Source organism: Neltuma alba, unplaced genomic scaffold (assembly GCF_004799145.2).
Source record: "Neltuma alba isolate B1F8T4 unplaced genomic scaffold, ASM479914v2 tig00011482_pilon, whole genome shotgun sequence".
Lineage (NCBI taxonomy): Eukaryota > Viridiplantae > Streptophyta > Magnoliopsida > Fabales > Fabaceae > Neltuma > Neltuma alba.
In genome coordinates, this window is record NW_021636151.1 from 187 (window position 1) to 70,442 (window position 70,256).

Here is a 70,256-nt window from a genome sequence, read left to right on the forward strand (position 1 = left end):
AGTTAAACAAGATCTTATATTAAGAACCGAAGGGAGTATTTAAATTCAGATAATAACATGCCTATGATGCTAATATTTTAAAAAAATGATGATATTGACAGGTGGCAAAACGGAATTAGGCCATTTGATTCTCTGCAGAATCACAATGAGTGGGGGATAGGACTCTTTCAGAATTCTATAGTTCGAAGTGATTTGATGCCCGTCGCACCATGATTTTGCTGTCTCCCACTTCTTGTTATTTAAGGTGCCACAACCACAGATGTTTTCCTGTTTCAGAAATAGGCCCAGGAGATTATACCTGAATCAGTTAACATCGTACAAACAAAAATTAAAAAGGACACGAAATATTAAAGGGGCCAGTATCTTGATGGATCACCGGCGAGATCATGCCCAATTGTGAAAGTTTCTTCCATTATCTTCTCAGGAAGGAGACAAAAAGAATTTGGACGGGTCAAATAACCAATATATGGCAATACAACTAATTTATTCCACATTTCCTAAGTGCTTTGGAATCTTATAAAGATCATACTCCACATATGATTTTTTTGGCTAGAAATATCATATTATTGTGAGAAATAAGAGCTTAAAAGTTACTAAAATACAATTGAGATGAAATCAATCTAAAACCAAAATCAAACAAGATATGTAAGAATTGAATAACTAATTTGAAGATATTAAGAATTGAGAGAATCCCACACAAAAAAAGTTTAAAATTACTAAATTCTAAATCAAATTTGGTAGCAACAATTTAATAAGTCTTAATAATATTGGATTCTCAAATAATATATTTTTATATTTGGGATTTATTAATTTTAAACTCTGTTAACAATCTCAGTTACATTAGTCATTTGTAATTAATATGGTTAGTGTTCCTAAAATATCTCATTTGCATTGTAAACTGTATTAATATGGATTAAAACCCTTCAGCATTATAAATTTTCAAGAAAAGCTGACAAAACTTTACATAGTAATATCCAAATGCTCCACAAACTAAGAAAACGACAAGGGGTGATATTCCTGAGAATTGCTCCGCAACTTTAATGCCAATGCTGCTTCTTTCAGTGCTTCCACACTCGCAGCTTTCGATTTCTTCAAACACCTACTTATCATCTTTCAACCTCGTACCAGTTAACAAGGGAAGACATAGAGATCAAAGATAGTGGCAGCGTCCACCATAGCTGTCAGTGTGCGTGGATCCCTTGTTATTCTCATTCTTTATTTCTACTTTTCTCCTAGCTTGACCAAAGAAAATTAGAATCTATATTTCATCTCCATACTTAATTAGTACCGTCTTTAATATAAGAACTGGTTCAAAATTCAATTTGAATCTAAATATAAGATTCCAATCTATTTTGTCTATAATATTTATTCATTTTGTCTCTAAGTGATTTTTATGGTGATTATACATGTTAAGAAGTATTTATGAAAAAATAATTTTAATGCACATAATTAATAAATAACGTCTATTTATGATAAATAACTAATTTCTTTAATATTAGCAACTTAGTTATTTAGCTCCTATATTATATTAAAGATTGGAGATGGTATTTCTTTTATCTCTCTCTCAATGTCTATAATATTTAATGCATATAATTGATAAATAACGTCTATTTATGATAAATAACTAACTTAACTAATTTCTTTAATGTTAGCAACTTAGTTATTTAGCTCCTATATTAAAGATTAGATATATATCTTTATCTCTCTCTCTCAATATCATATGAGCTTTTGTGAACATAAAAAAAAAATCTGGATTGCATTAAACAAAGAATTCCCAATTGCCCCCTTTTCCGAATACGATATTTCGGGAAAATTCGGGTCGGATCAAGAGCATATTCTAGAAAATGAAGGCCCATTTGCATAAATGTTTATGGACCCATTTTCATGGCCCGCTGTTCAACAATGGGCCTCGGAATTAAACTTTGGAGAAAATCCATAAACATTGTTAGGGCTCTTAAATTGCGGTCTTCCCAGTGACAACAAATTAGCTCGGAATGCCATAATAACAAGTTAATAATTACATCAATTTAGCTCAATCGGTTTTAATTGCATTTCCTTCGTGAAATAATAAGTTTATTTTTGTTACATATATACACACAAATATTCACCTTCTCTTATTTATTTATTTTTGCTGGCAAAAAATATACATTATATATATATATAAAAGAGAAAGTGAATATTTGTATGTATCCCGACGATCTGAATGTGTTGATGTGCAGAAAGCAAGAGATCGTACGGCTTTAGTTTTATAGAAGGAGCAGCCTGAGAACACGTTGATATATGCAGATGAGTAATGATGGAAGAAGAACGTGCATGATTAATCATCATTCACGTCAATCCTAAACCTAACCGTTCAAATTATGCACAGTGCTGAAGCAGCATCATGATGACGGAGACGACGATGATGCATCAGAGAGAGGTGTGGCCCGCATACAAAAGAAGAAGATGATGATGATGCTATTAGCATGAAACATTGAATTAATTTGCAGACAGATCGAAATGACATTAATAATGAATCTGTTCTCCGACATGTTGCTGCACTCTGAAATTGGGCTCATATATACGAACACACGCTCTTTCGAGCCTATGAGGTTGTCAGGGGTTTTTTTTTTTTTTTGACCCCCTTCTGTTTTGTTAATTCCGTTTTGAAGTTGGCAAGTTTTTAGGTCGTCGTGCTCCTTCGAACTCTTTAGACAGTATCATTGCTTTGCATCTCTGTCCCATTCTTGCAGGCCTTTTCCCAATATATAATCATAATAATAACTCCGCAGGAGCCGGCACCTTTAACTTTTAAGTTGATATTTCAATTTTTTATCTTATAGTGTTATATTATATATAGTACTTCATTCTCTGTTAGTTATTGTTGAAAATAGATGTTATGTAAATCCCGCAATCTGCTGATATACTCAGGTTATGTATTGCATATCTATATTTGGCCTTTTCTCAAGAACTTGAAGTTTGATTTCTGAGTCAATTTTTAAATTAATTTTTCACTTGTTTCTGAACCGTAACATGCGATATTTGCATGTTAAATATATCTATGCATATACGTATTCTATCCAATGGATATATCTTTTGATGTGTTGGTGATAATGTTAGCACTTGATGTTCACAAATTTAAATAGGTGTTAATATATTATATGTCTCGTGAACCAACCATTGATTCAATATTTAAAATAAATTATTAATAACATTAATTAGAGAAAGGGTACTCTTGTTGTAAGTTCATGATGATTTAAACCTATATATGCTACTGCGCCATGATTAATTATTCCTTCTCATGATTCTTTTCTCTTCTTTTTATGACGCCACTTTACTCATATCCCCACTTTTTTATATAAAAAAAAAAACAGATGCAATTCTAAAGTTTGATGCCTTGATGCGATATTTTATGATGCCTTGACGCTTTATATAATAATAATAATAATCTCTGGGTAAGTGATGAAGAGAGGGAATGGAATGGAATAATAGAATGCATATTCACTAATACACACACGCACAGTAGTATAATATGAGGTCATTATTATTTAGTATGAGAAGCATCAGAAAATTACGCAGAAGTTGAAGACCTGAGGTTCATGTTTAGGGTTTGATTGAAACCCCACCATATCCTGCATGAAGGAGCTGACTACGGCAATTAAGAAGTTTAAGGGAACACTTCTAATTACTACACGCCTATAGCAATGTAACCTCTACCATTTTCATTTGAGTAATTAATTGAGGTACTTCTATAAAAAATAATAATAATAATAATGCACCAGACGATTTAAAACGGGTCTTATTATTAAAAGGACAGAAACAAACTCTTTAAAAGTTTCTTTATATATATATATAAAACACATTGTGTGGGGAGATGTGGGATTGATCAAGTGGTTTTATGCATCTTTTTTACTTTATTTGTCACTCTCCTATTTCGAGGTTTATAGGATTTGAACCTCTGAAAAGTTCGTCCTAAGGCCTACCTTTCTTTTCTTTCCTTGTAAATTGTAGTTCTTTTGAATAATATATATATATATATATATATATATATATAAGCAAAAAATATTCGGCCGAGTTCGTGAATATTAAAGGGAGGATCAGATGATTTGTTGCAGTTAATTTCAAATAGAGAATTGCAAAATGTATTTTAAATTTTTGACAAATTTCGCCAGAAAGGGAGAGGAATCAAATCATAATCAGTATTACTACATATATATATATATATATATATATAATGAGTTTGTTAGGTTGAGGCATGCATGAGCCAATAAGAAGAGTCAAAGTATGGGTTGAAAGGACGCTTTGACTGCTGATTTCGGTCAAATTAAAGGGTTATGGGCATAAAGTAATGAGTGAACTGATGGCCCATTTTGCTGACCTTCAAATTATCACATTATTCCACTTTTTCCCCTTAAAGACCACCATATGTACCTTATAAAAAGGAAAATTTCCTGAAAATTATTTCCATTCTAAAATTTATCGTCCAAAAAGATTTTAAAAAAAACTGTTTAAAAATTCATCTGTAACTTATTTTCAGTGGGTGTAATGTAACTTTTCTTCATTCATGTGTAACATATTTTAAACAATGTATAAATGTTGTACATAAAGAATGAATGAAGAAAAATCCCGAGATTCGCATCCGCAGCTTTAGGGTTAGGGTTAATAGGTTGTTCGGTGAGATTTATTTTAGGTTCCCACAATATTCTATTTTTTCAGTTTGGTTAGTTCCAGTCCCTGTGGAAAGTGTACCTATATATGTGTGTGTGTACGTATGTGTATATATCCCATGCATGCAATTGTAATACATCACTGGTGTTAAATAATATTGCTATGATTTCTTTATATATATATATATATAAATGCATGTATATATTAGAATGAGAATTTGAGTTGAGCTGAGGTCAGGTGCATGTGTTAGTTAATTATGAATCCCATCTTGTATTTTGCCTTTAATTATACGACTCATTCATATCACAAGTGTTAAGTAATGAAGTTGATTAATTTTAATATGTTGGATTTTTCTATTTTCAAATAAATTTAATAAGCTAACCTCTATTTAGTTTCGGTGATGAGAAGAGAGCAGCATCACGCACACGTGTAAAATAGAAAGGGTTAAAATATATTCAACATCTCGAATTATTTTTTTAGATGTGTCCAACACCCTAAATTTTTTTTTTGTCTTGATGCTGGATGCACAAAAAAATATTTTTAGATACTAGAATCACCTAAAAAAATACTACGAGTTACTGGATGCACCAAAAATATTTCACAGTGTTGAATGCACTTAAAAAAATATTTTAGGATGTTAAATATATCCGATAAAATACTTCGAGGTGCTATATGTATTTTAACTTAAGCATAAGGGCCTACAACTAATGGGTCAGATTATATAAATTTATTAATTATATTTATGCCAACTAACAGCAACGAGAGTGGCTGTGTGGTGGTATTATATACTATATCTGCTCTTAATTATAAGATCCTATTTATAAATTATGAATAAGGTTTTATAATTAGAATCGAAGTATATAGTATATTAATTTACTAAGATTCCGTTGATTATTGGATTTTTTTTCGTTGCCGGAACATTGATTATCTGATTATATGTGCTCTTTTTGCCAACTTTAATGGCTCGGAAATTAATTTAATTAGCGCTTTTTCTGAGAAGAAGGGATTAAACATTGGGAAAATCACTAATAGGTCCCACAGAAGATAATTTATTACTCTGAGGTCCCATGAAATGTCAAAATTACTGACAGGTCCCAAGGGACCTCAGAGTAATATTTTCGTTTTGTAAAATGACATTATTGTCCCTCATATTCCAGATTCACATTTGCTCTGTCATTACGATTTACAACCTCAGCAACGACTATTAGCAACCTAATGAGAGGGCGTTAACAACCCTAGCAGTATCCGTTAACAACTTACTTTATAGAATTATATAACCTCTACATAAGAGTAAATTATAACCAAATAATATAATACAACAACTTTAACACTAAAATAGGAAGCTTTTTGATATCATTAAGAATTTTAACTAGATCCAATAGGATTATAGTAATATTTTAATGCGAATATCCATTTACAATCTCAACAGCGATTATTAACAACCGAATGAGAGGGCATTAACAACCTAAGCAGTAGCCGTTAACAACTTACTTTATATAATTATATAACCTCTGCATAAGAGTAAATTATAACCAAATAGTATAATACAACAACTTTAACACTAAAATGGGAAGTTTTTTGATATCATTAAGAATTTTAACTAAATCCAATAGGATTATAGTAATATTTTAATGCGAATATCCATTTACAACCTCAATAGCGATTATTAACAACCGAATGAGAAGACATTAACAACCTAAGCAGTATCCGTTAACAACTTACTTTATAGAATTATATAACCTCCACGTAAGAGTAAATTATAATCAAATAGTATAATACAACAACTTTAACACTAAAATGGGAAGCTTTTGATATCATTAAGAATTTTAACCAAATCCAATAGGATTATAGCAACATTTTAATGCGAAAATCCATTTACAACCTCAACAGTAAGTATTAATAACCTAAGGAGAATTGTTAACAACCATAGCAGGGTCTGTTAATAACTAACTTTATCGGATAATATAACTTCTAACTATAACTAACTAAACTATAACTAAATAGTCTTAAAGTTAATCTTATATAGTTGTTAGAGGTTATATTATCCTATAAAGTCAATTGTTAATAGATACTGCCTAGATTGTCAACAGTTCTCTTTAGGTTATTAATACTCACCATTGAGGTTGTAAATGAATCTTCGCATTAAAATGTTGCTATAATCCTATTGGGTTTAGTTAAAATTCTTAATGATATCAAAAAGCTTCCCATTTTAGTATTAAAGTTGTTGTATTATACTATTTGGTTATAATTTACTCTTATGCGGAGGTTATATATTCTATAAAGTAAGTTGTTAACGAATACTGCTTAGGTTGTTAATGCCTTCTCATTCGGTTGTTAATAGTCGCTATTGAGGTTGTAAATGGATCTTCGCATTAAAATATTACTATAATCCTATTGGATCTAGTTAAAATTCTTAATGATATCAAAAAGCTTCCCATTTTAGTGTTAAAGTTGTTGTATTATATTATTTGGTTATAATTTACTCTTATGTAGAGGTTATATAATTCTATAAAGTAAGTTGTTAACGGATATTGCTAGGGTTGTTAACGCCCTCTCATTAGGTTGTTAATAGTCATTGTTGAGGTTGTAAATCGTAATGACAGAGCAAATGTGAATCTGGAATATGAGGGGCAGTAATGTCATTTTACAAAACGAAAATATTACTTTGAGGTCCCTTGGGACCTGTCAATGATTTTGACATTTTGTGGGACCTCAGAGTAATAAATTACCTTCTGTGGGACCTGTTAGTGATTTTCTCTTAAACATTCACAAGTTATGCTCTAAAGGGATTGCTCGCTAAGTGGTAGGCATCATTAACACACACGCCTAAAAAGATGCACAATTAATTTTACATATATAACTCTGATACCCCAACCCTATCTATATTATTATGATTCAATTTAATTAATTAACCCTTAGTTTACAAAAAAAAAAGACTTAATTAATTTCCGTATATTCAGTTTACGACTTGAATAATCAATAGATTTTATCATGCATTCAAACTTTTCCCAGTATAAAATGATTATGCAGCATACACACACACATATAAATATGTAAACACGAAAATTTATGCGAAATGTGATTAATTTACTGAAATAAAAATCTGTCAGTGTCACATTAACACACACACAAACATATATATATGGACCTGTTCAAATTTTAAGTTGCTGCAGAGAGAATTAAAGAGGCGTGCAGGATAAATTATCCAATAAGGATTATTAATAATATGAATTTGAAAAACAATATTTGAGCGTGTGATCAAAGATTTATGAAATTGCATCAACAGGTCATCAAAATTCAACATCCAGCTAAGCGGGGTTTGGGATTTCTAAACTTCACGGTTCAACTGAGATAATGTGCCCGTGAATTTTTAAATAATAATAATAATAATTGATGATATATTAACAAAGACGCAATGTGTATGTATTTTATATACTTTGTAACTAATATTTCTTCCTATTTACTCTTTCACATTAATTGCACCATCCACCCACCCACCAGAATTATTAAAATGACTATCCTGTCAAATGAACTTATTTTATGTTTCTCTTCTCATTTTAATTATTAATAAAAAATTTTAAAAATTCTATTACAAGAATGGTGTGGACCATGCCGTCTTACGTTAATAAGATTAATTTAGTATTGGATCAACTAAACCATGGCTGATGATTCAAATCTTGAAAATGTAAAACAAATAATATTAGAAGAAGAGTTGCGTCCTATGACTAGCAGTATTAAATAATTAATTTTATAAATATTAACTCTGTAAACTTATCATGTGATGTTATTTTTATCAAGAATTATGAATTGAAAGTTATAATTGAAAGTGAAAATTTCATTATTTAAATGAAATGCAGGCCAAAAAAACTTATCCAAGTTTCGTGTATGCATGGTGAAAGTGGATTAGCTTTATTTGTTAAAAATTATGAGTATGTGTCCATGATGGCATGGTATATACACAAAAATATATAAAATTGAATTGAAAATAAAATTGGAACAGCTGACAAATAGAACATCTAGGGAAGTGGGAAAGAGAGAAAAGGAAGGAACTTTAAAGCTAAAAAAAAAAAAATTCTAATTCCCTTCTGTCTTCAGACCCAAAGTTAAAAAAAAAAAGAGAGAGAGAATAACAGGAAATCACATGGACCATTTTGCCCTTTAATATCCACACACAAAAAGCTAAAGTTTCAGTCTTTGTACTGCAGTTTGGAAACACAAAACCCTTCTCTCTCTCGCTTGATTCTTCACAAATTTTAAAAGTCAGAATGATTTTCTGGCATATATAATTCCACCCCACATGGCCAAACCTTTAAGAAAACCCCAGCCCTTTTTTTCTTTTCGGTGTATTCTTAATTAGCTTGAAACCCAAGAGTTCAAGTTGTCTGTAATACTATATCCATTGTTTACAAGTTTCAAGCACTAGACTCGAGAGAGTGAGAGAAAATAGCACGAGCGTTCTTGTTGTTGTTCTGGGATTTCAAGGATTTGGAAATGGTGAAGAAGACTAAATTAAGGTGCCTAGAATAGAGGTTCTTCTGTGTTGTGGAGTGGAGCTTCAAGTTTTGTTTTGTTTTTTCATGGAAGAAGAAGACAACCTCAATGCCAACAAACAGACACACGCATGGTTCTGAATAGAAACAAACGAAAGAAATTTCTCAAGCATGGATTTTAGCTTGTGTTTCAGCTCTCCAATCATTTCACTTCTTGTACATTTCCTCCTCCTTGTTGCTTCTCTGGCTTGTCCTGTCCGTTCTCAGATTTTCAATCAGACTTTTCAGCCCCAGAAAGAGCTTCTGAAACTCAACATCATAAGAACTCGTCTCCAGCAGATTAACAAGCCTTATGTTAAAACAATTCAGGTACATCAAATTCTCTGACCCGTAAATTTCCCTCCTTTTTCTTTTCTTTTGATTTTTTCGTCTTATTTTCGTGTGGTTTTCTGCAGAGTCCTGATGGAGATATAATAGACTGTGTTGTGTCTCATCAGCAGCCAGCTTTTGATCATCCTCTTCTGAAAGGACAGAAACCATTGGTATAGAAATTATATTTATTCGAATGGGTTCTCAGAATCTGTCATTCTGATATGGATTGTGACTAAAATACTGGATCTTTTTTTCCAGGATCCTCCAGAGAGGCCTAAAATCCATCAAAACCAAATGGGTTGGTTCAGTGAGAATTTTCAGATATGGACTTTGTCTGGAGAGTCATGTCCTGAAGGAACCATCCCAATCAGAAGAACAAGAGAAGAAGACATGTTAAGAGCCAGTTCTGTTCGCAGATTTGGAAGAAAAATCAGAGGACGTGTAAGGAGGGACTCAAATAGTAATGGCCATGAGGTATTCATTCTTCTAAGTTCCATCACAAACCCAGAATTTTCTTTTTCTCTTCCCTGACAAAATGTGAAGTATGTTTAACTAGAACAGGTACCTTTTTCCCATTTCTGATTACAATTAAAGCCATAACCACAAATTTGACCATGACACACCATCCATTATTAATTCCTCTGGTAATTTATTACATTGACCACAGAGTTTCAGAATCCCTCTGCAAATAGTTTCCCCTTACTCCAAAGCAAGAACTTCAGAAGCTGTCCTTTTCTCTTACGATTTAACAAAACAGACTGATCTTCATCTTCAAATCGCACCCACACCAACCTCTTCCAAGAAAATTTCTCAAGCACAGCCCAATCTGTATCTGGGATTGTATTATAAACTTGCTGCTGTGTTTATTTTCAGCATGCAGTAGGATTTGTGAGTGGAGATAAGTATTACGGAGCAAAAGCAAGCATAAACGTGTGGGTTCCACGTGTGGCAAATCAATATGAATTCAGTTTGTCTCAAATTTGGGTCATTTCTGGCTCATTCGGGCAAGATCTCAATACAATTGAAGCTGGTTGGCAGGTAGTAATATGTTCTGTTCACTCATTTAATTCTGTCCAACACAAACACTCTGTTTTTTCCTCTGTATCATAAACTTCCTTATTAATGCATCACACTAAGATAAGCATTTAAAAGGCCACAACCAAACCACCTACCTCTCTGTTTTTATTTTTTGTATTCTCTCAGTGTAATTAATAATATTTGGATTGCAAGCAAAGCAAGCAAGAGCAGTGAAACTAAGTTGCATCAGTTTTGATGCAGGTCAGCCCTGAGCTATATGGTGACAGCTATCCCAGGTTTTTTACCTATTGGACAGTAAGTAGAATTTATTACAACGTTTGTGTTTGTTATTTTAATGTTTTTGTGTTTGCGTTTTAATTTGCTTCTTGCTGAAGTGTAAGATATGTGTGTGGATGCAGAGTGATGCTTATCAAGCAACTGGGTGTTACAATTTATTGTGCTCTGGCTTCGTTCAAACTAATAACAGGATTGCAATTGGGGCTGCAATTTCGCCTACTTCTTCTTACAAGGGTGGTCAATTTGATATTAGCTTGCTTATTTGGAAGGTAATTCCCTAAATTTAACATTTTTATACAATTAATAACCATTTAGCATTTTTTATTAGATTCAAATTCTATGATTTTCAAATCAAAATAAGCAGCGGCCCTAAATTCAATATTCAATATTTTTTTCCATTTATGTTAGGTGGGTGTACTTGACTTTTTCTTTTTCTTTTTACTGTGGATCGTATCAAGTCAAGCGTTGTTACACAATTCTCTTATTCATAACATAAGTCCCGCTTAATCACCTCACTATTGATTAAAAAATAGTTAAAAAAGAAGTTATAACATTAAATGTGTAGAAAATTTATAAAACTTTTTAAATATACCCTGAACAAAAATCAAAATAATACTAATTACAATAAATTAATCACTTATAAATTTTATATGATTTATTTTTTTGCCAGAAATAAAATTTAATTTTATAGAAAGACAAAATATGAAATTAATGTTTTGCTAATCAAATTAGAGAAAATAACTTACATCAGTGAGTAAATCGTGACATTGACTAACAGGTTTTTCCTTGGGGTAGTCAAAGGAAAAATACAAAGGACGGTCAATGGTGGGATCTCATTGTTTTGGAAGTCTCGCGTTGGCATTGAATTTTGTGTCTAAAAACTCTAAAGTAGAGGCAGGCCTTTATTTAAGGGAAAATGACATCTAATAATTGTTTTTTAAATTTATAATGAGTGGAACAAAACATTACCATTATAAAAAATAAAATTTTGATGGAATAATATTAAAATTTGTTTTAACCTAAGTTGGGTTGCGAATTTTCATATTTTAATAATACTCAGAATTCTTATAACCTCATGAATCAGGGTGATAATTATTATGAAGGTTAAGTTAGAATTTCATTACCCTACAAAGGTCTAAAAATTTTCTTACAATTTTTAGAAACAAAAGCAATGATCCTTGCATAAAACTTAAATTAATTCTAAAAAAATATCTCTAAATAACTATGATAACTTTATCCATATACGGCAACATTTAAGGTTTTTTTTCACCCATAAGAATGCCCCCTTGTGACCCGAATAGAGAATGACAGGATCCGAAGCATGGGAACTGGTGGCTGGAGTTCGGATCGGGTATATTAGTCGGGTACTGGCCGTCGAGGCTGTTCACGCACCTAAGGCAACACGCGAGCATGGTTCAATTTGGAGGAGAAATAGTGAACTCGAGATCGTCGGGTACCCACACACTGACCCAAATGGGAAGTGGGCATTTTGCAGAAGAAGGCTTCCGAAGAGCCTCTTACTTTCGGAACCTCCAAGTCGTGGATTGGGACAATAACTTGGTCCCTTTGTCCAATCTTCGGGTCCTCGCCGATCACCCGGGTTGCTATGATATTCAAGGCGGCATTAATCGTGTGTGGGGAAACTACTTTTACTACGGTGGACCTGGTAGAAATGTTAGGTGCCCCTAATTATAGACCACTTCTTCCGAAAATTGAAGAGAGAAAAGAGAGAGGTTCATATTTTTTTTCTTTTGGCATTCTTGGGTTTGCTGCTCAGGCTGATCATTTATTGATATCAATTCTTGTTATATTTGTACTATTTTCTTAGGTTTTTGCTTTTGACTAACTAGTCATCCATTGATTATAGACTCTTGTGTAAATCTCAAAAGTTGAATAGTGAATATGATATCCTTTTTGATATCTTTGTCTGTTTTTCCAAATCTTTGGTATTTTTGTCATATAGATGATTTTGATGATATGATCAAAATTAATAAATAGTATAACATATTAGAAAGTTTGAAACTATATGTATTTGAATAATTTGCAAGTTATATAAAAATTATTTTTGAAAATATTTAAATAATTCGTGTATTAAAGAAGGGTATTTTAGTCAAAATAAAAGTTAACGGTCAATTAATAGTTTAGGGAGATAAAAATAAATCATTAGTGATATAAGGAAGCAAAGTTGGGAATCAGGGCTGATGGGCTTAAAAGGGCTAGCCCTCCAGGGCTGAAGTTTCAAAAATACCCTAATTTGCTAGGCCCGGCCCTTAAGCCACAGGGTTCAGGGCCGGCCCGCAGGCTTTTGGCCCGTTTGAGAAAAAAATACTATTTTTTTATATTTATCATAAATTTTATAAAAAAATAAAAATAAACCAATGAAATTATTAAAAAAAGACATAAATATGAATAAAATTAAGTCACAAATATAAAATATCATCATATATAAATATCCATCAACATCCAAGAATATTTAAAACATTCATTAACAAGATAACAACATCCAAAAGTTTTATCTATAGTGCAATTGTGTAATAAATAAACACTATCATTAATCTTTTGAAATTTCATCATCACTATAATTAATTACTCTTCTTCATAAGCATGTTTTTCTTTCGTAACAAAAATATTAAGTTTTTCTTTTTTATAAGAATTTTACTTTTAAATTGTACAATCTAACTATTATTTTACTTTAATGTGAGAAACATTATTGTTGAAACTCATGAATTTCTAATTCAAATTATAGAATCACAAGTTATATAAGTATAAAAATACTCTATTATCAAATATATATATATAGTTTAAAAATATCAACGCATATAATATAAATCAAATTATTATTAAAGTCCAAATTAACACATTTTTTAAAAATTTAATTAGATAAATTATTGTTTAACACTAAATTTAATTTTAAAATGATGATAATAACTAAATATTTAAAATATTAGTAACAATGTAAAAAATTAATAATATTAGAATTATATAAAAAAATTTAAAAAACAAAAAAAAATTATAAAAGGGCTTAAAAGGGCCGGCCTACAGCCCTCCAGGACTGGCCCTTTTAAGCCCTCGGCCCTCCAGGGCTTATTTTCTATTTGAAGGGAAAAATATCAAGCCCGACCCTCATAATTTCAGGGGCTAAACGGGCCAGCCCAACAGGCTCGGCCCGTTTTCCCGGCTTGTGTAACATATATTTTAATTTCAAAAGAAATTCGTATACGCTTTTAAAATACAAGAGATGTTTCTGTAATTTAGGTAAAGTAGTAAGGTATGTAATGTATTTTACTCTAATTATTATGCATGTGGTTCACCGAATTCTAATTAGCTTAAAAAGTGCCATTAATTGTTGAATTCATTTTTAATTCATATAATAAGAGAAGTGAACGGGCGGTATCAAGTGAGTCTGCCTACTGTAACCGATTACAGCTAGGTTTTTTTTTAATAGCTGAAACCGATTACAGCTGGTTAATATGAATACTTAACATGCAATAATTGTTAATTACTACTTGTATTAATTAAATGCATAAATGGGGAAAGAATTGACTTGGAAGGCAAGCGGAGGTTGCGTAAATAACAGGAGACTTTGCCTCTGCAGTTACAGTAACCATGAACCGCAGGTGGCTGCGCTGGAGATGGAATATAGATCCACCCCATCTGACCTCCCTACTGGTGCTTATTACGTCATATTTAATATTTTGAACCCCTTACCTATATTCAGTTTTTATTGTTTTTCATTAAAGAAAAAATAGTTTTTTTTTTCACTTTCCTACCTATCAATAAATACTTTTTAGGAAGAATTACAATTAAGTCCTAAGAAAGAAAAATAATTACAAAAAATCTTAATAACAACTTAAGCAGCCTGTAATAACAAGTTTCAAAGTAAAAATGATAACTTCTAAATTTTTTTTATTTAGACCTTATTATAATTTTTGACGTTAATAAAACTATTTCGGCCATCGTTTTCTGCTAAAGAGGGGAACATAGCAGCCACTGGCAATGCCAAGCTCTATTTGGAGCCCATTATATATGGGTCCGACCAAATTCAGGCCTGATGAATTGGTCCATGGGTCTAAGTCTCAAAAGCCCAATGAGGCCTGGGCCAGTGATTGGGCTCCTCACAATCTTCAAAATCTTCGCCCCAAGGATAAGAGCTTATCTTTCAAGGATCTTTAACTCATGACGAGCATCAGATTGTGGAACAAGTTGACATTAGAAACTCCGCCCTTTTTTTATTAGACGACAGAGGAGTGCTCATAAAAATGTCTCTATCTTTTTTTACAAAAATGCTATACGGATAAAACTATAATAATCCTCGTCGTTATTTGCCAATTCTGTACATACGATGATTTTCTAGTTGTGTTCTTCATCTAGACTCCGGGGTTACCTACATTTGTCTTCTTATAATAGTAGCTTTTATACCTATGTATTCAAACGTCTCATTCTAAAAAACATGTTTTGAATAAATAAAATAAAATAAAATAATAATATTGGTTTATTATTTTTCTATTTATTTAGAATTAAGATGGACGAATTTCCCAAAGTAAAAGCATTCGGGCTCGTCAAATAGTGGGGGGGGGTGAAGCGTTATTAAAAATGATCATTTAATATTTGATGATGACAAATAGATTAAAATATGACTCGCTTGTCACACTTAGCCACGACTACTTGTGATTAAGAGCAGCGAATTTCTGTGTTTTTTTTTTTTTTTTGGGAGGCGCTGTTAGGGAGGAGGGGAAAAAACAGTTAGGATTGGCGCCATAGTGGGGCGATGCAAAAAAGGCGCGTGAGGTACACGAAGGAGGTACCGACCGAAGAGGGAAGCCAATCGGGAGGCGGAAGAAAAGAATATAAAGAAAGTTAATAAATAGATTTGTGTAGTTTGGGGGGAGCCACCTGTTTGTGTTTGGGACCACGTGCTGTTTTGGAAGCGTCTAGACTCTAGACTCATCCGCGTAGACTATGACTCATCCTGTTCTCTCTCTCTCCTCACCCTTCACGTGCTCCTTTCCCCACCTACGCATTTTTCTCCCATTCCTTTCTTTATTTCCCCACTTCACCAACTTGGTCAGCACAATCAAGTTACTAATATTATTTCCCAACCACACAAGAAATATGAGACAATTTACTTGAGCCATTGAAAGAATTTGATACTGAATTTGAATTTATACCCAAAAACCTTCTAACTCAATCACACTAAATGTTTTCCACAAGTTTTTTTTTTTTCCCCTTTTGCAGACTCAAGTTATGAGTTATGACCTTATAGCTAATCCTAAACTTTAAGTTATCAAAACCAAAGGCCTCAAATGGTTTTGGCAGAGTAGATGGCAAGATACATAATGGAGAAGTGGGACCGGCAATCAGTGGCACCGCAAGCTTGAATCCTTTTTTTGTTCCAACAAAAGAAAAGCGCTTGGTAAGTAAATTATGGAATTTTTAAGTTATACATATAGCCATATATATACTCCTCTGATTCTATTTATAAAGCAGATAGATAACACATTTTTTGTCCTATTTATAGGGTACTGAGAGAAATTTTTCGTATCAATATATAATTTCACTCTTTATTTATTATTGTGTTGACTCTATTTATATAAGATATAATATATATTAAATAAGGACAAAGTTAGAAAATTGTTGAATTTTAAATTAAAGTTAATAAAGTTTAAGTTTTTTCTTAATCTATATAAAACATGTTGGAAGTATCTTATAAACAGGACTAGAGAAGTATTATTTAAAATGAATATCATATTATTCACCATTAATACATTTTTAAACGCGCCGATGACCGTGTTTTCATTACCTTAAATATGAGTGCATGTTTAAATTAATATTAAGGTACCTTCTTTTTAGGGATAAATATACAGCCTATGAATTAAAAAGTTCATATAATAAGAACTTTAATTCTGGGAAATTCTTTGGTCAAAAAAATTATGGGAAATCCAGCCCTTTCATTATTTTTCTCACGCAATATTTTAATTATTTATTTATACGAAGTAGGTAGTACCTTGCATTAAGTATACTCTATTTTTCCTCACCCATAGAGTAATAACATAGAAGAATCTTCGTTTTTCTTAACAATAATAAAAGTGAGCTAGCTTCCGATGATTTTTTTTTTGCGTAAAGTCTCCGGTATCCGACCTCCTGAAGGAGATCGACTAATCCAGAGTTGCCTCTAAATCGAGGAGGGGTGAGATGTCGAAACCGAGCCCTGGAGGCGGGCACGCACCTTGGGCGCCCTTTCTAGCCATCCGGCCAAGCAACGGAGCTCCTGCTTCCGATGATTTATTGAGCATGCATGAAAGTATTTATAAATTGTCTGCCCATAACAACAGCAGAATTTGAAGTCATATCTTATGAAGTCAAATTCAAATCAATTTTTATTAATAACAAGGGTCTTCTTTTATGTTTTTAGTATTCTCACCAACTAGATCAATTATTATTAAAAACAAGGGTTTTTTTTAAATTATTTCTTAATTCTTCTACCTCTTTCCCCTCCTTCGATTTCTTCAATACTATCAAACATGATTCAGAATCTTTGAAAATCCACGTCGTTCATTCCCATATTATAAATTAAAAATATTATAATTACAAGTCATCTTAGCGCTTTCCAAAAACAAAGTGGCCAGCTATTTTTATTAGAACAGTTTTGTTGTTTACCCAACAGCCGCGGAATCTGCCTGTGGCACGCCACATCACATTCATTGAACCCTTACCGTTAACGTATACTCTCTCTCTCATATGATCAATATATACTCCTCCGGTCCTAATTATAAGACCCAATTAACTTATTTGAGGAGATTAAGGAAGTAAATTAAATTGGTTATTTATAATAAATAAGTGTTGTTATTCCTAAAATATCCTTGCTAATTAAGTATATTGGTTAAAACTATCATTATTAGAAGGATTATCTTGGAAAAAATATATAAATATAAGAGAGAAAATAGATTGGGTCTTATAATTAGGACCAAATAAAAAGTCAAATTGGGTCTTATAATAAGGACCGGAGGAGTACAAATATATAGACACACACACTTTCAGGTTTTAAACTTGAGAGTTAGTTACCCAAATTAAGATAAGGAAAAAATAATAGTAATAATCTGAGACTTTTTAATTATTGCGTATTACTATCTCCGATCCTTAATATAAAATCTTGTTTGATTTTTATTTTGATCTTAAATATAAGATTCCAATTCACTTTGTCTCTCATATTTATAGATTTTTTTTCAAAGTAACCCTTCTAATAATAATAGTTCTAGTCAATACACTTGACTAGCAAGGATATTTTAGAAAAGACAACACCTATTTAGGACAAATAACTAACTCAACTTATTTCTTTAATTTTTTTAAATTAATCAATTAGCTTTTATAATTAGGATCGGAGGTAGTATTTGGCTTACAAGAAGAATTAAGGAAACAACTAATTTTTATTCAGAATTCGTTTGTAAATTGTAAACAAATTAACAAACCACAGTTGAGCGTTGGCTTGACGTCTCTGCTCTCCACAAGTCTACATCATCGATAAAGAAACCTCTCGAATCGTATTCGTATCTGAATCGGTCTTATTTGTCTCGTCGCTGATTCGGAGGCGATTATCTGGAAAATTATTCTGGATGTTGTTTTCTTCAGCTCTGTGGTGCCTACAACCATCCCGATTGTCTCAGGGGCAATGATTGGACACGCATCGTTAACCCAAGCGAGCATTTTCTTTTCTCCACGCATTTTTTTTTCTCTTATTAAATTCAGAAAAGTTTATTGCTTTCTCGATGGAATTTTGATTGGTGGTCTGCTTTCCATGTGGCAGGAGAACAATAAAAATGTGCAAAATAACCATTTTTCAAAGTTTGAATTTTGAGGCGTGAAACGACTATATGAAATCTGTTTCCGACCCGCGTGAGATTTCCTTATTGCTTTACTCTACATGGTAACATTCAAGCTTCGACAACACAAAAGGGGTAATCTATTAGCCTGAGCCCCTGAAGGATTTGAAGCGTTTCTTACCTTCGGCAACAAGGAGCCTTCTTCGTGGTTCTTTTGTCTTCTGGGTTCAAAGAAGGCTCTCTTGTTTGGAAACTTCTTCGTTGTTCTTCATTTGGGGGTTGATTCTGCAAAATGATCAGATTATGGTTAGCTTATCTGCAATTGGTGGAGCTGTTTGTGAGCTCTATCATCCATTTGCTTTATGGATTTTACATTTTCAGCACGGGTGTTGCTGGAGATCTCTCGCAAGCTCTTAGTGATTACTTTTACAAGTCTAAGGAGAATATCGAGGTCAAGGACGAAATGCGAAAAGATAAAAACGATGACCTGCCTCCTATTGTGTTACTACATGGAATTTTCGGGTTTGGCAAAGGGGTAAGTAAACGCCTGTTTCCGTTCGTTTCTGTGATGAACTTCTTTTCTCCAATTAGATGAATCTCATTCCGTTTTCAATTCGCAGAGATTGGGTAGTTTATCGTATTTCGCCGGTGCAGAGAAGAAAGATGAAAGGGTTCTCGTCCCTGATTTGGGATCTTAACCAGTATCCATGATAGGTGATTGATTGAGGCGTCGAAACTTCCATTATTTTTCTGGGTTTTGTTAATGGATTTTCCTTTTAGGTTGGGTTGCTTTTGATTTTGTGCTTGTTCGGGAAAGTTCTGAAAGTATTTTGTCTCAGGGCTCGCGAATTGTTCTATTATCTAAAAGGTGGGCAAGTCGATTACGGCGAAGAGCACAGCATTGCTTATGGACACTCGCAGTTTGGACGCATCTACGAACAAGGTTCGAGGATCTGCTTGTTCTGTAGTCTATTATGCTCTTATAGTCCATTTTTTCCCGTTGAATGAAAAAAAAATGTCCTGACAATTTGGATGCAGGCCACTATCCTGAGTGGGACGAGGATCATCCCATTCACTTTGTTGGTCACTCAGCTGGAGCACAGGTTGCTCGTGTTTTGCAACAAATGCTTGCTGATAAGGTCAGTCCCAAATTTGCACTGTCATGCTGATGGTCTAATGTGGAAAATGATTTGTTGAAGATTATTTGGCATGTTGTCTCCAGGCATTTAAGGGGTATGAAGACACTTCAGAGAGCTGGGTTTTGAGCATAACGGCCTTATCAGGAGCATTTAATGGCACTACAAGAACCTACTTTGACGGCATGCAGTAAGTTCCCATCTGTAGACTAATTTATCCAACTCGGAGGTTCCTCACCTTGTAATTCATGTCGTGTATGGGAAAATCGTAGTCATGCTTAATCTGATGCATAAATTATAGCTTACCGTTGACATTGAGGGAGTGATATTATACAGAGCAATCTATTACTGATGTTATCTTATTCACTAGATATGGGGTGATTGGGTTTAGGTAATAAATTGGAACTAGTATATTCCTTCGGTACTTATGAGTTAATGCTCATGCTGCCATTCTGAGCAAACTGGCAACTGTGATCTGATGTCTCAATAATGGAATCTGCATTCAAAAAGACCATATACTTGCTTGCTTCAATTGAATGTCATGAATGTTTTCATTGTTTCTGCACTTCTGCTAATCTTGAGAATTGAGTTTCACTTGTGAACAAACTGTGATTGCTGAAACTGGTGATCTTCAACTTGAGTTTGTTTTAGGCCAGAAGATTGGAAAACATTGAAACCTATTGTCTGCTGCAAATTTGCCGTATCGGAGCAATAATTTATGATTGGCTGGACATTTCCATGCTAAAGACCTACTACAATTTCGGGTTTGATCACTTCAACATGTCATGGAGGAAGATGGGCATTTCGGGGCTTGTCGATTGCCTCCTGGGGCATGCCGGTCCATTTGCTTCAGGGGATTGGATCCTCCCTGATCTTACAATTCAAGGATCTATAAAACTCAACTACCATCTACACACTTTTCCAAATACTTACTACTTCAGCTATGCTACCAAGCGCACTAGGAAAATCCTAGGTGTCACACTTCCTTCAAGCATTACTGGAATTCACCCATTGCTTTTTATAAGAGTTTTGCAGATGACCCAATGGCGACATCCTTCCGACGTTTCTCCCCCTTACAAAGGTTACAGGTATGGTTTTTTCATTTTATTGAAGCATTAGACATTGTCTCCCTCTGGCCTTTCCCTTGAGCAGCTTCGGGTTGTAACTTGAGTTAAGCTTGACCAATCAACAACTTCCAAATTGGCATTGCAGGGATGAGGACTGGCAGGACAACGATGGAGCCTTAAACACAATATCCATGACCCATCCTCGTTTCCCAATTGAACACCCAAACCGTTTTGTTGAAAAGGATTCAGATTGCGAACCCTTGCAGCCAGGCATCTGGTATGTGATACGCTGCCCTCTTATGAATGGTGTTGACTAACAAGACTTAAGGAACAATAATTTACCGTAATGAAATGTGCAAATTCTTAGAGATATATAGATTCCTTCTGAATATGTTTTGAACTTATCAAAGGCAAATTTTGTTACCGACCACTTTCTAGCCGTGCAAATTTTCATATCGGTGGAACTGAATGGATCATTATATTTGATGAAACAGGTACTACAAGTATGTGGAAGGTGATCACATTCTATTCATTATTAATCGGGAGAGGGCTGGAGTGCAGTTTGATTTGATATATGATGACATTTTTGGACGTTGCCGAAAGCACGCTTTCAGGAAGAAGCTTCCAACATTACCTAATGGAATTCATCATTAGTATAGCGTATGTACTGTTATTAAACAAATTACAAGAGAAATATGAAAGAAAAAGGCCATTCTTTGCCTTCAGCCCTTCATGGTACCCTCTTCACCTTTGTAAATATGAGTTTTCTTTTTATTCTTTTCCCCCTTCTGCCGCCGCCCAAGTTCTTTAATTGATAACTTTGTGAGAAGATATCAAACACTTGTTAATAGCGGATGTGTCGAGTCCTTGGGAAATTTGTATTTCTGCATATTGCACTATTACTTGTATTCTGCATTGAGTAACAACCGTTAATCAACAGAGTGGTCATTCTTGGACGCCTTATCTTGACAGCGATAACTGCCTGCCAGTTTTATTGATGCGGGAATCTCGAATGGTCTGGATCACTAGCACATAGGCTGTATTGAGATTTTAAATTTTACTACTTCTCCTATCTTAATATAATAACCACTTATCTAAAGAGTTTAAAAAACTAAATAAATTAGTTATAACAAAATTTTTATGATTTTCTTGAAATGTTATTGCCTTACTCTTTAATAAAAAATAACTAATTTAAATAGATCAAAAAATTTATTTAGTTAGTTATTTCTAATAAATAGATATTATTTTTTATATAATATTTTTGTTAATCATGTATATTAGATAGAACATTATAACATGTAAACAACAACAATAAACAATTTTTTTTTTTAAAAAAGATAAATATTTATGTTAATAAGCAAAGGAAGCACCATGTAATATTTGATTATATAACAATTTATAAGTTAAACAATTAGCTTGAAAAAAATTGATACTTATAAAAATAAAGTAGATTAAAACTTTACATTTAAGAATAAAACCAACTTAACATTTAGGAGTGAATGGGTATTATCATTGGTGGGGCCACAGAACTTGAATCCGAAATCTTACGCTTGGAATACTTCGTTTCTAGAGATCATTGGAGCTTTAATAAAGTTGCAGATATCAATCTTGTTAATACAAAAGCAAAAAATTCTTACAGGTGGAAATCAAATTACATTATGAGGGCAATAGAAAAAGATGAGCAAACTCTGAATACAAAAACGAAAAGGGGGAAAGCATTCTCTCATCATCCAGTACAGATATGGCCAAAAGGACTCAGGAGTTTTGGCTAACAAATTGTGAATTCATCATTTGACATGGACCTTCTAGACAGCTAAAGTAACTTACAAAATGCTGGCAAGACACAAATTACCATGCAGAGAGACAGAGAGAGAGAGAGAGAGGGAGGGAGGGCGATGGTGGCTCAAATAAATTCATCATTTCAGCCGGGCCTCGGACAATTTCTGGTGATTCCCTCTCCTCATCCACCACTCCCAAGTCATTGGTCATAGAAATATGGCATGATTATTTGGTGGGTTTCAAAATAAACAGCCAGGATAAAAGATCTCAAATAAGTCTCAGTTCGTACTCTCCAGCCATTGTAATGTATCTCACCCATGGAAGGGCCTGATACCCACTTTTCTCAATTATCTTCAGGTATCTTACCTGCAAGTATTTAAACATTATCACTATATTGATCAAGCCGGTCAACGTTTCAGTTGTAATCACTACATAAGTCATGAGCGATTCCCCAAATAACAGCAACATATCACATTATGTTTAGTTTAGATAGCCTCGTCCCAACTGTGAGAAACCAACCGAACAATCACAGATTTATAGTTCACTACTTCACTCAAGTCTGCAGACCACAGTGATCATAACGATAGTTGGGAATAGTTTCTGACACCACAAACCATTAGGCAAGTAATAACGAGGCAGAAGATGATGAAAATAGAAAGTTCTCTAATTGACTGTCTATGAATTTCAACGGGATTGCTCCTTTAATTGATGTATATTTCACAGCAAGGGAGTCGTCAGAGTTCTCTGAATCATTTAAGCAGATTAAAAAGAGAAAATTTAAAAATTGGTAGATAGGGAAAGGTTTCATTAATTTGCGGTTGGGATAGAAGTTTTGGACCAAGTTTGTGCACTTGTTGAGTTTTTTGGCCGCATGAGGAAGCTAAGCAAGGAAAACAGGGTGCAGGGAGCAAGGACGAGTTGCTGCAGCACAACATTCTAGCACGGATGAAATATTGGAATCAAAATGTGATCACTCAACATAGGGATGCACTGAAGGATGCAGACACTATTTGCAGTATAAAAAAAAAAAGGCCTAGCAGTATTATGAATGTAAGAAAATTCATGTCCAAGTATAAATACCTGTATCCCAGAAACAGTAAAATATGGTATCTCAAATTTCACACGAATAGGAGCTTTTCTCTCAGGAGTTGCTTCCTCAGCTGTTATGCTGGGAAGACGAAACTCTGCCCTTAACATGTACTCCTGAAAGCATTAAAGATAAAAATTTTAAACCCAATGATTAGCAATCAAATCGAGGTATTGATATTAGATTTTAAATAAAGGGTAAAATGCCACTCCAAGTCAACATATACCTTGCCTCCGGGAAAGGATCTTATTTTCCAGATCAATGCATCCTTTTCAGGGGCATATGATGCAGATGCAACATTTGGATTGGTTGAATCAGCAGGTACAGGCAACTCAATCTCAACGTTTGTGGCAGTGCTGTATAATCAAATTCCACAAATTAAAAAATTTAGGCTAATCTCAAATCTAGAGCCAGAAGCTGTCAGTACATATATTGAACAGGGGCAATTCTACAATCTACCTAAAAGAACAGGACAAGAAGGGAACAGGGAAAAATGAAATCTCAGTACCTACGTTCCTTGAATTGACTCCTAGCTTTTACCATAATCTCAATCCGGCTTTTCGAATGCCTTTCAACCTGAGCTTCCACCCAAATCAAAGGCTTAACCTGAAACAAGGGGATAAAAAGTAACATTAAGTCTTAAGATTCATTTTCTCTCTGTTAGGCCATTCCCCCCCCCCCCCAAAAAAAAAAAAACCAAGACACACATGCATGTCTATGTGCAAACAAATATTACCCCTCGAATGGAAAAGAATATATTTCATTTACAGAAGAGGAACCTGTGTACTGAGCCTATATGTCATCAAATCAAATGATCCATCTGGTGGTATGAAGGAAATTGTTCGATCATTTTCAAATCGGGCCAAGCGAACACACCTTAATCAAAATGCCAACACATTTTTCAGAACAAGCATTAATACTAGAGATATTTTATTGCAGAAAGAATATTAATATTTTGTGTTACAAATAATCCACACAGACAGCTTCTCATATACAAGAGACTCAAGGGTACATACTGATGAAATTTAATGTCTTCCAAGTCAATTGCCTTTCCCTTGGTCGCCCTTCCTTGTGCCTCTAATAATACTCTATCATTTAGGCCAAGTTTACACTCGGGCATGCCACTGCAATAGATAAGCCAAAGACGTCATGTTTGAGTTTCTACAAAAACACTCCCTTGCAAAATGTAGGGTAGATTAACAGAACTATCACAGTACACATATCCAGATCATTCCCGATTATAACTGTTGAGAGCCAAATGAACCCCAAAGATTGGGCACGTCTGCAGTATATTAACAATCTGTAAGCATAATATGCTCCAAACTGCCACTTGCAATTTCGTCCCTCAAAATTATTTTGGACACTTTTAAGAAAAAAATTAAAAAACTACATTGGACACAATAGAAACTACTCAAGGTCAACATAGCGATAAAAGCGTAAAGCAGGAAGAGAGAGAGAGAGAGAGATCAGCAACTTGTGCTGACTAGGAAAACCAACATGATTAGGTGAAGCAATCAATTTGAAGAAACAAACACCATGCTACCAGGGCACAACATCCAGAAGAATCACAGATAAAATTTGCATAAAAAGAAACATTGCTTTAATTCTGCCAAAGCATGTAACATAATTTATGAACATTCTCCCCGTAAACATTCTATCAGAAAAAACGAAATCAAGTCCAATCCACTCTAAAAAGTAAATATCGAACTTTCAGTAGTGACTAGCAGAAAAATTGCACCATAAAACCTATCATCTGTGGAGAATATTCCACACATTCCAGCAGTTTGAACTTTTGTAGGAAGGTTAACCAAACCTTTTAGATTAAAAGTTATCTGTATGGACAGTAATTTATTTATTAGCAATAATAACGATTTGCAGCAAATGCATTTCATTGAACGCACGGTGCTTTGTCACCAAGTAATTGAGTTATATGTTACATCTTCTTTTCTTTCCTTCCCTTTCTTTCTTTCTTTCATTTTTTTGGGGAGGGGGGGTGTCTAGTTACTGCTAACTATCGTTGCATTGTAGGGTTGCCAAGCAGTTATAGTGTCCCACTCTAGAGATTTTCTTCTCCGCTTGTTAAGGCATTTTCTCAAATTTCAGCCAGGGGTTTCTAACTGTGAACCTTCTTTGGAACAGGGTAGTTTCCTTCCTTCTACATGGACTTACATACTCACAGTTAAGGCATTTTCTCATGACTAGAAATTTGAAATCTCTACTGAGCTGCTGCCTTTTATTTTCCTTTTCCCTTTTGTTTATTTTGTTCTTAAAAGGATTCCTAATCCTACAATTCCTCATCATCCTTCTCCCTCTATAAATTCTTCTTTGGCCATGAAGCTAAGGAAATCATCAACCTATAAAGCCAATAGCTAACCTAGTTTGCTAACAGCTCATCTCAAGGGCTTGAAACTCAGTTATCAGAAGTAGAAAACAAACCTCAAATATGTTCTCATCTTCAGCGCTCCAACAACATCAGACCTAATTATTTGCCCATTGCTATTGACAAGTATGTTAACACTCTCGACCACATCCAAGAAAACCTGAAAATGTAAAAGGGAAGATGTCAACTGGTGTGCAAGACCATCATATTACCGATCAAAATGGGAATTCTTGCAAAAAGAAAATAATAGACACCTCATTTTTCTTGTAATTTATGCCTTCACTACGCCAAGACACAGCATTAGTTACAGCCATAGGAGGTCTCTGTGTAACTTCCATTCTATAAGCATCGGTCTTGATAAATTCACTTAGAATCTTTGCCTCGGTATACTGAGGGTAGCCAAAGTCCATAATTTCGTCAAGGAGTTCATACTGCCAATAAGAAAAATTAAGGGTGATTGTTCATTTGCTTTTGAGTAAAGGATAGAACTAACTGTATCAATGTAATTAATTAATAGAACTATTAGAAGGTTCCAAGGCATTTTACCACAACAACAAAGTTATCCCTAAGTGATTCCTCTTCCAATTCTTCAAAATAGTGCTTAAACACCTGCCGTGAAGAACAGGATAATTTGAGGGCATCATAGTAGTCGTTTGTGTAAATTCTCAAATCTGGATACTTTTAGAACCATAATTACCGATAATACTCACATCAACTATACGATGTAGGAAGAAAAGAAGGCTAGCGGCATTGCAGTTTTGCCTGGCTGCTATCATGAGGTAGACATTGCTATGCTGTATAAACATGTAGGTCACACCATTATCATATACAACTGGATCTTGAGATTGCGGATCTCCCTGAAGCATTACAAAACGCCAAAGGCAGCTGAACTTAGTTTTCCCATGATATAGAAAGCCATAGAAGTCCATAGCACGGCGAGTAAAGGAAAATTCAGAACAAATTTACATATTCTACAATTCCGCCTCCAGTGATTCAAAATTCACCAGCGCCGTTGAACAACTTAAATCTAAAATTTTTCCAAACAACATTGAGAAAGAGCTAAACAGAGATCGAGCGTCACCTATGCTAAGTTAAATTTATCCAATGCAAACGAAAAATGCACCTATACATTATGTTTTCACTTCGTTTCCTATAGTTTCTGCAGAAACAAGCAGTGCACTAGAAACTCAAAAGGCATCGATCTATTGGAACACAGGAGCGAACCTCTTTCTCGATGAGCTTGGTGAAGAAGCGCTCGGCCTCGACGGCAGAGACATCGCCCCGGTAGTCGCGCCAAATGAGAACGCGGCCTTTGATGTCAAGAAGGAAGAGAGCAGAGGCTGCCCCTGCCATTGGTAAATGCTTCGTATGGATCCCGAGGACCGGATCCTATTGGATCGGATTGGAATCAGATCGGATCGGCGGTACAGAGACGGAAAGGGAATCAACCAGAGGTAGATCTAGGTTCGAGATATATGTATGTGGAAATGAAATTGGGGAGTCTAGGGCTAAGCCCGCCATGTAAGTGGCAGAGCCATTATTTTAAAGGTTTGCGTTCGAGCTTCTGCAGTTACATACGGGGAAGGCAAATTGCAAGAGCTCCTTGTTTTATTGTCCGAGAACGCTAATGGAGCTGACGATAGTTCGCGGTGTGGATGGTGGTGGCAAATTTTTCTTCGGGTACAAAGAAATTGCAACGACGACGTTTCTAGTAAATTGCAATCCAAAATTAAAAAAAGATAACAACCGCGATCCTATTCCTGTAACATACTCATACTTGTATAAAAATTAGTTGATTAATTTAAGTATATTAAGATAATTAATTAAATAAGTTATCTGTAAGTAATAGTTATTATTTTTACTAAAACACTCTTACTACAAAGTGTAATTTGATAAAAAATTTAACATGTACAATTATTATAAGAACTATTTAAAAAAAACAAATAAATATGAGAAGCAAAGTAGATTAGGATATCACATTTTAAATCAAATTAAAAATTAAATTAGGTGTTATATTAAAAAATGGAGATACTGATTTTACAAATACCTTTGGCAGAAAGATATTGATTTTTTTAATATCAATTGTATTTTTACAAATATTATTTAATTTTTTTAAAATTATTTATTTATTTTAACAAGGTTATCGGTTTTTTAAAAAAATTAATTTAATTTTATTTATCATTTCATTTGTGTAATAAAATAATTAGATAATGATAAAATATGCTATATCTCAACTTTAGACTTTAGAGCCAGAAAAATAAAACTTCTTCCCGTCGGACAAACCAGTAATATGGATGGACCTATAGATGCTAATCTGAAATGCTGATGGGCAAACCTTGGGAATATTAATTCTGATAATGAATTTAAAATGCTACATTCTTAGGATGATGGAGATATGAGTATTGTGAGAAATAAATGTGTGCAACCTAAGCGGTTTTTTTCTTTGCACTTTCCCATCAGCAATTTATTTTTGGGGAAATTGTTATTTTGTAATTACAAGTTTTAAGATAATAAATAACTGTTGTTCACTTATTATTAAATTTATTGATAATTACTTTTTTTTTATATTTTATTGTAATTTTCTTTTATTTTTTCACCTAAGCAAAACAAACTATCGGCCCACCATGTGGCGTGCGGTTATGAAGCCAGCTTGGGATAGGGTTCAAAAACAATTAGAAGTACGTGTTTGTGTGAGTTGAGATAAAGTTTCTTTCACGTACTCATTTTATATTCTGTAAATCATAATTAAAAAGTTAATTATAAGTTATTCTAAATGGACTCATGACTTATGAAGGGATGCTGGCGTTTTCAAAGTTTTTTGTTTTTGCCCTCTGCTGCTTTCAAAGTCTGAGGAGTAATATCTAACAGACAAGGGTCGGGATTGATTTACGAGGTAAAAGTAGGGGTGAGCAACAAACCCATTACCCGCTAGCCCGGCCATGACCCATGAAATTTTTGTCCATTTAAACCCGCCCAATTAGTCCAAATAAGATATTATAAACGGGCGGGCTTAAATGGGCGGGGTAGCCCATTAAACGGGTTGGGCTATGGGCAAGGTATTGGGCTGCCCATACCCGCCCGTTTAAGTTTTAAGTTTTTAAAAATATTTTTATTCTTCATTTAATTGATGATATTGTTTCTCATTCATCTTTTATCAAAATTCATGCTTGTCTAAGCTTTTATTTTATCCTTTAGGTAAAAGTTGGAATTTTCAAAGTTTATGAGACTTTATGATTAGTGACTACTTTTATGATTTTATCAGACTTTAATTGTTTGCGAATCTAAGTGAGTTGTGTGATTGAATATGGTTGATGTTATTTCATATTTGATTTGCTATTTGGCATGTAAATTTATTGACAGCTTCATAAGGTTACATATACAAAATAACTATACTGAAAAAAAATATAAAAAAAATAAATGGGTTACCCCGTAACCCGGTCAGCCCAAACGGGCTGCCCCGTAGCCCATTTAATACGGGCTAAATGGGCTACTACCGGGTTATGGGTTAGCCCATGCCCATTTATGAATAAATGGGCGGGCTATGGGCTAACCTTCGGATTAGCCCACCCCGCCCATTGCTCAGCCCTAGGTAAAAGTTGGATATTGATGAATGGAGACTTCAACGGAACTTTAGTGATCATGGGCTTCACGTTCCTTTTTTTCCCCGGATGCGTATCTCCGTTTTTTTCCCCTATCGATCCCCACTTTTTCTTTAAAAAACAATCTGACAGGCTTCAGATTTTTTTTTTGTCCTGATATTGATAATGGGAATAAATAGATAATATTAAAAGCATTATTTTTGTAGAATATGTTAACAAATTTCTCTCACCTATCAAATACTAAAACATTAATTATAAGTTTAGTTTATTTATTAACCATTCTATCTTATGGGTATATGAAAAAAGAAATCACACTACCAATGGGTTGGATGTACCGGAATTGACTAGTTTTTCAAATAGAATTGTATTCACAAGACATTAAAAAGAAAGGAATCACATAAAAATCTCTAGACTAATAAGAACAAGCAAAGAAAACTAGAAAAGATGAGGTCTTCATTCAATACTTATCATAATGACAAGCATGATGCAATTTAAACCATTCAGAATCTAATATGGATGGTTTATATTTAAAATTTTTAATGTATAATTTTTTCAATAGTAAATTTATTTTTTAAAGATACATTAGTTATGATATTATATTTATTTTAAATTCTATATTTATTAAAACAAAAAGTTAATTAACATATATAAAAATTTAAATTCAATTTGAACCATTTAAAATTGATTTGGATGGTCCATATTGCGACGTGCACATCATTGTGATGAGCATGGAATACGCTCCTGAAAAGATGACGATGATGGGGACAATAAAACATTGGTTGGAACAAGAAATCCTCAACCAAATACAGCAGTCTCATTGTATCAATTAATTGGTTAACACAAAAAGGTCTCAAGTTAGTGACAACTGGCAAAAAAAAGGCCTCCGGCTCAAGTGTTTGCTGCTGATCTTGGAGTTGGAGAGAAGGACGTACTGCTGTTGAAGTCATTAAGAAGACTCAGTGAAACACACCTCCATTCCACTGACACTGTATCTGCCTATTTTCCCCATGATGTGGAACTGTCATGAGTCCTTCATTTGAGAGGTTTCATATTTGTTGAAAACTGTGAATAATTTTCATATATAATCCTAATAAATACAAGAGGATCCTAACCATACTGTGTGATTATATGAACATATATAATGGCTTCAAAAGTGAGGTGAAATTTAAGTTTGGGAGAGAGAGGGAAGTGATCATCTTCCAGTAAATACGCCGCTAAAGACTTCACTGTTTCCACCTAATGATGCTTCCCATTCTGTGGAGGACATCAAAATCTGTGACAAAATCAACACAATCTCCCTCATTTCTGGCCTCTCTGTTGGTTCCTCACGCAAGCATCTTTCAGCTACTTCTATCATCTGCAACATTCACTTTCGCGTTAGAGGCAACCATACGCTAAGTTCAAATTCTTTCATGTCTAAGATCCTTTGAAGTTGAGAATTTGTGAGGCTGAAGTTGAATGCAAAGTACTGGTACTTTATGTAAAATACTAATACCTTGCATCTAACTTCATTAACTTCGCCTTCAGAAGATATATTCTCACCGGTGCATGCATAATAATATATCTATAATATCGTTGAAATAAGAAAGGCAGTAAAAAGGGGAATTGAATCTCCAGAATTACAATATGAAAGAGACTAGAACAAAATCTTAGAAGTCTCCACTTTCATTTTCTGCATCATTGATTGTTAGCTATTTTTCCAAACAGAACTGAAGAGGCCCACAGATATAAGACTGAAAGTGAGCATTATATATGTGTATGCATGAACCAAGATTGAATCTAACCTTGAAGACATCCTCCACAGGATAGGTATCTCGAAGGTTTTTGTCTATGATATCCTCTAAAGCACTCTCTGGGTCATTAGCTTCAAATACTTTATTGATCTGAATGTTAAAGAACAGAAAAACAAAAAGAGAAGAGAAGAGGAAAGTTTAGCTTTCCATCTGAAGTCAATAATAAAATGGACGCACCAGAATATTAAGTTACACTTTCAAAGTTAAGTTTGTGTGGAATGAATGTAATTTCACCCATATATCATGTAATAGGTATGAACACAAATGAAGTATGCAAGGGGTACCGCTGTTGGATTAGACTAAATATAGACTCCAGTGCCAAAAGTGGAGTCTGACTTACGACAGAAATGAGCGATCTCATTCTGCAGGTTTCTTGGCTGTCACGAAATAGAGCAGGTTTCCCTGTTACTAGCTCTGCTAGAACTACTCCAAATGCAAAAACGTCGGTTTTTGAGGTCAGCTGAAGCTCCTTCACAGATCTGAAAATATATATAATCATGAATATCAGAAGAAAAATCAACAAAGCCTAATTATAATTTATTATACATGATGCTGACGTAAAACTTACTCCGGGGGAAGGTAGCCTGGTGTTCCAACAAGCCTTGTTGCTATAAAATCATCATCGTTTGTTCGTTCTACCAGCTTTACTAGTCCAAAATCTGCAATCTATGTATCAAAATTAATGAAGTGAACTATGAAGTACACATAATTGATTCAATGTTAGTTTCACAACTTAGTTTTAAAAACAAATGAAATAATTGATGATTCTCCGAACGGGAGTTACTTCTGACAACCTTACCTAGTTTCATTACTTTTCAGAAGAAGCAATAGTAGATTTGAAGAGACAACTTGATATGCGATGTCATATAAATACCAAGTATGCGGTTAGATCAGACTACCATGCCTTGTACACATGTATCGACACAATGTACGTAAAATTAAGTATAATTCAGAAAGGGATATTTCAGATAGAACTAAGAGTTTCTTTGGCTCACACAATGGAATGAAACGAAAAATGGAAAAGAATGAAAAGAAAAATAATAGAAGTTACTGTTGAATAATAATGACAGGGGTATGATAGATGTTTCATATCTTGGTATGTGTGCTACGAAAAACAGAATCTTTTTCCATATATTATACAAAATGGGACTTAAGAATGAAAGAACTCAAGTGATGAGTACCTTGGCTCTGAGTTTATTGTCGAGAAGAATATTGCTAGTCTTGATATCTCGGTGCACATGCCGTGCTTTTGTGTAATCATGTATGTACTCAAGACCTTTTGCAGCATCCAGAGCAATCTGTGCTCTAACAGTCCATGAAAGAGGTTCATGACCTGTTCCAGTACCATTCTTAAAGTTATAGATACAAATATATATATATATATATATAAACTTTGGTTTCTTCTCTGTATTTGCAATAATAAAGTGCACCTGAAATAAAAATTAAGTTAGGATTATGGCCTTCGTGGTGTTACTGGTCTTGCAACTTTATCCATTTTGACAGTAAAACCCTTCTTGGCCTATTTTTTTGTATCTAAAGAGGTCTCTTAGGTATTTGTTGCAGGCAAAGAAATCTTGAACTAAATTAATATACCTTTTAGAAATGGATCGTGAAGATGGTCACTGAGAGATCCTTTTGAAACATACTCATACACTAAATAGAGGTTATCTTCTCCACTGGCATATCCCAATAGCTCCACCTGCAACAGAAGTTACGTCTGCAATTAATCAAATCAAGTCCTAGAAACTGCATTGAAGATCCTTTCACTGGAGACATTCCTTACAATGTTGATATGATGGATCCTGCATAAGACCTTCAGTTCTGCATAGAACTCTTTGGATTTACTAGACCTCATCTCTTTTATAGCAACCTCCTGAAAGTTAAATTTGCCATTAGATATGCCTGCGTTTTGATCAGGATCACTATAATTTTGATGAGATTGTACGTACCTTATCTCCTAAAATTCCAAAATACACAGTCCCATATCCGCCCTTTCCTATTATTTTACCTTCTTTGTTTATGGCCTCCTCAATCTCCTCAAGATAAAATGTTACTGGTCTTTCTGAGTCAATTGATGTTACTTCTGCACCGACATTAATTGCCATGATTCAGTCTCTCCCCACATTGGATTGTAAAATTTGTTCGTCAGAAATCATCATAAATAGCTATTATTTACCTTCTATAGTTTCTATATGAAACTGATGGTTCTTTAAGGAAAGAGTTCTATTGGAAATCGATCGTTTAGAAAATGCTTTTGAAGTTGATCTTTTCGATACAGCTTTTGCATCTTCATTGCTGGTTTCAGTGGCTCTTTTTCTCCATCGAATGAGAATGGTTATTGTGATAGCAGAAAGTAATGCCACACCCGCCAAGACACCAATGATAATGGAACGCTTTCGTTTCTTTCCTGGTAAAAGGGGAAGAAAACCAAAGCAGAAAGAAAAGTATTAACGTCAGAAGTACCAGCACATACAAATTCTTTTCTAGGACTTAACCAAAAACAGCACATTATCTTCTGAAGTTGAAAGGTTGAAGTAGATATTGAAAATTCGTGTCGTCTTATTACCAGGGGTATTATTTGATATATAAGCCCGCAAAATGTTCATCTCATGGTGTTCTTAGATCTTAAAAACAACTCTAGACGTTGTTTTCCTGAATAAATAACTATAGCTGCATTAAATTTTTTTTTGAGTACTTCAAAACTTCCATCAAATATAATCACATAAGTAGAAGATAACAAGTAAAACTAGATTACTTACCACTTCCTTTTGAAGATGGAATCCCATTGAGCTCCTTAGGAACATATAACACCCAACCCACATCTATGAATGAAGGCCTATTAGCTAAAACTCCATTCATGTTCTGAATGCCAGTAAGCGTAGCTGATAGCAAATTGGCGATTTCTGCTGTTGTATCATTCTGCTGGACCGTATATGTCACAATGATTTGAGAATCACTTTCTGTACATCCACAGGGAAGATGTATTGTTAAGTTTTCACCTGTGGTCAGATTATCAGTAGGAGACCAGGCTTGTCCGCTGTAATAGAAGTTTGAGATATTCATATATGTCTCATCTTGCTGCACTGTGTATGTTGTGTCAAAGAAATATCCCCTAAGGTTTGTGACGGCTTTACAAGAACAAGGGACAGTTATGAGATAGTCTTGATTGGCCCCCCTTGTTATTGGTTGGATTTGGGATGAATTAACAGAGTAAAGAGAGGCTATGTCTTCTATGTCAAGACCTTGGTTTATGTGGTAGAGTAAGGCATTACATGTGTTGATTTTCGCAGAGCATTTAAAATGGACTACATAAGATGCTTTGATGGAAGTCTGAAAGGAAAAAACTGTAACAAATAAAGTGGCCAGCAGAGGGAGATGAGTTAGAGGAGGAAGGAGATTAAAGGAAGCCATGGTTGTGGTGGTCATGAAACTTTCCTTGTGAAGAAAAGAGGGAAGAGAGAGAAGAGATAAAGAGGGAAAGCAATAAACAATCTTTAAAGAGCAAGTTCTGTGCTTGTCATAACTTTGTAGTTGGTTCCTTGAAGAAACAGAAATATTTTAGCTCATGAAGATTGATATTTTCTGTGACCCATCTTCTCATATGGTCTCATAAAATGAATAAATTAATAATTCTATATCAAGTCAACCAGTTGTTTCCCTTGAATCGTTAAGATGTTACTGTGGTTTCCTAGTCAATTAGTGCTTGGTATTCACAATATTGGCCGCCTCTTATCTGTAATTATAAGGAGGGTTGGGGCACTGGCATCCTCTGTGGGATCTCCGACGGCAATACACGCCAAATCAAGTACAGTTAATGAATGAACATTAATGTTATATGGTGCTATCATTGGTCATTCATTACGTGTATTTTCCCATATAACTTTTGTTTTTTAGTTCGGTATTTAGTACCACTTTAATATGATGCTATCAGGTTTAATGTAATAAGAGAGAGGAAGCCTGGTTTCCTTTTCTTTAATACACTGCCATGCTTCTTCGTTCAAATGACAAAGAAAATCTTTCCTCTTTGGCCAAAAATATAAAATCTATTTTAGAAGGACGATATTTAATTTCACTCAACTTGGGACGATGCAGCTTGACTGTCATGAACCAACCACGCAATTTAATCGAACCTTGTAGCTTTTGAAAGGTGTTTGCGATCATTTTAAGGTGGCTTCTCACCACGCATTGCCACGTGCCAACTTTTGGTGTCATTGAGATTGACATTAACATTGCCTATGACCTATTCCGTTTTATTGTGACCCCTAACTTGGCTCCTTCTCAATCTAACATGGCTCCACTATATCAGAAGGAGACAAGTTTTAATGTGTGAGGCATCAAAGGTTAAAATAAAGCATGAAGGAGCTTATCAAAAGCTAAACCATCCGTGGGTGAAACCCAAAGTCCAAACCAACCATATGAGAGAGCGTGAAATGAAAAGTCTTTCCGTTAAAAAGAAAAAGATATACTATGAAATGAGAACTGGTTTTGACATTATATAACGACATTTTCATGCCGGCTGAGGCCTAGACTTGCAGTGATAATGACTGCAGCCGGCTGCTCACTAGTTGCATAACTGTCAACAAGCATTTGATAATGAAGGGTAAGATTTTTTTTTTTTTTTCAAAACCTCAACCATGCGTGCATGACTAAGCAAATACTCAAAAAAAAAAAATGCGGCCATAAGAATGTTCTTGCCTCTTTGTGGGTGTGTGTAGTATTTTTACAACTTTCTAGGAGATAGTCTTGTGGAACATCTTAATGACTAGGCAATACTGTTCTGTCTTAAAATAAATCAAATCTTAATTAGATCCCACGTTCCTTCCTTTCTCAAAGCAACATAGATTTTTCCATGAAAAAGAGAGGAACAGGCTTGGGACAGAACTATTAACTCGAAAAAAAAGGTACATTTTATTTATAATACTAAACATTCACAACAAGTTATTTAATTTTGGAGTCAAATTATGGCTCAGAAACAAGTTATTTTGATCACATTGCTCTAAGCAGGAGTTCTTGGCAGTATTTTATTCCCTTGCAAATATCTTTAACTAAAAGCCGCACACTAAATGGCTCAACTTAAACCGTCACTACCAAAGGGAGGTCTACTCTCTTGTCCATTTCATTTGTGCCTGAATGCTATCATATTTGAAGACTGGCTGCTATAGAGCCTGCAAGGCTGAGAATCTCAAAGGGTGGCTTATTCATGACATCCTTCACGGTCAAGGGGCATGAATCTGTGATCCAGAAGTACGCGAATGCCGTCTCAGGATGTCCTGTATCAAATAAAAAATAAGAATTCAAACAAGAACGTGGAAGGAAAGTGTAGTCTGGATGTCATTTAAATAACTAACATCACATTCAACAGCCATGACAGAAAACGTGGAAACTGTCAACATAACACAGTCAAAGGACAAGCTCGACAGAAGGTACTAAGAATTAGCTGAAAGTCAGCACAAGTTGATAAATTAGTATTAAATTCACAAATATTTTGAAATTTGAAATGTATTATTTTCCTCCTAAGCAAGAAAAGAAGAGGCAATGAACAAGGCTTAAAGGGCTAATAATTGAGGTGAGTAAAGCAAGCACTACCTCCATTATCATGTTGAAAGCGTGCCCATGATTTATTTGGGAAAATGCCATGAGTCACATAAGCACTGATCTTCTTTGCTCCATGAGCTGCCAAGACTTTCTGAAAGATGACAAATTTTGCCAGTTGTTAGATTCATGTTATGCAATTTAAGCTTTAAGTAAAACCCCCCGCTTTCCTTTGTCTTCTATCCTTTAAAAAAAAGTTTAAAAAAAAAAAGAAAAGGAAAGGAAAGAAAGAAAGCAATGAAGACAAACTTTTAAGTAAGCAGGGTTAAGAAGCAGCCCATCCTCGTCACACAGGGCAAACATTAATGATCCCTTTTGTAAGCCCTAATTCTTCCTGTTGAGGCAAAGTAGTTACCAGTTTCTTCCAAAGATGCTTTACAGTTTCAGATTATAAATGCGGATCAAGCATTATGACTTTCTCAGCAGCAGGTTAAGTTAGAGCTGGAAATGAATGATCAAAACAATGGAGGAATGAAACTCAAACCACACAAGGTCTCGCCCGTCATATAGGAAAACATATATGCCCATCAAACCTTCCAGGTCCATATGAAAGAGGCCTACGCAAAGGAATAGGGCAGCCATGGATTGATTCATGCTAAACCTAAGTTAAAATTCAAGATCATGTGATTGAATTTTCCATGCCACCAATTAGTGTTTGAACAGGAAATTTTATTTCTTCATGCCTTCATGAGCAAGTTTACCCACAAAAAAAAAAAAAATCTGTATCAACTTCTGTTTCTTTACTTTTCAGAGATCCGAAGTAGAAAAGGAACAGTTTGAATTATTCTCTCAATCTGATTTCTGTTTCAATTAAAACAAATCTGGCTTGCCTTGGAAAGTACTCAATGTAGATGTGCTTTTTTACACTGGTGCAGGAACAAACATCTTTGGATAGACAAATTAAACCGCATAAAATGGCAAAACATATCATGTCTATACCTGGCATTCAATCAGAGTGCCACCTGATTGAACCAAGTCATCTACAATTACAACATGCCGACCCTTAGGATCTCCCTCCTTGATGCGAACTATCCGTTGATCTCCCTCCCGAACTTTTGCACAGACTATCTGTGTATAATGTTAAGGATGTTAAAGAGCTATCTGTATAACCAAAAGATGCATGCAGAATAGATGGAAGCATCACTGCAGGTTATGTATGTTTACACCACCGGCTCCTATATAAGTGCTGGCAAAATATTATATTGATCACTTTTCCTGTATTTGGGCAACACTATCACAAGAATTGTATAGAATACCGTTGGAAAATGCTGCAGTTGCTTATGAAATCGTTTCCAAGCACCATCATCAGGAAAAGCAATTGCTATCTGAAAAATAAATTAAAATTAAACATTACTGAATCAGATATATCTAAAAATATAATTATCCACATTCAAATCAATCTCTGTAAAAGACCTGTTTGATTTTCCACATAGCTCATAGATGATTATTCTAGAATCAAATTGACGTGTGCAATGTAAGCATGGGGCTTTCTTGAAAAAAAAGAAAAGAAAAGGTAACGACAATGGGATCTCAATTTTGAAAAATAATAGAAAAGGACAAGCACTATTAAATAACAATAATAACAAGATCACGAACAATTGCCTATTGTTTTTTAACAGCATTCCCTTTCCCTCAGCTTTCTCTTCTACCAAACTTGGCCTAACATGAAAGAAATTTTATTACTTTCAGATGCCAATGGGCAGTAATAAGTAGTACTTTCCAATAGAAGAGTATGCAGGGAAAAGTTAAACATGTACAGGAAACACAGCACAGAAAACAAAGAACTGGATATAAGTGTAAGTCTAACATTATCAGAATCAGGGAGATCCTGAAGCCTTCTTTTAAGCAACGGTATGCCACTCTCAAAGCATGGTAAGATGTTATCACCAAAGTAGAACCTCTCCTGTATTGCAACAAATAAGCAAATGACTATAGTCAAGATTTTGGTGAGAAAACAAGGAACAAAGATAAGGAACAATGTATGGTATTGCCAATCCAATAATTACTTAGAAAAAGCATTCTTCAAATAATAGACACGAATGATGAACCTGCAGAGCGTGAATGTCGAAAGTCACTAAGCTAGTGGGTCCTCCTCTTGAAATCGGTATGTTTGATAAAAGCCTAGCCAAAGTAAACGCTGTAGCAATATCTCCTTCATCCTCCATACGCTCAGAAGTGCCCGTAGGGAAAAATGGAAGGACAAGGGTAAATGATGCAACAAATAGTTTCGGTAATGCATATATGACAGGGATCTGTTCAAAAATTACTGCTGGTGAACTAAATGAAGCCAGAAAAGCTACATGCTGTCCGCGAATGCCTTGGGCATTAGGTATGAATATGTTGGGGAAGCCATCAGGAAATTTCCTAAAATGTGTTAGCCATAAAGAGTATTTCAGTGACAAAGTCTCCCTCGAACTCACTAGGCACAGTGTAAACAAGCTAGAATGAAGACAATAACATTTCAATAACAATTCCAGTGAATTAAAAATCTCCGAAATGCACCAAAGGAAACATAACTTTCCTGAATAAGTTAAAATCGACAATGGTAAACCATACTCTTCAACACACCAATGTACGTCCCAAATTCTCCTTAGGGACAGCGACAACCGGGTGAAATATTAGTAATGGCATTGAACCTTCTAAACGAATCTATAGATATCTCCTAACGGTTCTTTTAAGTTCCCCAATTGACACATACGAAATTCAGCACAAAATTATAACCAGCAAGGAAGCTTATACGGACAACTCTTGGAGCCATTTTTGGCCTAATGGACATAAATTGACCAGCTAATTCACTCAAATTTCATTACAAACTAAGAAGTAGGTGTATCGTAAATGAATCGAAATAAAAAAGAAAGTCAACCCCCAGCTGATGTTCCGAAGTTCAATGGCGTCAACCTCAGCGGCGATTTTCTGCGCCAGCGTCTTCGTTTCATCGCAGTAAAACAAAGACACCTTTTTGGAATTCCTCGTGGGATTCTGTGAAGCGACATTAGCGGCAGAGACTGAGACCGTCGAAGAAGAAGAGGAGTTACTCTGGATCGAATCCTTCATTTCCGACACGTGCTCAATTGTCCAGCTATGATGGGGTTCGAAGCATCTGATCTCACACCTACAGATGCGATTGTTCTTGAAGGCTTTGACTGGTTCTGGTTTAGGGAGGACCAAAGAGTAAATGGGTTTAAGAGATTTGGAAAAGTGGGTGAAGCTGCTCGGATTTGAGGATAACGAGTACGACGGAGACGGCGGAGTGGCCGCCATTTCAGGTGATCACAGGCTCTTCAGGTGGCTCTACGGTATTCGCTATTTGTTACACGTGCATGATCCATCCCAACGCAATATTGTTCCTCAGACCGTTTGGTTCAATTCCATTACATGCAATGGTAAGTAGGATTACATCACCAAAATATGAATGTTTGGTAATATGAATGTTTGGTTGCTTTTTAGTGTGGTAATAGGATTTACCATGGTAATGTAGATTACCAAAATTTTGATAATACCCATTCGTACCTCCCCCATGTGAATACTCGTTACCATCCTATTGCATATTTTAAAAAGTCTCATTTGCCCTTCAATTTACTTTCCCTTGTCATTTTTCCTTTCACCTCCCTTACTCGTTGTCTTCCCGTGCTTCACCCACACCGTTGCCACCTTCCTCCTTCCTCATCCAATACCTTTGTAGATCAGATATTGGCAAAGCCAATCTCAAATCAAAGCCAATAGAGCCCAATGATGTTTGTCTTTAACTACTCCTTTGTGAACTCATCTCAATCGTTCTTCTTCTTCTACCTTCCCTCGCACTTGCCCTCCTTCACCGTCATTCCTTTTCACTGCAACATTAGATTGAATTTTTTTCTAGATCTTAACTAATTTTTTCTATTTAGTCTCGCAGCTTGTTTTAATCAAGTTTCATCAATAGTATTTTAATTCAGAAGCCACTTTGATTTTATTTTGGAGCCCTTTCTTTTCAGTTTCCACCATAGCAACCATCATAGACGGTGCTGGTTCTTTCCTTTCCATCAACAGCTTCTCCAGCATTCCCTCTTGCTATTGTTCATTATTTGTTTCTTTGATTTTAGTTGGTTGAAGTTGGTTTTGGCTAAGGAGGGAGAAGATGATGAATGGGCAGAAGAAAGTTGTGCATTTGCCAAGGAGCTTCACTGATTTTTCAGATCTGATGAATTTATGAAAATTTAAGAAGGGAATGTTTGAACAAAGAAGAGAGAAGATTTTTTTTCTACAAGAGGGGCAAAATTATAATTTCACAGTGTTTTATATTTTAAATAATACATATCATTCTTTTAAGTTTTATAACTTACCAAACATGTTTATGGTAATAAAGATTACATTACCATTTACTGCATTGCATTGCATTGCTTAATATGGTCGTGTAGTTGAACCAAACGGGCTCTCAGTCTTCTCTTCACAGAGATCTCTCTTTTGGGGTCAGGTGGCACTCTGGCAGACATTGACACGTTTCAAACAATACTGCAAAAACTGCAACTTCGGGCATCCTCCCTGTTATGAGAACGGGAAAATGTATTTACCCGATTTGGCATCCAAGAAACGACTAAATTTTTCACACGGGCGATATTGAAAGGAGGAATTGCAATTAGTTAGTTCCAAGGGAAGTTACTGTGTGAAAAATGACAAAGCATTTATGCTCCTTGTTAAGATTTTTTAGTAATTAAATTCTGAATCATCTCATAGTAATTCTTCCAATGTTAAAATTTGTCGTATGATATGGTATACACTCAGAAAAAAAATTGATACTCTTTCCGTTCTTAATATGAGACCTATTTAACTAATTTAATTAAATTAAAAAAATTAAGTAAGATAGTTAATTATAAGAAATGTGACATACTAGGTAAGTTAGTTAATTATAAAAAATGTGATACATTTTTTCTAAAATACCATAATCATCTTTCTTAATACCTATCTCTCTTTTCTACTTGATTATGGTTGAAGGAGTATCCATAAGGGTAATTTGGAAAAAATTGATAAATATGAAAAAATGGATCTCATATATAAAACCAAAACTAACTTAACAATTAGGTCCTATATTAAGAATCAGAAAAGTACTTCTCCTGCAGAGAAAATATAACTTGGGAAAAATTTTAAGAGAACGTGGTCATGCTAATTGAAAATAACATAATTTGTGATGATTTATGAATATTTGTGACCCTTGTTGACCGACTTGACTCAATTCGATGAGAGGGACCGTTGGAAATTCGTTGGCATACATCGGAAATAGAATGATGTTCAATATGCTCTCCGATTTAGGAGGGGGGAAAAAAAGAAGAAGAAGAAGACAAGAAGAATATACTGTATCAAATATGTTTTCAAGTCAGAATGTGGAATCTAAAATTTTGGGATAAGGAATTCTTGAAAGGAATCGGAGCGTTGGAAATTAGTTGGCATACATAGGAAATAGAATGGTGCTCAATAATACTGTCCCATTTTAGGAAAAAAAAATAAAAGAAGAAGAGGAAGACAAGAAGAATAGGAACTAGTGCTTACTTTCATCAGCACTATAAGCTTATCAGATCTGGACCGTCTATATCTTATTTAAATGGTTTAGATTTAAAATTATTAATTAATTATTTTTAAATAAAAAATTATTTTTTGAAAGAATAATAGCTAAAAAATCCCTATATTAGATTCTGTACATATTAAAATAATTATTTTGAATAAATAAAAATAAAAAGAAAATCAAATCTGAACCATCAAAATAAGACATAGACGGTTCAGATATGATGAGTTTAAGATTCTTATAAAAATGATGAGCAGAAACTGGTTCCAGAAGAATATTCTGTATAAAATATGTTTTCAAGTTAGAGAGTGGAATCTAAAATTTTGGGATAAGGAATTCTTGAAAGGAATCTGCTTTCATGACTCAAATTTTCTAGAGGCGAAAAAAAGATCACAAAGCTTTCTAGGTTTGGTCAAGCATCATAGAAATGGAGAAATGTTAAAGATATGGGATGACAAATGGATATCAAGTCCGGAGGATTATTGTTTACAAGTTGAGAATCTAAGTGAAAGGAGAAAAAAAGTAGTAAAGGAGACGATGGCAAGAGGAGGATTTAATTTGGATGGGATTGAAAGAAAAGCAAAGCAATAAGTTATGGAAGGAGCTTATGATAAAAGTTCCCAACTCCAGACTCTAATAAACCACAAATGAAGATAAACATATTAAGATGGGAAGTTGGGAACCATCAAATCAGATCTTCGGCTTTTCTTTTCTCTGTTTGCACTAAAATTCTACGAAAATATTAGCGGTGGGGAAAGCGGAGCGGGAGCCCCATGATTCCGGCTCTGATTATGAGGGCAGCTTCGTGTGGTTGTAAAGTTGTAAAAATTGGTGGAATAGTTTCATTAAAAAAAATAAAAGCTATGAAAAGGTACTAAGCATGTAGTTCAACCGGTAATCAATGATCGTTTGTATTATGGCTGGTTGCTTTCGCTTCATAAGAAACTTCATTTAAAAGGATGGTGCTCAAACCATCGGGTGTGTCCATTGCAGGTAAGTAGAGGTTAGATCACCAGAACATCACCTTATTTTTTGCCTATGCGTGAGCAAATGTTGGTCTGCGCGTTCCAAGGATTGACAAATGAAATGCATTATGCAGAGCAGAGTTGGTAGTGTTGAAAAAGAAAGGTGTTGATGGGTGAATTTCAGTTATTTAAAAGTTATAAAATTTCAAACTTTTCCAAAGAAATTTTTAGAATGTCACCATAGGATTTCCCTATGACTATCTAGTGTATTGGATGAGTTGATTTATCTGCTTGCTATCTTCCACTGGTTCTAGTGCGGTCATTGCGTTTACCAACTACCGCTGCCACATGCATATCTGTTTCACAGAAGACAAAAATGTTTAGGACACGTGTTATGACATTCCAAAAACTATCGCGTTCCACTTCAGACTTGAAGCGCGATTCCCTTGACCAACAGTTTCCAGGATCAGGTACACGCTCTCTAATATGCTCGATATGCAAGAGCCCCGTTAACAATATCGAGGCGAAAAGACTGAATCTTTTTCGTTTTATATGATCTGGGTATGTATTTGAGGTTGGAGGTTATCACGTCAAGGATACTTGCTTCATAGATGTTTTCCTTTCAGGCCAATTCCTCAGAAGCTTGAAGGGCTTTTTCAGTTGTCCGGATAGGGTGTGATTTTTATTGATGCACGTCATTTTCATTGACCTCTCTCGATTTTTAAAATCAAGCAATGACGTTACAGTGTTCTACGGCAAGTTTTTCGTCGTTTTGTGATATGGGCAATCTGTAAACAACGAGTTTCCATCGGTGTATGCAACCGTGTTTGTTACTTGTAAAGTACGAATCGGGAGTACGTGTTCGTGTGCTCGGTCTGTTCGATAACATTCATCTGTTGAGAACTCTTTCTTTACCTCTTGTTTGACTTGGAGCCGCAGGTTTCTGAATCAGTGAATTGTGATTCTACTTCTTCTGCTTCTCTATTAATTTGGTTTAGCTCTGTTATCTCTCTGTTGTGGCAAATTTGTCGCTGCTGCATTTCTTTCTACGTATTGAGTGTGCTATTTGCCTTAGAATACCTGATATGTGATTTTTGATAACACCATGATTTTGAAAGCGGATGGAAATCAATGAGTCTAATCGCGAGTATCTATATCTTGCCTTTCAGTGTTTAATTAATTCATTAACATGGTTCTAGTATCCAAATATGAAGGATCAATAAGATTGCCGCAGCATTCCTATGATCCCACTTAACGACATTTTGCATGTGAAAGAATATGTGGTTATTTTTCATGAGTCAATAGTCGATACGATACGGGTCTCATTCCTTCTTTTCTTTGAATTATTCAGGTTGGTGATTGGCTTAACTTGTTTCTTAATTTTGGCTCTTTGTCTTCTTCACCATGCCTCCAAAACCCTTAGACTACGAGTCAATAAATGAAAATGTGAAGAAGGCTCAATATGCTGTTAGAGGTGAATTATACCTTCGAGCTTCTGAGCTTCAAAAGGAAGGAAAGAAGGTAGTTTGTTATCTTTTCTAGGGCTTAAGCAGAAATTACATAGAACTCACACACATTGGTTGTGGAATTAAATTGGTCCTGAATGCTAACTATTCATAGATTCTCATTTTTATCAGAGCAGTCCGGCCACTTAGTTAAGCATGTTGACATGCTTTTATGATGAAAATCATCAACCTTTTCTGACGTGGCTACATGCTTACATTTTTTTTGACTTCACGATATTCAGTTATTGTTCTTAGATGGCCTAAATGTCTAGTTGGTAGAATTAGTTTCCTAATTGTCACTCGTTAAAAGTATCACATCTGTAAGTCACCTGGGTTTAGCTTAAGTGGTAAGAGTAGGGTGGGGTGCAGGTTAGAGGTCAAGAGTTCAAACCCTCCTGATGTATCCAACTGGGGGGGGGGGGGGAGTACTACCTCCGGTTCTATAAGACCACGATCCACTTTGTTTTTCATATTTATCTATCTTTTTCCAAGTAGCCCTTATAATAGTTGCTAATGTTAAATGTTTCATTAAATGGTAGTTCTAGTTAATACACATTATTAGCAAGGGTATTCTAGGGAAGATAACATATATTTATTACAACTAACTAATTTTACAAACTTCCTTAATCTACTCAAATTAGTCAACTAACTTTTATATCAAGGACCAGAGGTAATATCACATTAGTCAAATTAGTTGTTCCTGTCAGAATTCTTTTCTGCTTCAGATAAAATATGATCATCTTTTATATATTGTCAACTTTCATTTACATAAAGATGGAGTTGTAAAGAGAATTTGTTCTGTTACCTATATGCTTGCATGTAAATAGAATCTAATTGTCTGTATTGTCAGTTCGCAAACCCTACCAATGTAGATGCAGAAACATAAACGTGGGGAAAAATTGACCCAGACACACATATTTCCTTTCATGTTATTATCTGTTTATCTATATTTCTGCTCCCAGCTACAGTCCACAAACTCATTTTTGTTTAATTTCTGACAGATTATATTCACAAATGTTGGTAATCCACACGCTCTGGGGCAGAGACCGCTGACTTTTCCTCGCCAGGTTTACATTGCTACCTAGATTTTTATTTGGCCCTGTCTTTTAACATATTTAAATTCAAGATTGAAACATCCTCTTTGTGTGATTTAATTGTTAGAATGTGTAGCTATTGCATTTGTTGATAATGTTGAGCCTTGTCAATTTTTCTGCTGCAGGTTGTTGCTTTGTGCCAGGCTCCGTTTCTCCTAGATGATCCTAATGTGGACCTTCTGTTCCCTGCTGATGCAATTGCCAGAGCTAAGCATTATCTTTCAATGACCCCGGGTGGTCTTGGTATGTTGCTACTATATTTAATGCTTTATACTGAATCACAGAGTGAAGATAATGTGGCCAAGTTTGACATATTTTGATTCTCCTTTAAAGTATAGCACTCCTTAATTCCCAATCTATCCTCGTCTAAGTCTCCGGTGGGTGTCACTATATAGACTAGCTTGTAGTCCTGATTCTAATGATTTAAGCTGGCCTTTGATATGCTAAGTTGTATTTTCTATATTAATTAATTAGAGAGTTGTCTGATCACCAAAATAATAATAATTAGAGAGTTGTCAGCTGCTTAATGTCTAGTTTGTTGATAGTAGTTTTCCAAGTAGGAAGCTGGAGATTGTTGCGTTCAAAGAAAATGAGAAATTGCAATTGAACTGAATATTAATAACTCAATTCACTCTTAAAGTTCCTGGTGTTTTTGGTATGAACTATAGACTTAATGTAGTTCTAATGTAGCATTTATTTCTGTCTGCTGGGTCTCTCTTTTTTTTTCCCTCTGTAAATTTCTTGCCCAAGATCCTGTAGCAAAGCAAACATCAAACTGAACTTTCCCCAGTGAGCATGTTTCCCTAAATAATGTTAGCAGATATATTGGTTGAGCAAGTTTTAAGCTTATAATTAGTTTTCATCCACTTGAAATCCATATTAAAATTATACATGAAAATGAAGACAGTAACATTTGTATCACAAAAATTCCTTCCATCCCAATGAACCTTCACCATTGCAGAACTGCGTTCTAACTTAGAACTGAGAAGCCTTTAGGTGTAGCAGTATCTTCTTTTAATCTGCAAATCTTTCTCCCTGCTACCATATTCTTCTTCTTGGAAAAAGATTGAGGAGGTCACGCTTGTCTGTGATATTGAATCTCTCCACTAACGACTCCAAAACTAATGATATATCTTGTAGGTGCTTACAGTGACTCTAGAGGCATACCAGCAATAAGGAAAGAGGTGGCTGAGTTCATACAAAGACGTGATGGTTATCCAAGGTATTTATGATTCATTGTGCATTATTTATTTTCTCAATATATTGTTGTTAAATGTTTTATAGGGTCTCTTAAGGTTAGTTTACAAGCTGTTTGGTGAGAGATTAATTGATTCTTTCTCCATTTACAGTGATCCAGAGCTCATATATCTCACTGATGGTGCCAGCAAGGCTGTGATGCAGATTTTACAAACCATCATCCGAGGCCCAGGGGATGGGGTAATCTAGCCTTTTCCTTCTCGGTGCCCCAGTCTACTGTCTTCCAAGTTCAATATCAAAATTATTTTTAACACTTACTTATTTCCAGGTTTTGGTTCCTGTTCCACAATATCCACTCTACTCAGCAACAATTGCTCTCTATGGTGGTACGCTGGTACCGTACTATCTTGAAGAGACAGCAAACTGGGGCCTTGATATTAATGAAATTCGCCAGTCAGTTTCTCAGGCTCGTTATAGAGGAATAACAGTATGTCTTTGATTTGGCTAACATGATGTAAACCATTCTGTTAATTTAAAGCTACAGAATTAGATGCTTTAAGCTTGGATGAAGTGGACATTGGTTTCATATGAGGAGCTTTGCATGGGTTCGTCTGTCACCGGAATAGCTTAAACTAGTTTGTTAGGACTACTGCAAGCCTATTATATACATACCCTTCATCTTTCTTAATGTCGTTTCTTGAATCTTGTGATCGATAGGTTTTCATACCATATCAATTTTGTATGAGCTTGTGGCTTGGCCAAATCAACAAGATAGCTTAAGCCACTTTATTAGGATTGCCACGAGTTTATGTACTCTAATCTTTCTGGCTACTTTGTGGATGCGGGACTTCTATTTTCCAAAAATTTTTTATCCCATGTGATGTATATGACTTTCAAAAATCAATCCTCTTCTGATTTGTCAATTTCATTTTCTAGATCACTTATTAACTCTTCATGCTTTGACTTTATCTAAAGAAAGCTATCCAGTTTCTTATAAACTGAAATATGATCAGGTAAGAGCAATGGTGATCATAAATCCCGGAAACCCTACTGGTCAATGCCTTAGTGAAGCAAATTTAAGAGAGGTTCTGCGTTACTGTTTTCAAGAAAATCTAGTATTGCTTGGAGATGAGGTTTACCAGCAGAACATATATCAAGATGAACGACCGTTTATCAGTGCTAAAAAGGTATTCTTTGTTGTTCCACTGATTTGCAGTTTTTCCACTGACCTTAACATCTAATACTATATTTTTGCCCTCCTCAAATAGGTTTTGATGGATATGGGGCCACCAATAAGCAAGGAACTCCAGCTTGTTTCTTTTCACACAGTGTCAAAAGGATATTGGGGTGAATGTGGACAGAGGGGTGGATATTTTGAGATGACTAACATTCCTCCAGAGGTATGCCTTGGCAAGTCCGTTGAAGTTACTGAGGAACTTGAGTTGGAACATGGAGTGGTGGAAACATAATCGAGAAAGGCCTGAATATTATTATTATTTTTAAACTTCAGTGACTCTAATTTCTCCAAATTTTACGTTGTTAACAATGTTGCCTGTGATATTGACCAGAAATACATCTGTCAGTGCCACGTGAAATGTTATTTCACGAAACTAAGTTGCTGTGATGCTTCAGTTCTTTACCCTTGTATACTCTCGGTTGGTTTTTTACTTGAACTCTCACTTTCTTATGCAGACAGTTGATGAGATCTACAAAGTTGCGTCAATCTCCCTCAGTCCAAATGTTCCAGCACAGATATTTGTAAGTTGGATTGAATGTTTTCTGATATGACATTTTTTTATGAACTCATTTGTTGGAACTATAATCTCATTTGTCGTCTTCCTTGTTGTACAGATGGGGCTGATGGTGAATCCACCCAAACCTGGAGATATAACCTATGAACAATTTGTTAGGGAAAGGTAATAATAATAAGACCCAGTTGCTGGGTGTCAAAATTCATTTTAGTTAGCTGTGGTTTTCTTGATTGGTGATACATGAAAATGATTAGTGTACAACCTCCCTCACATTCCATCCATCTAAATCAACAATTCTTCTGTTATATACAGCAAAGGAGTACTCGAATCACTGAGGAGAAGAGCGAGATTAATGACTGATGGATTCAACAGCTGCAGGAACGTTGTATGTAATTTTACAGAAGGTGATACACTTCAATATAACTTTTCTGTGGAATGCGATATTTCCTTTCACTTCTGGTATGTTCTAAAATCGTGTCCGGGGTAATCCATTGATCATCAATCAACTGGTGTTTCAGGTGCTATGTATTCCTTCCCTCAAATACGATTGCCTTCCAGAGCAATAGAGGCTGCTAAACAAGCTGGAAAGGCCCCTGATGTTTTTTATTGTCTCAAGCTTTTAGAAGCCACCGGCATATCCACTGTTCCTGGTTCAGGATTTGGACAGAAAGAAGGGTAATGACCTGATAATTTATTTTTCTATCCAAGTGTTTATATTTCTTCTTTGATGCGTCTCTTTAGAGCGATAATAAAAATGATATTCCTCTGTTATTCGACTTTTAATGCCTGAAACTTTCTGCATATAGGGCTTTCCATTTGAGGACAACTATTTTACCAGCTGAGGAAGACATGCCTGCTATTATGGATAGTTTCAAAAAATTCAATGATGAGTTCATGGAGCAATATGAAGACCATAGAGGTTATTCAAGGATGTAATCAGTTCACCTTGAGTTTATATTTGATTCATATTTATGTGTTTCTGTGAGCTGTCAATCCCCACCCTTCAAAAGAATCGTGGCATCTTCTGCACAGAGAATCTACCTTTCCTTTACTGGAGATAACCAATTCTGAATGTCAACTTCAACTTTTAAAACTAGGGTTCTAGGCCAAACTCAACCTGACCTGGCCCATGGACATCATTATACGTAACAATGGAAAAATCCACAAAGACGGAGAAGAGTTTGCTTTTGATTAATGTGGAGCCTGATTATAACAAATCAGTATATCAGTATGCAATAAACAGAATGATTCACCTTAAATCCGTGAGAAGTATGGAGATTGTTTTACTACAGCTTCTTATGTTTCCTATGTATTATAAAGACATTTGTGAATAGTATACAACTTGTTAAACATACGGATCCATAACTTTCAATCATTATAGTCATGCATCTAGAAAATGGAAGGACAAATTCCAGAGTTTCCCAGCAGTACTGGCTTTTCCAAGTTGTAAAGACGTGGGGATCAAGATAAAAAGTAACGGAACATGGGACATTCAAATAAAAAGAAAGAAAAGTAGCTTTGAAGCCTACAGCTGTTTCTTGTTTGTTTTCGCCTCCTTTCTTTCTTTCTTTCTCATCCACACGGACACAGTTGAATTGTCTGATATCGATATTACATTACTGATGACTTATGTTTCATCCATTTATTAAGAAAGAAATTTCATTTCTTTAGGAAAAGAAAATGGCCTGGAAATTTCTCATATAGCTCTGCTAAATAATACCCTAACATAGTAACAAGCCGGGCATGATGATGACTTTCTTGAATTGCTCATGTCAGAGGATGTCATTTTGAAACTGTGCGTCTCTCAGGGAAAAATGTGTAAAAGTCTAAAAGACAACACGTTGAATATTATATAAATGTGAGGTGTCCATTTATATTGCATCAAATCATTCAGATATTTAAGAAAGAGAGAAGAAAAAACTATATAACTCCAAGCATTGATTTCGCATGGTGATATCATTTTCCACTAATTTGAAAGTGATATTATTATGAGAAAATTAAACAGATATAATCAAGCATGTCTTAAACCTCTGTTCCCTTTATTGCAATTCTAGCAGGATAAGAAGTGAAACAAGTGAGAGAATTCAAGTGCTTTAAGACTGAGGCTAAAAAAATAATTTGAAGATGATAATTCAAAGTGAAATAGGATTTTGAATTTGGATTTTCATTGTAAAACAACCCATTTGACGATTGTATTTCAAAATCCTCCAGCTAATCCCATATCTTACCATATCTTGTAAATTTGTTTTTTTTTTTTAAAAAAAAAAGGTTCCATTCATGCACCTATGAGGAAAACAGATACATAATAAGACATGGAAGCAGGAAATTAAATAATCCACCTTAAAAGTGAGGGGATAAAAGGAAACAGAAGGCACAAACATGGGATTCACAATGAGACATGAATGCGGAAAATTACCAAGGATGGTTAATGACTATAGAATAGGAACCTATTTATAGATGCCACGTGTAATGAGCTTTTCACTCTTCCTAATAAGTTTTTTTTTTAATCCCTATATGGCTTGGTGTTGTATAGCTTTTTTGCTCCAGAAATAAACGGGTTGCTTTTCAAAATTTTGATGGGACAAATTATAAAAAATTAAGGGCCTTATATTTTAAAAATGACTATGAATAGCAAAGGCGTTTAGTTATTAAAGAACAGGGCTGGACCAAAATTTTTCTATTTCAATTGAAAACATCATGATTTTTTAAAATAGGAAGCTTAATTTAAGAAAATCCGAAAAGTTTATTAAAAATAAGAAACTTAATTTAAGAAAATCCCTAGTGTTGAGTTTATGGGGAAAAACATTAGACCTCCCCCTCTAAAAATCAAGAGAATATTAACACATCACTTAATTGGAGATGTTGATACGTTCCTTTATTTTGATTATTTAAAGCTTTAAAATTAATATTTAAACAAACTATTACTTAATTATTAAATGGATATCTCATCACAAAACTAAAAGTTAGTGAATATATGAATTAATTTATAGAATAACAAGTTGGGAAAATATAATTTTGGTCCTTAAAGTTGTGTCAAGGACCCTATACTTTCATTAAGAAATTAGTCCTTAAAATTTTGCTCAACTTTGGTTAAGATTCCTAAAAAAGACACGCTGCTTATGTTACTATTGTGATAATAATGTTTGATAAGAGCAAGTGGTAATGACCAAAATTACTCACAATTCCAAACTGATTCTTAAATGGAGAAATTATTAGCATCTTGGCTTAAACTGATCAAGGTTCAAGGATTAAAAAACAGTTTTTTTCCTAAATAAATTAGTCTGTACAAAAGTATTTCTATAGCTAAAAAAGGTCAAAGTAAATAATTTAATTTATCATCTACCTATGGTATAACATAAAAATTTTGATAATCTCATTATTCATATTCATAAATAATATAGAATTTTCATGTAATGTATGGAACATAGAGTATTTTTAAAGGAAAACAAAGAAATGCAAGTATATTTTTATATCTTTGTCATCAAAATTTATACTAACAACATGATATGTGTTATCAGCTCAATTTGATTTAATGGTATAGGCCATTATCTTTTATTGATAATGGAAGGCATGACTTTTTATTATTCAACAAAAGAGTATGCCCATAGGACACATTTATAAAGAGGCGAACACGCAATTTTATATTTAAAAATTACTTAAAAAAGATGTTAAATGTTGTAAGGTACTACCTCCGGTCCTTAAATGTATCATTTTATAATTAAATGTAGTATATAAAATTATCCACAATGAATGATTTAATTCTTAATCCGCTTTTCAATAAAAATATGATAAATGTATCATTTTATAATTAAATGTATAATTTTAAGGTGAATCGTACATTTTTTTGGCCAAAAAGGTAAATCGTACATATAACCCCCCAGATTTTATGGGTGAATGTAAGTTTAGTTAAATATTCGTCAACTTAGATAATTCTTTTGTGGTAGGTTGCAGAAAATATCAACAACAAAAAAAAAAAACATGTGGCATCCTCAAAAAAGGAAGAACAATTCTAAAAGCAAAAGACTTTAGCCTACATTCTTAGGACTGACTTGATATGTTTACGATCCCAAACACCCTGTGAACTTGGCGCCAAAATTCATGTCTCCCCCACTCTCTCTCTTGCCCGTCGGTCAGCTCTTTTCTCGGGCACCCTCTTCCTCCACCGTCTCTCCTGCCTGGTTTTCTATATCTTTGTCAGCAACTCACGAGTTTCCTCGGGTTCTCTCTCTCTCTCCTCCTCTTCCCAATTGGCCTTATAACAATCACCATCTCAAACCTCACCTTCTTCACATTCTTCATTTATGACCGTATCTTACAATTCTCTCCAATCTCTTTCACTGTTCCCTCTGCCTCAAACAATCTTCATATACACTCTTTGATCCTTTAATTTTGAACCAGCCCCAAAGCCCCTTTTCTTCTGCACTTTCCTACTGGCTTCATCTCTTATTCTTATTCCCTCCATACCCAGAAAAAGATAAAGCAACAAAGTCCTTTTTTCCGCTTAAAAAAAGCCATCTTTATTCCCTATTCCCCTGCCATTTTTATATATATACACCATCTTGAAACAGTTTTTTGTTTTTCTGGTTTATAAATATGGGTTTCTCTGAGAAGGCACAGGTCGTGGAAGGAGGCTTTGAGTCGTCGTCGTCGTCGTCGACGTCTAATGCTAGTAACAAAAAATGGGTCATCGCCGGAATCAGTTTACGAGGGCCGTTGAAGCCAATTTACACGGCCGAGAAAGATCGCGAGGATGACGACGAGAAGGAGGAGTGTCTGACGACGCCGACAGGGGAAGAGTCCAGAATCCCACCGCCTTCCACTTGCCCGCCGGCTCCTCGGAAGCCAAAGCCGCCGGCGTCTTCTTTCAAGTGCAAGTATCGCCGTGGCGTTAACAAGTTCTTCACTCCTCCAGATTTGGATACGGTGTTCATACGCCATGTTGAAAGAGCTAGCTGACTGATCTGCTATCTTCTGTAGCTCTCTTATTTATAGTCTAGACCTTCTCTTTCAGTTTTAGTTGTTTGCAGATTAGCTAGAGCTAGAGCTAGAACTACTGAACTCTATAAAACTATTTGTATAAACTAGTGTGAATCAATAAAATGACATCTTAATCAGCTTCTGTTTGTTATTCTGCGTTCCTAATTCTCAACCTTGTAGGAGCAAGATCGTAACTTGCTTGAGTTTATCCTTGTCAAGTAGCTTTTTTAACCACTTCATTCAATAAAGTTAGTTAGTGTCAGTAATGAAATCAAACTACTGAGTCAAATGTTTTGGTGACATGACATATATATGACTTCATTAAATGCCAGAGTGAAAAATAAGAATAATAAAGATAAGCAGATAACCAGAATATCTCGTAGACGAGGAGACCTAGGTTTTAATCAGTTGAGAAGAGACTTTTAGAAGCTGAAGTTGTTTATTTCTCCTTTTTTCTGTGCATGAGCTGATTGAGAAGACAGACTTTTTCCATATTTACCAGTGAGTGATCTGAGCGTTTAGCTTTAGTGATGATCACTGTTAATATATGGCCCCGCGCAAGAGAGAAAAAATTCCAAGCCGATCAAAATCAAAGGGTACACATATATCATAAATATAAATAGCCAATAGCCAATAGATAAGTGGGAATGAAGCCTTTTTCAAAAGAACGATATGCCTTCTGCCAGATGCTGCACTTGCTGCTCCTCATTGCCCGCTCGAGAGAATTTTAAACGGAAGCCCCGATAAATTCTTGAACATGTAGCCCTACTCATATATATATATATATATACTCTTTCGATCCTTAATACAAGAGCTATTTAACTAATTTAATTAGATTAAAAAAGTTAGATAAGTTAATTATTTATAAAAAATGTGACATATTTTTTCTAAAACATTATAATCATCTTTTTTAATACCTCTTTTCTTTTTTCACTTGATTATAATTAAGGAAGTATTCATAAGGATAATTTGAAGAAAATTGATAAATATAAGAAATAGGTCTTATATTTAGGACCAAAACTAACTAAACAATTGGATCTTACATTAAGAATCGGATGAGTATATATAAACACAGAGATGTTTGGTTGGGAAAATAAGTTTAATGTTATTACCAAAAAGACTCAGATAATACTTACTTTGTGAGAATTTTTGGTAATTATATTTATTTTTTAAAAGTTTAAAGTCATTTTTTCTGTTTAGTTTCATATTCTTCCCTTCTTTTGACCCTAGGGTTTCAGCGTCTTGCAGAGGCCCACATGTCCTCCGACCTCCGAGCCGAACCACCTGGGGAGGGTTGGGATTGATAGTGGGGAAGGTTCTGTGTAATGTGACTCTTTTTTTTTTTTTTTTGGTGAGTTAGCCAATGAATTCACAGGTGATTAGGTAAACCGACAAAAGACAAACCACATGTGAATTAAAAAGGAAGATTAAGAATCCTATGCTTTATTTGAATGGCCCCTGCTTATTGCACTCCTAAAGCTTCAACACGCTTGAGCACCAATAATTGATCTTTTACATTATACGTAGTATTTGATGTCGTACGTTATGTTTACACATAATTGCCAAACTCGCTAATTTACTAATTAAGTAGGTACGTACGTACACATAATCATAACCGGAGTTTGTATTATTTTATTTTTATGGAAAAATAATTACTATTTTAATTAAATTATAATTAATTGACTGGCTTCTTGTTTTTATACATGTGGACAAGCTGGGGCGGCGCCTCCAAGACGGCCCAGGCATGGCACCTTCAATATGCTAGAAATTAACAAGAAGCCCTACGCTTTGATATATTATTTAGACCTTAATCTAATTTTTATAATTTAAATTTTGGAAACAGAATTTTTTTGCAATTTATAATTGTATGGTTTTTTCGTTTTAAATGTGTAAATATTTGTTAAGCATCATTGAAATATTTATTTGCACATTATTTTTGTCCGACGGAATTGATAGAAAAAGGAGTGGCCCTAAATTTTATCAAACAAAGGTAAGTTTGTACCTGTATATATTATCTTAACACCCTTAAAATACGCATGACTTCAAATGATAAATAAAATTGATAAAAATATGTATAATAAAATATAATAAATTCGCATGTGATAAAATAACATTGATAATTTTTTATTATCATGAATATCTAATTACAATTTTAAAATCATAGGAGTCAAATTAAAAATTAAAAATTAAATTAAATACAGTTATATAAAATAAATAATCTTAAAAATATAGTACTATATCCAATCCTTAATATACCCAATTGACTAATTTGAAGACATTAGAAAAGTTATTAAATTACTTAATTATAACATGTGTTATATGATTCTTTTAAAATACTTATGTCTATCATTAGATTATGTGTCAATAAGTAAAGCAAATTAGTTTGAAGAAAAATGATAAATATAAACGCTTTAAAGTAATTTAATAATCTTTTAAATATATTTAAATTGATCAACTGAGTCTTATATTAAAAATCTGACGGACTCTATAAAAAACACGATATAAAACAGGCACATTTAAAACTGATTCGATGTAATCAGATGGGGATCAGAATGAGCGGGAAGAGGAGGCTCACTTGATAAAGGGTAGGAATTGGAAAATGGTTTTTTCCTGGGGTTTGAGCAAGAAAACAGATTTTTCTTGTCCTCGCTACGTGTGGTTTATTAGTTGATTAGATTACTTACAAGATTCCTCAATATAATCCACCTCAATTATTTCACGCCCTTTAAATATTACCAATTTGTGACCAGCTTCATATGTCATGGAAATGCATATTCGCATATTTAATTTTCACCTAGCTACCTACACATGCTGTGCATTAGTTTAGCAAATATATATAAATATTCATGTCTCTCTTTGTTCCCACGTTGTGTGTGAGGGTGACAAGGGACAAAACATCCGTAGGATGATGTATTTATTTAATACTACCTGATTTTTAATATAAAAGTAGAGATTCAATTTTATTCTAAATATAAGTCTTTAATATTTATTTATTTTGTTTTTAAATAATTTTTATGATCATTACACATGCTAATGGAGGGTTGATTCAAATACACAAGGTTAATAAAAATATTCTAGGAAAGGTACCATATACTTATTATAAATAAATAATTTAATTAATTTACTTAATATTTATAAGTTAGTTACCTAACTCTTATATTAAGAATTGGAAGAAATATAATGGATGAACTCGGAAAAATTTTGAAGCTTTTTCAGATATTAAAAATTATACGTATGAGATCCAATCCAAAAAAAAAAATTATACGTATGAGGCTTGAGAGTTAAAAGTGCTTGGCACGCTACTTAGGTCACCATTGACTTGTGTCTTAATTGTACTTTATGACGCGCAGATGCGGTGGTATAACCATGGAAGCTATTCTTATATCCATAATACTAGCTCCGGTCTTAATTATAAGATCCAGTTGACTAATTTGAAGAGATTAAAGAAAGAAGTTAAGTTAGTTATTTGTAATAAATAGGCGTTGTCTTTCCTAAAATATTCTTATTAATCAACTATATTGGCTAGAACTACAATTATTAGAAAGACTACCTTGAAAAAAATGTATAAATACGAGAGACAAAGTGGATTGAGGTCTTATATTTATGATCAAAATAAAAGTCTAACAAAGTCTTATATTAAGGACCGGAGGTAGTATTTATGTTTAATAATTGAAGATATCTTGCATGTTCTAATGATACTGCAAATGTTAATTAATATAATAAATTAGTTAATTATAATAAATGTGACATGACTTATTTAGAATAATTAATATATATTATTTTATGTTACTTTTTTTTTTTTGGTAATAAAATTGGGGTGCAGTTGGATTTCAATCCTCCAAAGTGTTAGATATGCATGGCGCCTTTAAAAGGAGATGAAAATCAGACAAGAGGGGCCACGCAAAGGTCAAATAAGAGCCGGACCTCGTTGCGTGTCTGGACTTTAAGGTCCATTTTGGAGGCACATTAATTTATAAGTTTTTTTTTTTTTGAAAAGATACAAAATCCCCCCCCCCCTCAAAAAAGAAAGATTCAAAGTTTTAGTATTGTTTATCACTTTTTTTTTTTTAAACGGGGTACGTGGTTTATCACTTTTTTACTACGGACGATGAAATTTTAGGATTGTCCCAATATGTGATTGGGCTAAAATATAAGTATTCATGTCGTTGTCACCCAAAAAAGAAAATACTCATGTCGTCAATTAATTAATTAATTAATTAATTACTACACAGGCTTCTTATTATTATATCAGACGTTTTTTTTCTTGTCACCTGCGTGCACAACATCTGAAAAGTGAACGATTATTATGAAAATTATCAGAAATATTGATATTTTTTTGGCTTCCAAAGTTTTCACCATCTTAATAATCTACCAACTTTATTTCATTCATAACGGTAACTGATGAATCCTGACTCTTTCCACCGCTCTATGAATTAAAAACTAACAATAGCAACCTTAACAAATCTTGTATTCCTGAAATACTTGAGTAGTAGTAATCAATAGACATTTGAATATTTATTTTTTCTTGCCATCACACCATAAAATCTTGTTCTTTGAGACTTAGGACTGCAACTCAAACTCTAGTATCTTAGATTTTTCGTTCATCCCAGGATTGAAATTCAGATACTATCTCTAAACAAAATTGTCACATCTTGTATATTTTTCAATATACAGATATTTGAGTGAAAATTTTTATAACCATTACGTCAATTATTTTCGATAATATTTTGCCGTGAAAAATAAGATACACGGCACAATGTAATTATTGGAAAACTCATTTGGTCTTATTTCTAGGATAAAGAGAGTCATTTTTCATATAAGTGTATAATTCTACTTTTCATTTATTATTATGTTAATTTTATTCCCATGAGGTATCACTTTAGTCCTAGCCTCTAACATATTTTATAAAGACAAAAAAAAAACTTTAAACTTCATTAACTCTCATTTAAAATTTAATAACTTTTTAACTTTATTCTTATTTAATATATATTAAACCTTATATAAATAAAATAAACATAATAATAAATGAACCGTAAAACTGTACATCCGTATAAATTTTTTTTACTGCTCTATAAATAGAATTAAAAAATGTCTTTTCTATTTTATAAATAGGATCAGAAAATATAATGTATATTAAATAACAGTAAAGTTGAAAAGTCATTAAATTTCAAGACAGATTTAATGATATTTAATTTTTTTCAGTTTATATAAAACATACTAAAAATAATTTATAAATAGTACGTGATATAAGCAGGAGCAGAGGGGCATGCATCTATATGCTCATTCATTCAACCAGAAGCAATGAGATATAAGACAATCGACTTTAATTTGATGAGAAAAAAAAATGGAAAGTCGAGGTCAACCAATTCATGATGGGGCTAACGAAAAAAATATGAAATATTTGTGAACAAGTGATGAGGCATTTGACTGCTAAATAGGTGATAAAAGATTCTGTTCTGATTCACACCATAACTGATTCTGTCTTCACGCTCAGATCATTTTAAAGCAGTCCCACATATACAGCAATTGTACTGTGCCTGCCCAAATTGTAAATAGGAGTTTTTTCAAATTATTTTTTAACAAAAGGAATTTACCCTCATGTTTAAACAAAAGCGTTAACTATTAGTTGAACAAAATCACCACAACTATAATAAAGAGTTTGCCTTTAGGATCCTTACCTTTTGGTATGAAGAATTTTATTTTATACCACTTTTGATTTTTATTATATACAACTAACTTAATTTATTTTTTTAATCTACTTAAATTAGTCAACTAATTTTTATATTTACGATCGGAGGTAGTAATTGATATAATAAATAGATTGATTATCCACGTTTTATTTTTTTGTTATTAAAATTTATACTACCTCTAATTTTTAATATGAAAGTTAGTTGAAGATTCAATTTAATTTTAAATATAAAGTTCAAATTTACTTTGTCTCTAATATTTATTTATTTTGTTTCAAAATAACCCATATGATGATTACACATGTTGAGAAGATTCTAGCAAGAAGTAGTTCTAATACACATAATTAATAAGTGTATTTTAGTGAAAACAATATTTATTTATTACACATAATTAATTTTACTAATTTTTTAATTTCTACAAACTAACTATCTAATTCTTATATTAACATGGAAAAGTAATACTCTTCCGATCCTTAATGTAGGACATAATTGTCAAATTGATTTTGATTCTAAATATAATACTTGTTTTTCATATTTATTAATTTTTTCTAAATGACTCATATGGATACTTCTTCAATTATCATCAAGTAGAAGAGGGAGGGATGATATTAAGGGAGATGATTATAGTGTTGTAGAAAAAACATGTCATATTTCTTATAATTAACTAACTTACATAACTTTCTTAATCTAATTAAATTAGTTAAATAGATTTTATATTAATGATCGGAGGAGTTATATTAAGTTGTGTAATCAACACGCCTGTCTATAGTTTTTTCATGCAAAACAAAAATTGAGGTGAGAAGTCATTATTTTCTCTCATATAGTATTTTTTTTCAAAAATTAATTGAAAGTGACACTTGTATTATTTTATACTTTTTTAGTTATTAATATAAGACCTAACTAAAGAGTTGATATTAGTTTTATATATAAAATTTATTTCACGTTTATAAATTTTTTTTAAATTAATCTTATTGATATTTTCTTAACAATAATTAAGTAGAAGAGGGAGAGAGTGAATTAACAAAGATCCTTAGGTCTTAGGATATTTTAGAAAAAATATATTATATTACTCAATTTAACTAATATTCTTAATTCACTTAAATTAGTTAATTAGTTCTTACATTAAGGATTGAAGGAGTATAATATACTAATGATTGATTGATAAGTTAATATTTTATTAAAAACTTATTTTTTAATTATACAATAATTTATATACAATATAAAGATTTAAATTTTTTAAGATCTATTTTACATTTTAAAAAAACTGAATTTACCAACTCAAAAATTGACCTGATACAAAATTAGGCAAATAACGAATTAGAAAAAAAATCTTATGAAAGCTTTCAATATCAGAGTTGAAAACGATGGCTTGTCTTTTTCTTTTCTTTTATTTTTTTCTGAGACGACATATCAACATCAACGACACTCTGAAATAGAAATTATATGTTCACATTGCAATAGAAGCATGTAATTTTCTTATCAAAAAAGAAAAGAAAAAGAGGAGTGAAAAAGAAAGGGACACGACTTGCGAAATTGCGAATGCGTGAGGTGAAAGCAATTACCGACGTCGTTTCGTCTGTCACCCAATCTGTTCCGTTCGTCCCGTCCTTAACGAATCAGTGGCTTCTTCAGTTCCTTTGTCGGAGCCCTGTGACACCAAGAAACGAAGATGAAGCACAGAACATGGCCTTCTCGCTCTGGGGTCTCTCGTTTCTCATCTCTTCCATTTCCTAATATGATCAACTCTGATGTTTCCACTAAAAATTCTACCTCGAAAACCCCTTTCAAAGCATCGGCTTACTCAGGTCGCTCAACTCGGCTCTGCTCAAGGGCATCATCAGTGTCTGCTCCATCAGGATCTTCATCACGTGATGCCGATTTCTCTGCCCTCCCCTATGACATTCTTGCGAAAATCGCCGCTTCCTTTACCCTCCCGAACCTTCAAGCGGCGTCTCTGGTTTGTCGGTCGTGGTCGGAGGCGCTTAAGCCGTTGAGGGAGGCGATGCGTCTTCTGAGTTGGGGAAAGAGATTCAAGCATGGAAAGAGATGCGTTCGTCCGAATATAGACAAGGCCCTAGATTCTTTCCTGAAAGCTGCGGCTCGGGGCTCCGCTCTGGCTATGGTTGATGCGGGTCTGATTTACTGGCAGATGGGCGAGAAGGAGAAGGCAATTGTTTTGTATCAGAGAGCTGCTGAACTCGGAGACCCAGCTGGCCAGTGCAATTTGGGAATTTCCTATTTGCAAGGTATTTCCAGAATTTAAACTTTATAGTTACCATTTTTATTTCATTTCATCTAAAATCTCAGTTGAAGCTTCAATCTTTAGTCTTAAAATCCTTTTTTTCCCGTCCTGTTTTTGAGAACAAGTGCCTCTCCTCAGGCCTTCATCCAAACTACATATTGCATATTTATAAATTCTGATAATATGGACTTGTGAATTTAGAATTTGCATAGAAGAAATGAAATTGGAAGTCGGAAGGTGGAAGATGTAATGTTTTTAGACTTATGTTGTGCCTTCATATTTCAATACTTCATCTTTTTTGCCATCACATTTCAATAGTTCATCTACACTTCTGCTGAGTGCACTATTTACATATACTAATAGCGATTCTTAGCTGTGTGTTATGTAATAATGATATCCATGCTCTTGAAATTTTCATGCACAAATGTTTTCTTAAAATATGAGTTTCAGTTTGCGCCGAGGTTAAAATCAAAATCAATAAACATAAAAACAACGTAAAGCACACAATGGAAGATTATGCACGTACTTCGGGTTGCAGCAGAAAGTCAGAAACTCATTGCTGTGAAACCATTTAGTCCTTCAGGGTTGAGTGCAATATTATGGCATCTATGAGTGCTGAAGGAAAATTTCACTTGTCCGATGTCATGGGAGACTGCAGTTTTCGAGGACCGGTTCTTTTATAAATAACTGAGGTTTTGGTTTTATCTGTATTTCTGCTTTGCCTTATTAGGCGTTCAAAGGATTTCTTTCCAAGATATAACTTCACTTGGCTCACGATAGTCACGCAAGTAAGTTTATTTTTTTTTATTTTTTATTTTTAACCTTAATTTGAACTTGGGCGGTTTTTGGGACTGCATAATGTTTGATGGTTTTCATGCTTCATAATTCAGTTATATGGTGCATATCAATGAAACTTATCTGTAACTCGTACTCAGATTTGTTACAATTTATCTTTGCTATAATAATTATCCTGCATGTATATGAACCCCGCATCCCAAAAAATGAATTCTGCATTTCTTCAAGAAAGCTTTTTCCTTGCTTGAAAGTGACAAGAAAATGAAAGCTAATTTAAGTAGGTCCTCTTTCCATATTTGCAATTGCATTGCATTCCTTCACAAAAGATTGTTTGAGATATATTTTATCCTAAAAAATAAAAATTGTCCATACATATCATGCCTTGATGGCACCAAAGTTTATGACAATAAAAAATGCTTATGAAGGTATAAATTTGCTCTGCAGCTGAACCTCCAAAAACTAAGGAAGCCTTAAAATGGTTATACAAAGCTTCAATTGGTGGGAATGCCCGTGCTCAATACCAACTGGGGCTTTGCCTTCATCGAGGTCACAAGGTCAATTGCAACATAAGAGAAGCTGTAAGTGTTAATTTGCTTGACATCAACATAAAGCATCCCTTGATATCAGTAACTATATTCCTTCTTTATTTGATGGGTGTATTAAACCTTTGTTTGTGAATTGGCTTTTTAATGTAAGAAATGCTTGTCATAGTATGCCATTCTGTTCTTGCACAAGCATGTGTATGCTGATCTTTGCCACTAACGAGTTTTCCACGGAACAGGCTAAATGGTATTTGAAAGCTGCAGAAGGAGGGTATGTGCGTGCAATGTACAATATCTCCTTATGCTACTCCTCCGGTGAAGGTTTGGCACATAATCATCAGCTTGCAAGAAAATGGATGAAGCGGGCTGCAGATCATGGTCACAGTAAAGCTCAATTCGAGCATGGACTTTCTCTCTTTTCTGTAAGCAATCGACCTATACCTTTTATTTTTCTTGACCAGCAATATGAGCCCTCTTATTTTGAATATTCATGGTTCCCCAAAAACAAGAAAAAAAAAGAAAGAAAAATGAAACGTACAACTTCTGTGTGACTGTTTCTTATATCAAACTAGACTTCATGATTTGGCTTTTGAGCTTTAAGGTCTCACCATCCTTTATTTTTAAAGTTCGTTAGTAATTAAACCGCGATCTTTTGTCCAGGTGTAGTATATGACTTTCAGTTCACATCATCCATATTTCTACTCAGATTTACATGATCACGATATTTAGTTTCAGAGTTCAGTTCCACTAGGTTACTAACACAAATTAGACTTACATGAACTTTGCGTATTCTTCCTGTTTTAGGTTCTATTAAAAACAGCCTTTCATGCATTTATGCGTCTAATGGGGGTTCCAATTTACCTTTGTATTCCCTTTCTTTAGGTTTTTATAATTTGTTTTTTATATGACATCTATACATAAGATTGAAATAGTTGTCAGCAATGGCTAAGTGTTCCTGGGCATAAGATTTTGGGTTTTTGTCTTATTTATATGTATGTGTTTCAGATTATACATGATTCTAACAGAGATGTTGCATCTGAACAGGAGGGTGACTCGATGAAAGCTGTGGTATACCTAGAACTTGCCACACGTGCTGGTGAAAGAGCCGCCGCTCGTGTCAAGAATGTAGTTCTACAGAGGCTTTCATTGCCTTCACGGGATCACGCCATGCATCTTGCTGACAGGTGGCGTGCTTTGCCTTCATGTTGACTTGTCATGCATTCCTGGCAAAGAGTCTCATATTCCCCTTGCCTTGACTACTGATGTTGCAACTTCTTGACAATGGACTCGACAAAGCAAGCCAGAAAATGGGCTAAAAAAAGGAACTGACTAGGATGCCATTCCTACAAATTTTGAAAGTAGTGCCATAGTGGTCTTCCTTTATGAAATAACCTAGCTTGTGCTTGTAGCTCTGAAAGCAAACAATAGATGGTAAGATTATACAAGGCCACCCTTCGGACTAGTTTTGGGGTCCCTAGAAGTCACAGAACTTGTTCGTTAATGCCTCCAATTCAGCAGCCATGTTCCTTTTGGAGCACGACGCCCCCTGTGGAATTTTGAAGAAAACAACTGTCTGGGTAGGTTATAAGCTTTCGTGTCAGGTAGGGCAGTTCTAACCAATACTGTAGTGTGATAAAACTAAGGGCGACGATGCTGGTATATGTAACATTTGGGTCATCTGATTGTAATATATGCTGATTTTCCCTGAGCTTTTCCTCCTTCTCATAAAAGCTGTAGTGAATTATATGATGCCAATTTCTCTTATGGATGGACAAATTGGTAGAATGCATTTTGAGAGATGATTATTCGGAAGAATACAAGCTTATAATTCGCTGCATCAAGTAGACGTAAAGTGAAATTTGAGTCATCTACATTTAAAATTTTTAATTTGGAACTTTTAGATGATAAAATTATTTTTCAAAAAGTGAGAGTTTACCTAATTGATGAAATTTTATTTAAAATTAAATCAAACCTCGACTGTTCAAATTTAATGGGATGGTCTGGATCGATGACAAGTATGACATGTCCGCTTGAATGCAGAGAGTTTGGCTCATTCTATCCGGTTGACCTTCATCACTATTCACTGCACCTAAATGAACCAATATGGAAGGTTTAGCAATCCGATCGTAGGCGTTGTTTTGTAAGAATCACGAATTAATCTCCTAATGGAAGAGTGGTTTTCATGCTGGCAAAAAAAACAGAGTGGTTTTCAAAAGGAAAAAAATGGTAGTTTGGATGTTGAACCAGAAGAGAGTTAAACTGATATTGAACTGGAGTGAACTAATAATGAACTGGTTTAGATAATTATATTGTTATTAGTCCTATTTTTTTCTCATTTAACTTTCAATCATTATAGATTTGAATGAGTTTTAATGATGATTTTGATATCAATGATTATTAATGTTAGTAATTTTAGTTAGTGATAAATCATCAAACTTGAAATTCTTAATGTTGTTGTACTTTGTTATTGTTATATTTTCTTGTCTTTTGTTGTTAGTGATTATTAATATTATTATTTTGTTATTTTTAATTAAATTATATTTTAATATAACTGGTTTGATCCAAGTTGACTCGATCCCACCAACTAACTCTCAAACTGCTAACTTAACTTGTTTAGTGTCCGATCCACTTTTTCTTCCTTACTTTTCATTCTGTATGCTACCGATATTTTTTTTATGTATAAAAATTTGTCAAAGTCCATTTTACCAATAAAATTTGCAATGAAAGAGTTTTTCTTAATTTTCCCTTAAATATCTGCAATACATTGAAGTCCACCGTATTGTATTCAGAAATTGAAGGAGCAATAAGGGGGGATGGTGGAGAGTGGCTAAAGGGCTTCTCGGTGCAACTAGAAAGCTGTGAGGTGGTAGAGGCTGAGGCGTGGGGTATCTTGGTAGGACTAGAACTATGCCGAGACATGGGATTCATGAGAATTGAAGTGGAATGTGATTCTAAGCAAGTGGTGGACCTGTTAGTGCAGAACAAAGAGCGCAGCCGACATATGAATGTTTTCCAGGAAATTCAGGAGATGATGAAAGAGGATTGGCAAATCAGGATCAGACATGTCTTTAGAGAAGGAAACCGAGCAGCTGACAAGCTAGCCCACCTTAGCCTACAGCTTGATTCACCAAGAACCATCTGGGACACTCCGCCTGAAATACGGAGAATCCTCGATGAAGATTTAGCTGGCACTGAGATTCCCCAAAGAGTCTATACTGTTTGTAATGGTTCTGTAATGTAGTGGGCCTAGCCCCTGTTTTATCACCCAAAAAAAAAAAAGAAATTGAAGCCGCTGTGAAAATAGATCATGAATTCTATTCTATCTTATTCGCCACACAACAGAATATGAAAGCCCACCCCACCTCCAGCCGCTGTTGGTAAAGAAATTACTGCCTTGTAACCAGAAGGCCAAAACATCTTGCGAAAGTGAAAGAAAAAAATTTCTTCAACCTCGTCTCACACAAAAACTAGTGACTTGCCTGACCATAATCCAAAGTGCCCCCCGCCTTGGTCATTAAAGTGGATCATCACATTCTATTTTTACGCCTCAGCTTTTTATATGACTTTTAAAGTGTATATATTTATTGAGCATCTTCTAACTCCTCTGAAGACCATAAATCAGTTAACTCCTCTTAGTGAAGAGCTTTTTAGATAATGACAACACAGCATGAAACCAGAAGCCAGAATAAGCTACCCAACTTACAAGTTAAAGAGCATCAACAAAGACAAATCAAGCCCTTCGATCAATAGTAACGTTTTTTACAGTCACAGCCCCTTTTTTTTGGGGATGAGTTCAAGAATTCCCAAGGTCACAAACTCGGTAATTTCAGAGCCTGAGGACAACCAGATATTGAGAATTTTTCAATTTCATAAAAAGCTACATGAACTGTTTGAGAACAGGGGGAGGAATTATTCCAACATTAAATTAGATATTTTTCAGAAACATGAACGGATTTCTCTGTCTCATCTGCAAACTAACCATATTATGTCCAGCATGTCATCTCATCTGAAGCATGTGTATATTGTATTTTCATTGGTGACGTTCCTGTAGACGGTAGCCACAGAAAAAACTATAGAAAACTAACAAAGACAAGATCCAAAACAAAGATGAACAAAGCATATTCAAACTCACAGAATATCAGCGTCCAGGATTCATCAAGACAAGTCTGAGGCAAAGAAGATATCAGCTGCATATTCTATGGATAAATCAAATCTCAGAGAATCCTATTCCCACTACAAGACAATGCAGCATCGAAAGGAATGATAGAGAATCAATTTAATCAACAAAATAGGTATACAGAGAAATTCCAAGGGCTTAAAAGAGTTTATTATCCAAAATAAATTTAACCTCTGACCTTCACCACGTTCCCCAGTTCACGGGAAAAAAGATAAGACGGCCTAAGCTGAAAAACTGAAGTATATTCTTACAAGAGGTACGGTTTGTTCCTATAGACCCCCTTTATCCACAAAGGGTTAGCCAGATGTAACCTAATAAGCCAAAGACTGATACGGAATATATACACACACAAAACATGACACAAAGAAATAAGTAGCGTTCAAGTGCAATTTGAAGTGTCATTTCATATCTGATTGGAGCGTCTAGTGCATGGCAGCATCCATGCCTGACAGAATATGACTTCTTTAGATCTTTTCCAGTATCAGTGCTTCATAGGATGCAACTATTTCGATAGCATTCTCATGAACCTATGAAAACATAGCCCACCAACTTACTGAATAAGTACTCAAGGATAATATGAAATCCTTTGAGAATGGGATCCGGCATGGTACAGATTAAGGTGAACTAATGCCTTTGACACTAATTCTTTTATTTCCGGATGCTGGGAAATAACTGTTCGATCAACACCCTCTAAAGTTGTCAATACCCTTTCTTGTTCCAAGGATTCACTGTTCCCAGCATGCAGTGCAAGGTAGCAGAGAAGGATTAGTCCATGCAATTGAGTATCTTCATTACGCCGTAGGAATCTCATAAGAGCAGGGACGCCATTGAACTCAATTATTGCCTTCGAGTGCTCCACACATAGGAAATTCTCTGGACAAGCAAACTTATAGAGCGCAATGACCGCTTCAGTTGCTACATCAGACATTTTATGACTTATTTGTGTTACTAGAGGACCAATTACCCGAGTCTCTCGTGCAGGAAATGTCCTAGCTAGTGAACCAATTGATTTTATGGCTGGAATTTTTAGAAGTGGGTTGTCAAAATCCTTAATCACCCTTAAGAGCTGTTCCACCACGGCTTTAGCAGCGGGTGAATTAGTCTTAAATGCTGCCCGGCGAAGGTCCGCATTTGATTCAGCCGCAGCAGTAATCTCCATTATTGTCATCAAGCAATTGTACTGAAGCTCTCCTTGCTCCTTCTCAACCAACCTCGCCAAACAAAGCATCCCTTTTGTCTCAGTTATTTTCCTGCTATTTGACACGCTTCCTTTGGCAAGCATCCACAAAGCCTCGGCACAACTAACCTTCAACTTAAGCTTCAATTCAGGGTCCTCATTCTCCCTCTCCTTTCTGTGATTCCCCGCCCGGCTACTTCCCTCCATATGCAAATATGAATTCGAATGTGAACTCGTAAGCGGGCGATTGCTTGACCTAACCATTGACTTTTTCTCCAATTCCTTGTTAATTTGCATAATAGAATGAATACTCTGCTTACCCAATTGACCGGTATGATCATCATCAAAAGTATCGAAAGACAACAATGTCACAAGCGGCCTAATTGCATTCTCCCTGGCAAAATCCTCCTGGGCAACAGGGTCATGTTTTGCCATTCTAGCCACCAAATTCGCGGCTCGAATTTGAACCCTCATCGGCGAATCTCCAAGAACCTGCACGACAGTTGGAACTCCTAGCTCGTTCACAATCGTCCTAACTCTGTCAAGATCGTTTGCCAAGTGACATAACGCACTAGCAGCTGCAATTTGAGCAGTTGGAAGTGTGCTTTCCTTAAAAAGCTTCAGCAATGGGGGAACCCCACCTTCTTCAACTATAATCTTCTTATTCCTATCGTTATCTTGAGCAAGCGCAGCTAGTTCATTCGCAGCTTCAATGCGATCATTCAATTGACCCATTTGGATAGAAGCGATGAACGACCAAACCCACGAGAGAATCGGGTCGTTGCTGGCAATCGGAGGAAGAGACAGCTCAATCCCACCGCAACCGGTGCCGTCGGTGTCGAAGATACTAAGAAGCCATTTCATGTCGCCCACAGAAGCTTCTAGATAGTTAAGAACTTTCCGGAAATCGGCGGTGCTAACAATGTTCACAACCCGTCGAAGAAAGCTCTGTCGCTTACATTTTCGGACTAGGGTAAGGGCGCGTTCGAGGTTTTTCGACAACTCAGCGGCCACACGCCGAATTGGTACCTCGTAGAGCGAAGGGGTTGTGCTGGCGAAGCGAACCAGGGTTCGAAGCATTTGAAGAAGACGATCGACTTGCTTCCACACTTCGGAACACTCAAATTTGAAGGATTCGGCCTCGTCGACAGCCTTTCGGATTCGTTCCGCCAGGAGAATCGGGTAGGAGAGCTCGTCTTCGATTCGCTGATTCTCCGATGCCATATCCTCCGTCGAGTCAATGAGTCAGCCACCGAGTCAACCCAACCGTTTACTGGTCGTGATCTTGGAAGAGGGAAGGAAACGAAAAGGTAAGAAATTCCTGTAATCTCTGTGGAGGGGGTGTGTATCAGAGCTGCCTTTCATGCGAGGCCAGAAGTGGGGTGGTGTTATTTCTTCTGGCTCAAGTCGATAAAACTAATTCTTTGTTCTTCTGGTTCGCATGTTTTTTTGTCGTGAACGGACATAACAACATTGACATGTGTGTTTCGGAAAGTAGTTTGAAGGGAGAAAGAAGCCGGCGCGCGTGGGATTGGTTCAGG

At 34.7% G+C, this 70,256-nt stretch overlaps 8 protein-coding genes and 1 pseudogene across 13 annotated transcripts; 5 read left to right on the plus strand and 4 right to left on the minus strand.

Annotated features, from left to right (window-relative positions):
* Nucleotides 1-8,927: 8,927 nt before the first annotated feature.
* LOC114713981 (uncharacterized) lies at nt 8,928-12,743 on the plus strand. Its single transcript, XM_028898677.1, has 7 exons — nt 8,928-9,506; nt 9,593-9,679; nt 9,768-9,983; nt 10,383-10,547; nt 10,788-10,841; nt 10,946-11,092; nt 12,135-12,743. Exons 1-7 carry the CDS (start codon nt 9,309-9,311, stop codon nt 12,510-12,512), a joined length of 1,245 nt encoding a protein of 414 aa, XP_028754510.1. The 5' UTR covers nt 8,928-9,308; the 3' UTR covers nt 12,513-12,743.
* Nucleotides 12,744-18,437: 5,694 nt separating this feature from the next.
* Nucleotides 18,438-21,576, plus strand: LOC114713975 (lipase-like; annotated as a pseudogene).
* Nucleotides 21,577-22,422: 846 nt separating this feature from the next.
* On the minus strand, nt 22,423-27,713 carry LOC114713978 (AP-1 complex subunit mu-2). The gene is made up of 11 exons (XM_028898674.1): nt 27,314-27,713; nt 26,800-26,946; nt 26,636-26,698; nt 26,344-26,520; nt 26,146-26,249; nt 24,726-24,833; nt 24,489-24,585; nt 24,218-24,315; nt 23,936-24,065; nt 23,703-23,825; nt 22,423-22,988 (listed from the first exon to the last, which is right to left on the minus strand). Exons 1-11 carry the CDS (start codon nt 27,440-27,442, stop codon nt 22,890-22,892), a joined length of 1,275 nt encoding a protein of 424 aa, XP_028754507.1. The 5' UTR covers nt 27,443-27,713; the 3' UTR covers nt 22,423-22,889.
* Nucleotides 27,714-30,880: 3,167 nt separating this feature from the next.
* On the minus strand, nt 30,881-34,892 carry LOC114713972 (lysM domain receptor-like kinase 3). Its single transcript, XM_028898666.1, has 10 exons — nt 34,241-34,892; nt 33,658-33,888; nt 33,431-33,564; nt 33,265-33,354; nt 33,075-33,180; nt 32,663-32,814; nt 32,050-32,147; nt 31,822-31,960; nt 31,473-31,571; nt 30,881-31,045 (listed from the first exon to the last, which is right to left on the minus strand). Exons 1-10 carry the CDS (start codon nt 34,890-34,892, stop codon nt 30,881-30,883), a joined length of 1,866 nt encoding a protein of 621 aa, XP_028754499.1.
* Nucleotides 34,893-36,365: 1,473 nt separating this feature from the next.
* Nucleotides 36,366-40,454, minus strand: LOC114713979 (ribose-phosphate pyrophosphokinase 4-like). Its single transcript, XM_028898675.1, has 7 exons — nt 39,937-40,454; nt 39,122-39,437; nt 38,881-38,976; nt 38,330-38,398; nt 38,013-38,141; nt 37,068-37,167; nt 36,366-36,751 (listed from the first exon to the last, which is right to left on the minus strand). Exons 1-7 carry the CDS (start codon nt 40,332-40,334, stop codon nt 36,618-36,620), a joined length of 1,242 nt encoding a protein of 413 aa, XP_028754508.1. The 5' UTR covers nt 40,335-40,454; the 3' UTR covers nt 36,366-36,617.
* Nucleotides 40,455-43,589: 3,135 nt separating this feature from the next.
* Nucleotides 43,590-50,545, plus strand: LOC114713976 (glutamate--glyoxylate aminotransferase 2-like). Of its 5 annotated transcripts, XM_028898669.1 has the most exons (15): nt 43,590-43,734; nt 43,886-44,041; nt 44,923-45,092; nt 46,078-46,143; nt 46,296-46,413; nt 47,311-47,392; nt 47,520-47,607; nt 47,696-47,854; nt 48,381-48,554; nt 48,636-48,767; nt 49,060-49,125; nt 49,219-49,283; nt 49,431-49,522; nt 49,637-49,793; nt 49,925-50,545. In XM_028898669.1, the coding sequence occupies exons 3-15, from the start codon at nt 44,976-44,978 to the stop codon at nt 50,052-50,054; spliced, it is 1,446 nt and encodes a 481-aa protein (XP_028754502.1). In that variant the 5' UTR covers nt 43,590-43,734; nt 43,886-44,041; nt 44,923-44,975; the 3' UTR covers nt 50,055-50,545. The 5 variants fall into 5 exon arrangements, with proteins under 5 accessions (XP_028754502.1, XP_028754506.1, XP_028754503.1 ...); XM_028898673.1 differs by lacking the exon at nt 43,886-44,041; XM_028898670.1 differs by lacking the exon at nt 43,590-43,734 and having other exon boundaries at nt 43,849-44,041.
* Nucleotides 50,546-53,645: 3,100 nt separating this feature from the next.
* LOC114713982 (cyclin-dependent protein kinase inhibitor SMR6-like) lies at nt 53,646-54,246 on the plus strand. Its single transcript, XM_028898678.1, has one exon. It carries the CDS (start codon nt 53,712-53,714, stop codon nt 54,072-54,074), a length of 363 nt encoding a protein of 120 aa, XP_028754511.1. The 5' UTR covers nt 53,646-53,711; the 3' UTR covers nt 54,075-54,246.
* Nucleotides 54,247-61,339: 7,093 nt separating this feature from the next.
* On the plus strand, nt 61,340-65,166 carry LOC114713971 (F-box protein At1g70590-like). Of its 2 annotated transcripts, none has more exons than XM_028898664.1 (4): nt 61,340-62,028; nt 63,264-63,397; nt 63,601-63,783; nt 64,367-65,166. In XM_028898664.1, the coding sequence occupies exons 1-4, from the start codon at nt 61,452-61,454 to the stop codon at nt 64,568-64,570; spliced, it is 1,098 nt and encodes a 365-aa protein (XP_028754497.1). In that variant the 5' UTR covers nt 61,340-61,451; the 3' UTR covers nt 64,571-65,166. The 2 variants fall into 2 exon arrangements, with proteins under 2 accessions (XP_028754497.1, XP_028754498.1); XM_028898665.1 differs by having other exon boundaries at nt 64,406-65,166.
* Nucleotides 65,167-68,061: 2,895 nt separating this feature from the next.
* On the minus strand, nt 68,062-70,234 carry LOC114713973 (uncharacterized). Its single transcript, XM_028898667.1, has one exon. It carries the CDS (start codon nt 69,937-69,939, stop codon nt 68,104-68,106), a length of 1,836 nt encoding a protein of 611 aa, XP_028754500.1. The 5' UTR covers nt 69,940-70,234; the 3' UTR covers nt 68,062-68,103.
* Nucleotides 70,235-70,256: the final 22 nt, after the last annotated feature.

Excerpts from the sequence above, each read along its gene's own strand:
- LOC114713981 (XM_028898677.1), top strand. The coding sequence starts at position 9,309 with ATGGATTTTAGCTTGTGTTTCAGCTCTCCAATCATTTCACTTCTTGTA. Across the intron at positions 9,984-10,382 it reads CAAATAGTAATGGCCATGAG|CATGCAGTAGGATTTGTGAG; the intron begins GTATTCATTCTT and ends GTTTATTTTCAG. Across the intron at positions 11,093-12,134 it reads TTAGCTTGCTTATTTGGAAG|GATCCGAAGCATGGGAACTG; the intron begins GTAATTCCCTAA and ends AGAGAATGACAG.
- LOC114713978 (XM_028898674.1), bottom strand. The coding sequence starts at position 27,442 with ATGGCAGGGGCAGCCTCTGCTCTCTTCCTTCTTGACATCAAAGGCCGC. Across the intron at positions 26,947-27,313 it reads CCAAGCTCATCGAGAAAGAG|GGAGATCCGCAATCTCAAGA; the intron begins GTTCGCTCCTGT and ends GTAATGCTTCAG. Across the intron at positions 24,066-24,217 it reads AGTCAATTCAAGGAACGTAG|CACTGCCACAAACGTTGAGA; the intron begins GTACTGAGATTT and ends TTGATTATACAG.
- LOC114713972 (XM_028898666.1), bottom strand. The coding sequence starts at position 34,892 with ATGGCTTCCTTTAATCTCCTTCCTCCTCTAACTCATCTCCCTCTGCTG. Across the intron at positions 33,181-33,264 it reads GGATCCATCATATCAACATT|GTGGAGCTATTGGGATATGC; the intron begins GTAAGGAATGTC and ends CTTCTGTTGCAG. Across the intron at positions 32,815-33,074 it reads TCACGATCCATTTCTAAAAG|GTCATGAACCTCTTTCATGG; the intron begins GTATATTAATTT and ends GTACTGGAACAG.
- LOC114713979 (XM_028898675.1), bottom strand. The coding sequence starts at position 40,334 with ATGGCGGCCACTCCGCCGTCTCCGTCGTACTCGTTATCCTCAAATCCG. Across the intron at positions 38,977-39,121 it reads TCGACATTCACGCTCTGCAG|GAGAGGTTCTACTTTGGTGA; the intron begins GTTCATCATTCG and ends GTTGCAATACAG. Across the intron at positions 37,168-38,012 it reads GCACTCTGATTGAATGCCAG|AAAGTCTTGGCAGCTCATGG; the intron begins GTATAGACATGA and ends GTCATCTTTCAG.
- LOC114713976 (XM_028898669.1), top strand. The coding sequence starts at position 44,976 with ATGCCTCCAAAACCCTTAGACTACGAGTCAATAAATGAAAATGTGAAG. Across the intron at positions 46,144-46,295 it reads CGCTGACTTTTCCTCGCCAG|GTTGTTGCTTTGTGCCAGGC; the intron begins GTTTACATTGCT and ends TTTCTGCTGCAG. Across the intron at positions 49,523-49,636 it reads TGTATGTAATTTTACAGAAG|GTGCTATGTATTCCTTCCCT; the intron begins GTGATACACTTC and ends CTGGTGTTTCAG.
- LOC114713982 (XM_028898678.1), top strand. The coding sequence starts at position 53,712 with ATGGGTTTCTCTGAGAAGGCACAGGTCGTGGAAGGAGGCTTTGAGTCG.
- LOC114713971 (XM_028898664.1), top strand. The coding sequence starts at position 61,452 with ATGAAGCACAGAACATGGCCTTCTCGCTCTGGGGTCTCTCGTTTCTCA. Across the intron at positions 62,029-63,263 it reads GGGAATTTCCTATTTGCAAG|CTGAACCTCCAAAAACTAAG; the intron begins GTATTTCCAGAA and ends TTTGCTCTGCAG. Across the intron at positions 63,784-64,366 it reads ATGGACTTTCTCTCTTTTCT|ATTATACATGATTCTAACAG; the intron begins GTAAGCAATCGA and ends TATGTGTTTCAG.
- LOC114713973 (XM_028898667.1), bottom strand. The coding sequence starts at position 69,939 with ATGGCATCGGAGAATCAGCGAATCGAAGACGAGCTCTCCTACCCGATT.